Below are 72,089 nucleotides of genomic sequence, written 5' to 3'. Positions count from 1 at the left end.
TTCTCAATCGGTGGAGCTCTAGAATATGTTAATAATTTCATGATATAAATTCATTTATTATCCAATCTTGGTCCATCCTATAGTAGGGAGCAAGTCCCTATATTATTTCATTCATAATTTACTCAATATTCTCTCAATATTCTACAATAATAAATAATATTAGGCATATAATATGCAATTATCTCTAAACCTTCCTAAGAACAAAATAAAGCTAAAAAAATTATTAAGTGTAGAAGGATATATTTAATATATACTTTATGTGCCTAGGAATGGTTAGATGGGCCTTAATTTGTGTCTAATTTGGAGGCGGATCACTAAGATTGAACTCCATCCTAGATTTCAAGATTCATTTTTTGGTAATTTTCAACTATGAGAGGGAGGCATAGCCTTCATAGTATCTTGGCTTTATGGAGTAACAACATCAACCACCCCAATAATATATTAACTCCTATAAAATTTAATAAATGCAAGAAAATAAATATGAAATGAGTCGCAAAAGTGCCAGAACCCAACATTGGCTACTCCTATTTTCTAGTTCCACATGAAGATAGAGTAATGGAACTTGTGAGGACCCTAGGTGAAAACTCTATGCTTGGTTGCAGATTGAATGAGGTGAGAATGAGAAGTGGAAGTGAGGTATGAGAGTAGGTATTGGTAATTTAGGTTGGGCACTAAGAATGTGAGGTGGATCATGGGCTTCACGGATGCCCTGGAACGCATGAGGTCAGGTGCAAGGACCCTTCTTTAATATATATATTATTTAATTTCTTTTATTATTATTTATTTATTAATTTCATTTTATGTTTATTTTTATTTTTTATACATAACCATAAAATTAGTAAATTAAGAGACATGTTTATTGAGAATTGGGCACAATTGCAGGGCTTGTGAAGTAATGATTAGTTGCCCCAATTTAACAACTAACTGGCTCGTAACATGAGAAGAGATGAAACCAATTACACCATTAGAATGTAGTCCTAGTTTACGTAATTTTGGATCAATCAAAGGACATGGATCATTAGGAATAATATCATATAAATTTCCTTACTAAAAGTAGATCAGATCGAGATGTTGGGAACATAAGATGGATTTATCCTGAGTAGTTTCCATGGCTATAGGAACATCCTTGGAAATAGGTGGTATCAAGGATTAGGTTTAATCAATTGGTTAAGAATATTGGTAGAAATCAATCACCATAGAATGATATATATTACTGTATATATCATTTCATGACATCTCTGATTAAGGTTCTCTGGAAGAATCAAAACCTCATAGAGTCAACCACCAAGGAATTATAAGAACACTAAACATGATAGGTGGTGATATGCATGGATGGGTCCTCTCTCGGCTTTCATTAGAACTTGGAAATATTGGACAGTAATTTTGCAGGAATTGGAAGCAATCTAGGATCATGTCATATGGGATCATTTCTCAACATTCCAAATGTGATAAGTCAAGATATTATAGAAATAGAAGTTGGTTTTTATTACTAAAGCTAAAGAATGATCCCTAGAAAAACCTTGTTATCCCCCCACATCAAAGTTTCCAAAAGATGAAGGTCGACCAAACGGATGACTAGACCGATGTGGTTAAAGTATTAGTTCTCCTAGAGAGATCACCCATAGAGACAAAGTAACTCCCAAATTCATGGTTTTTGATGGGATTATACCCAACACTAGAATGAATAGGTCCTAGTGAAAAAGCATCTTTGTAAGAATAAAAACATATGGGAATAGTGGCAGTAGTGATGATATTTCCCCTGAGTAAATTATCCCCTTTTAAGGATTGAATTCCTTGAAAGAGTGGCGTTCCTTTGAACATAGAATTATCCCAAGAATTAAAGGTTCCTCCAAACATAATATTTCCCCTAGACTATTTAGGGACAAATGTAGATCCCCCTACCAAGTTCCTCAAAGAGAACTGACCCATGCTAGATATCATGACAATAGGGATATATGAACTAGGTGGAAACCACCAAGATCTTTTGGATTGAATGTGGCTTACCTCCATTCTAAATATAAAGCTTGATAAAGTAAGGGACACATACAAACTTGTAGTGGTTGCACTAGAAATCATGGGATACACCAAACCAAGGATAGATGTGTTGTGAAAATTGACGGAGTGGGCCTTATCACACTAATATATGGTAATTAAGACAACACTAAGGACAATTGTTATGTCGATGGAAATGAAGAACCCAAGCAAAAAGTATTTTTAAATTAGGCACTCAACTATACAAGTACAAGGTCAAGAGGGTTAGTTAAAAGTGGGTTGACATTTAGTGGTGGACTTTCATCTACAACATCAACAATGAGTTAGACTCCCCCCTATAACCAAAGCTTTCCATACCAACTCAAGCTTTGTTTAAAGCCCTTTATTCGTATGCCTCTCTGGTGGGGTACCCTCCTCCTCAAGAGAAAATTTTAGTGTTATTTGATAATGATAGATACTTTGGTAAACCATGGTTAATATATGTTTGTTTAATTAATTAACATTAAGAAATCCTATGGCCAACCAGAATCATTCAAAATAGCACAGACTATAAAATATCTAAGAGATCTAATGAAAAACAAACTAAAAATGAACCTCTTAAAATCAAATATGATTGAGGTGGTGAAAGCCCCAAGGGCCTTGGACTAAGAAAAGGACAGAGAAATAGTTAGCATAACCTACTTATTTCAATTTAAGTTAGTGCAAGTGACCTCGATAAGGCTAATTGTCACCCTCCAAGAGCACTCATATGGTGATTGAAATCAACCTATGGTACCATGGGACTTCTAACCAATAGTCACCTATGTAAGAGCCCTAGAAGATAGGCCATTATGGTCACCACCTCACAACCAAACCACCGATGAAACACGTGTGATTAGAACAAGATGTATGGGCAAGGTAACTAAGCCCAAAACCACTTGAGACACACTTCTCTCTAAGAGATCACCTTGTGATGAACAAAATTCAATGAATAGTAGCCTTAGAGTGGGGATGTCACTACATTGTTCTTGATAAGACTGTCTGCTAATTTTTTTATGTGAGAGGAGATTTCTAGCAACCATCTAATGTGGAAATGGATTTACACTCACTAGTAAAGCTATTTTTGTTTTGTAGCCTTGAAGGGTGTCCTCTCCAAATCCTACTATAAGGCTCTGCAACCCTAAGTCACTATTAGTTTTCCATAACTAAAAATGTCTAATTGATTTTGTTAATTCTTTATCTTAGGTTGTTGATCACTCATGGGTATGAAGTGAAAATTATATCAAGTGTAAATAGTTTGAATACCAATCCAAAATAAACCTAAAAGGAAAATGTAATTTTTTCCTAGTTCAATGAAAACTACCTAGGAGGCAAAAGTAATTCCCCCCTTTCCAAATGAAAAATAGTAAGATCAAAACCACTCAATGATTTTTTTAATACTCACCAACTTCAGATAATTAGTTGATCCACTAAACAACTTACAAAAAAAACACTCTTAAAAAAACCAAAGTAATAGGATCGACAAGCACTCAAAAGCTTGAAACTAAGGCTTTGCAAACAAAAAAGGTGAACTACCTTATCACACTTGGAGAATAACAATCTCACACTTGAATAAAGTTTCAATTTGTAGTTCAATGCAGGAAACCATCAAACCCAAACCTACAATGACCTACATGAGAAAAGAAGTCAACCATAGACAAAGGAAACAAGAATTAAGAGACCATACAACTTGTATTTCTTCACAACTCAAGCAATCAAGCAAGTCACAAATACTTAAAATACCACCTGCATTGGGCTCATAATGTCTTACAAACAAAATAAAGGCCAATCATTTTTGGTAGCAATCAATCCAAAAACAAAACCTTGAAATCATAAAGGAAAGTTGCAAGCAAGAAAAGAGATCTCAAAAATGAAAAGGTAATGAAACCATATTTGAAGTACATCTAATCAAATATAGGAAGAGGATAAAAAATATAAGGAAAATTCCATTAAGTTTATATCAAAACCTACGAAATACCTCACCAATGAGGAGACATTGCTCCCTGGAAGCATATAGCCTAAGTACACAAATGATACAAGCACCATTCCCAGAGAGTGACCAACAATAGAAATCACAATGTAAGTCACTAATCTGGAGAAAATTACCCCTAAGGTCAAGATTCAAAAGAATAACGGGCTCATATTTGAGCAAAATCAAGAAAACTAAGGCTACCATAAGCCGAAATAATGTCAAATTCAAAAGATAATGTCTCAACAATATATAAAAACAAAAGATCAATGCCAAGGAAGGAGAATTCAAACACTGGGGAAAGAGTCCACAATGGATTTTCCACTTTTTTTATCTTGAAATTCACTTAGAGGCTAAGGAGTTGTTTCTCCACTAAACATGGCTCAAGATTGGATAGACAATGTGTGATAGATCCATGTAAACTCCCTATGTCTAATACAGTAATATAGAATTCATCTCATAGATGAGGATGAGAATAATTTATGTGTGTATCCATGCAGCTTGGTATAGTTTGTAGACCCTATAGAGATACTGGAAAGAATTATTTTCTCTAAGTATACCACTCCAAGATTATTGACCTAATCTCATACACACATACACCACAAAAAAATGATGTTTTCCTCCATGGAAGTCAAGTTGGTATGCACTAGAATATCTAATAATAATGTCATTATATTCATACATATAACAAAGCGAAATATGTAAGGGAACCCACAATTTCCATTCCCTAATAAGAATAGTACAACCAGACATTAAACTTGATTCACTAGTAGAATCTCCTCTGATCCTTGGAAATCCTCCTCCCTCAACATATACGAAGACTGCGCTCATCTCACATGGAAGAGAAGAAAGATTTAGTAGAAATTCACCAACATCACTTAGTTATTTTCTCGATGACTCCCCTCTCCCCTCAATAGGGCCTCACTATATATGTTCTTACCAAACTCAGGATGTATATGGACACCATGGGCCATGGGAAGTTAGGAAATATTTCTAATTATTAACCACCAACCAACTCAAGATAAGATGGTTCAGTATGATCTCCTTTGAAATGAACTACTATAAAATTTTGACCTGCATCACACACATGGTAAAGACTTGTTATATACTCAAGTGTCAGGTTATTCCTTTGTAATGGAGTGATGCGTGACAAGATAAAAATATTGTGGGAGTGATGGACTAGTAAAGGAGCACAAGAAAGGAGGAAGAAGGATGAATTTAGACTAACATATATTGAAGGTTGATCTTAGGTTCCTATTCCTAAAATAAAGTGGAATAGGGGCTATAACAATAACAACTGGTTCAAATTTCAAATCTTGGTTCAATATATTTTGAAATATATTCTCTATGGAATTTATTGTTCATGAATGCTCCTGAAATTAGTTTCAAAAAAGTCATCTTGGAATTTTTACTATTAACTTTTTTATTTTTTTTGGGTTGGGGGGGATATTTAAGATGGAAAAACTTTTACCATATTAGGGAGAAATCTCAGCAAACATTTGGTTCAAATTTCATATCATGGATTTCTCTAATATTAGAAATATTCTCTAAGGAAGTTAGGGTTCTTGAATACTCCTAAAATAATTTTGAAACAAGTCTATTTGGAATTTTCAATATACTTTTTATAGGAGATTTAAGATGGTGAAACTTATAACATATTTAGGAGGAATCTAGGTGAACATCTAATTAAAATTTCAGAGTTTGGTTCACTATACTTTGTAAGATACACTATATGGAAGTTAGGGTTTGTGAAGGGTCTAGAGGTAAGTTTTAAACTAGGTTGGATTATTTTATATATAACTTATTTTCTAGGATTTTATGTATTTCTAAATATTTACATATCTTAAGAGACATACAGATGTATGCGAATTACGAATTTCAAAGTTCTATTTGAATAATTGTATGTGTATGATTTTATACAAGTCTACACATGGGATGAAGCCAAAAGTCAACAAGTCTTGGGAAAGTTACCTATAACTTTCACTTGGCACATGAAATTCTAGTTAGACCTATGGAACTTTAGAGAATACATATTAGAGTATTATAAGCCAAAGTTTCATATGAAAAGGGGCTTGTCAGGCGGAAAGAGTTGATTGTGCGGACACAACCAACCTCCCTAGGAGCCTAAGACTCTCTAGTGACAAACAAGACAAACAAGAGCAATCCTTCTCTAAACATGCATTTACTATATGGGAAATCAAGTGTTTAGATCCTACCTGTAATCCAACGCTGTTGTAGCAGTCCAGCTCCGCTGATCCGGATGAGCTCCTCCTTCACTTTGAAACCTGCATACACTAACAACCAAACGATTAAATAGCACTTGATAATCTCATAGAGTAAAACATATTTAACACATAGACCAAGGAGTACATGAAATAACTCATAAATAACAAGTTATTGAGAAGAATGGACTCATTTGCATTAATAGGTAACAAAAGGAACAAATACAACCTGAGCCTTGGTGTTGTGCAAGTCCCTCCCAGGGTCCATCAAGAGCTCTCCTTTACTTTGACAAAGCTCACCCACTTCCAAATAGAACAAGCAAAGATGGAAATCTCTCCTCACAAGCTTCTAAATGGGAGTCCTAATTCCTGCAGCATTTACCCTTAGAAATGTATAGCTTTCAACCTCCTCTCCTTCTGGCCCAATGCCTGTACTTATAGTGCTCAAGAGGAAGTTAATCAGGTCCACCATCAATGGGATAATCCCCTCTTTGGATGGGATAGCTCCCCTATTGATGGGATAAGTTCCTCTTTGGTAGGAGTGCATGAGCCATCTGGAGGCGCCCAATACACGTCGAACAACCTTCTAGAATTCTCTAGAAATGACCACAAGTAACTTTTTAAAGATGAAACTTGCGCATTTTAACCTTTTCAGGGGGACGCACCTGCACCTTTACATACAGAGCGTCCAAAGACGCAGTTTTTGTGAACATTGGGTGTGTCCCCGCAGGTAAGGTTGAGAGAACCTGCGTCCCCAGAGATAAATACATTTAGAAAGACTTTCTCTCTTTTTTGGAGTTTGACATGGAAAGCAGAGGCATAAGACTTGCCTAAGAGGGTAGCATGACTGTTGATAGAGTCATCCTAACTGTAAATGGTCATGGTGACATTTTTTAGTGTAACAGATTGCCCCCTAAAGTGCGAAGCCTGAAATAGATTAGGGTTTTGTATTATCTAGGAAGGGTGAAGCGCTTTATCATTTCAAGGATTATCTCGTGGAGAGCCTGGTCAGAACCTGCAATTTTCAACACAAAATACATGTATAAGATTATATCATCACTGAGGTAGGCATTCCCATACTCAGATTAAAACTTTAACTAGCAGACTAACTACTCTGATACAGGAATGATCTTGCAGTACATCATAATCATAGACTTTTGTAGACACAGTATGGGCGCAGCCATCTGTTTGTGATTAGTCTACTTAGATAATGAATACAAAACTCCTCGCAGCCTGGATGGTAGAAACTAGATCCAGGGTCTTCATTTCTACTTCTCGAATTGGTACGATTCTAGCCATGCGAATAAATGAGTTGATGTCGAACATGGTAGAAACCACTTGATTACCAGTCGATGATGTAAACTGTTAACAAGCGTGAGAGAGACCACCAGTAATGTCAATGGTTCTCAAAGTACCCAGTACAATCCATGAGATGTGAATGAATGAGTTGATGTCGAACATTTCACGGAATCCTTTGATCGAAAGTCAATGATGTAAACTGACGTCAAAGGCGAGAAACCTGCCATTGATGCATGCAAACTTCAAGGTACTGACGATCTCTAAGTCATCTCTCTAAATAATGTGCTGATGTCGATAGAAAGCGACTCGTTGTAGGCAAGCCTGCAACACGAAATCATTGTTCAAGTTGAAGAAATGTTGCTGTAAGGACTGACTCAGGGATGGTCAAACGGATGACAAGTATTTTGCAGATGAAAGTTTTACTTGCAGACCTCTTGAACACATAACGACACGACAGATGGCAAAGTTAATCCCCGGAACCCGGTTAAAGACTTTCAAAGTGGTTTGATCAACTGTGAGGTAAGGATTTCCCAACCCAGGTGAATGAAAAAGTGTCGTGTTCAAGAGTGGTAATAAAGTTTCTTCTGAGACAAAAGGTAACAAATAGGCTCATTCTTCTCTCTTTTCCCCCACCATTTCTGGCAAGTACCTCTTTATTTTTAACAAGCTTGAGGAGGATAACATATGCTTGATTATAAGCTCATCCTTCGGATGAGTCCAACCTAGTTTTGATTCGAACCCTAGGAAGGAGTGGTTCGTTCCTGTTTGTAATTAAACAGGTCCTTTATTGTGAAATGTTTAACAAGCCTAGTATAGGAGAAACTCGGCGTTTTTCAATTTTAGAGAGTCTGAAAAATTTAAGAAGACTCCAAGTTGAACTTTTTCGTAGATTTGTGTCCCTCAAGCCCGAAAAAGTATAAAATAATACCTGGGGGAACCGCTTGATCTTGCGACCAAGGAGTACTTTCATAATTAGTGTCACTGACCTGAAAAGTAAAAAGCGATCAAGGACACGTCGTTTTATTTCCGTATCGAGTTTGAAACGACAAAAACCCGGCAATCTTTTCCTGATTTTACGGTCAGAAAAGAGCTATAAGGGGACCGTCTTTTAATTCCGTTTTAACGAGTGTAAAAGAAACGCTCGGCAATCTTTTCATTTTTTAGGAGTCAGAAAAGGGCTTAAAAGATGACTCTGATATTTTGGTTCGTGAAAAATGACAATTTTCCCTCTAAGTCCCTTTGTCCTGCACAAAAGCAACACATTACTCATACCTGTTTAAGATAGGCAAAAATACATCGAAAAACATCTTTCCGTGGTGAAAAATGAACAAATTCATCCAAAAAACCTATAAAAAGCCTTTTTACAATATCATTTTTACCATTTTACTGTTGAGGTTGAAAAAAGGGCTTTTGGCAAGAAACTTCCCGTGGTTGCTGCGGAAAATCCGACCGTCAGAATCGAACGCCGTCTCTTCCAGGTATTTTACAACATCCTACTCTTCAATTTCATTCGATTAAAATTGATTTTTAGGTTTTAGTTTAGTTTTTTTGGGGGGGTTAGGTTTCAAAATGCGCCCCTCGGTGGACGCAGGTGCCCTTCGGGTGACCTGCGTCCCCCGACTTTTTCCTATACAGGAAAATGGTCGGGGGACGCAGCCCACCTTTAGGCCAGCTGCGTCCGGACGCCCTGTGTTGTAAACGCGGGGTGCGTCCTCCATGAAAGGCAGATTTTAAAACCCCAATCTCCACAAATAACCATTCAAATTTCCCCAAATCAGTTCTAATCATTGTTTCTTGGTGTGTAGGGCATTTACCATGTTGGATTGGAGAGAAAGAGAGCACGAGGACGTTGATTTAGCTGCAATTGAACATCAACCTTCCATTGATGCCCTAAAAGAATGCGGGCTATATAAATACTGGGCCATACCTGGTATGAGGGCTCAGGTGAGATTCTTAGAATGGCTGGTTGAGAGATGGAACGTTCAAGAGCAATGCTTTTACATAGGAGGGCACCAGCTCGAGATAGAGCCCTCTGATGTATACTTTCTCACTGGCTTGCCAAATAGAGGCGAGCAACTCAATCTAGCCGGGACTAGGCCGGGTGGCCAATCCCTTGTTAGTCTCCGGGAAGATTGGTGCACACCTGGTGCACACCATTCGAAAGGCGTGGAGATCAAACACATCTCTCTGCGTGAGCTCAAAGTTATAGCATTCACGGTTACCAGAATTTGCGGCGCAGCCGCTTTACACATTGCTTCCGGGTCCCAAATGCGGATGGCAATTGACTGTTACCAAGGCTCCATTTTCAACTGGTGTGATGCTGTGTCGGCTAATGTGAAGAGCCAACTGACTAAGGCAAAGAACGGACGACTGAAAACTTTTGGATATGGGCCTTTAGTCGTGAGCTTTGCCTTAGAGAGAGTTCCGATGCTGATCCCTCAGCAACTCACTGTTGATATCTTGGGTCCTCGGGAGCCAAAGCTGGTACGATGGGTTGCGGTGATGGCCCGGCATCCTGACGAGCGCGCGGCAGTTGTTCGATTTTCTGATAGTTACTTTCACTGGTTGGAGGACCAGGTTTTCTCGATCCAGGACTTTCCGTATGCCGGAGTAGATTTTCGACATGATCCGGACATGGTTCTTCCACAGGGAGAACAATGGGATGACAGAGGTACTTTATTTTTCACAAGTTTTCAAATTATGTATTTTTTTTGTTTTTATATATATCGTCTCAAAACTGACAGTAAAAATTTTCAAAATGCAGATGTTGGTCCACAGCGCCCAGCCAACCTCCGGCCTTTTGAGAGGAGACATCCAGTTGCACCGGTACCGGCCCCACAGGACGCGGCGGCTACAGAGGTACTGGCTGAGTTGGAGCATGATCTAGAGCGTCTGACGGCGGATATGCCTGAGACTACCATGGATGATATTCCTATCAGGCTTCAGCACTATGTAGTCGTGGTCCCTGGACCGTTTAGGAGATTTTTGCGCAAGGTAGCCCGTGCAGTGGTGTCGTATAGGGAGCACCACCAGTGATTGGCTAGTCACTTTGTAGACACATGTGACATTTTTGACCTTTTTGTACTCTATCATTTTTGCCGATCATAAGGTGTTTTTCAACCTATGATCGAAGACGATGTATATTTTTTGACACACTCCTATCTATATATATATCACTATTACCGGCTTATCTTGTTTAACATATGTGATGAAATGTTTTTAAATTTACTTGCATGATTATCGTAAATGTCTGTCTAACATTCGAGAAGCAATTGCATCTGCTAATGTATTTAAAGACCTTGGAATATGCTGATATTCAATGTAATCAAATTCACGTTCCAAGAGACGCACTCTCAAAAACAACCTTAATAACAGAGGATTTCTAATGGCATAAACTCTATTAAGCTGTAATACAACAAGTTCAGAATCTAACCTCACTAGCAAACGTCGAATTCCAAATGAAATAGATTCGGATAATAATTCAACCACTGCACTGTATTCTGCAATGTTGTTCGTTGTTTGACCGAGGCTTACCCCATGCATAGAAACTAACTCGTCAGAGGGTGAATAGATAACCCAAGTTGCGGAAGAGATATTCTGTGTACTACGACAAGCACCATCAGCAAATCCAATGTATGTTTGGAGAGGCGTCGACATCTGCAATATCAAGAGTAAAACCAAGATAAGCCAGAATAACGACGAAAAACACACTCTCTAAGCTAAACACACTGACTAACTAACAAGCATACTAGCTAGAAAGAAAACCTAACCTAACTAAAAAATTCTCCATACCCACCATTTAAGCATAATACCTCTTTAGGTAAAGTCCATTTCTGGGTTTACCCAAAGAGTCCCCATCAAAATCAACCAGCTCATAAGCCCCTTTTGCTAGCTTTCGCTTTACAATGTAGGGTCCATGCCACATAGAAACGAATTTTCCAGCACCTAGCTTATCGTTAGCTTGATCATATAATAGCACTAGGTCTCCCTCCGAAAAACTTCGAGGGGTCACATTTCTATCATACTGAGCTTTCATTCGCTTCGCGTGAGTCTCGATTGCCAATGTAGCGTCACGTCAAGTCTCATCTAATTTAGCTAAGTATAATAAACGTTTCTCCTCTTCGGAAGTAGCTGGGAGTAATTCGACAGCCATTTGAAGTGATGGGATTTCGCATTCAATGGGTAACACAGCTTCCAAGCCATAAACTAGCTGGAAAGGAGTGAACCCTGTTGAATTTTTCACTGAGGTTCGGTATGCCCATAGCGCTGAAAATAACATGTTGTGCCAATTCGACCGATGAATACCAATGGTTCGTCGGATCATGATAACCAGAACTTTGTTGATAGACTCAACCAAACCGTTGGCTTGCGGATAATAAGGAGTAGAGCTATCGTGGCGCAAACCAAGCTGGCTTGTAAGCTCAGTCATCATGATGTTTCGAAAATGGCTCCCATGGTCAGTAATGATTGCTTGTGGGACACCAAACCTAGTTATAATATGATTGAATACGAAAACTGCAGCTGTTTTGCCGCTTGCGTCGAATGTAGGCATCGCCTCGGCCCATTTAGTAAAATAATCAACCGCGAGGATGATATACGCATGCCCCCCGGCTGAGTGAGGGTTACAAGTAATAAAGTCGATACCCCATTTGGCGAATGGACCAACGACAATTATAGGGTGGAGAGGAGCAGGTGGTGCGCGCATCTTTCGATCAAACACTTGGCAGTTGTGGCACTTCCGGATTGCAATGATACAATCTTTGAACATAGATGGCCAGAAGTAACCAGCGCGCAACACCTTCTGAGCTGTGGCATACCCAGACATATGACCGCCACATGCTCCAGAGTGACAATCATTCAAAACCCTCTCAGCCTCTTCATGAGTTAAACAACGTCGAAAAACTAAGTCTGCCCCCTGGCGATAAAGTGTATCTCCAATAATTTTATATTGCTGGGATTGAAACCGAATTTTTCGACGGTCCGCTTTGGAAGCTTCAGGCCGAAAGGTTTGGGTTTGGAGATAGATGATTATATCTCCGTACCACGGATCTACAGTACTGATAAGAAACAAAGATTCGTCCGCAATGGACTCCTCTGCCACAGTTTCTGTGTCAGCACACGGGAAATCACACATCAATTCCGCAAAAACTAAGGATTTCTTAGACTTGGACTTCTCGAACTCCAAGTCGAACTCTTGCAGGATAATGATCCATTTAGAGTACTTGCCCCCTAGCAGTTGTTTTGTCAAAATATAAATCATAGGGTTGCAATCCGAAATAACTGTAGTTTTACGGAGAAGAATGTAGTGACGAAAACGCTGGACAGCTTGAACGGCTGCCAGGGCCAATTTCTCCACATGCGAATATTTTAACTCAGTGGGATTTAAGGTCCTACTAAGATAATATATCACATGTTCCGCTCCGAATTCATCTTCTTGAACTAACACCATTCCAATGGTGGAATGCGAAGCTGCGAGGTATAAGAAGTAGTCCTGGTTGTAGCTGGGAGGATGCAACAATGGTGCATGGGTCAACGCGTGTTTTAGTGCATCAAAAGATTGTTGGGCAATCTCGTCCCAAGAGAATTGAGCGTTCTGTTTCAACAACCGTGTAAAACCTTTAGTGACCTCGACGTAGTTTGGGATGAATCGGCGTAAAAAGTTCGCTTTCACTTGCAAACTTTGGAGTTGGCGCAAACTCGAAGGAGGAGGCAATTTGATGATAGCTTCGACCTTCGAGGGATCGACGCGAATGCCGGATCTTGAAACAACAAATCCTAGCAATCGACCTGTTTCTATACAGAAAACACACTTGTGGGGATTCAACCTAATTCGATAATGCCTACACCTCATAAAGATTGCTCGTAAGTGGACAAGGTGATCAGCTCGACGTAAAGAATGAGCAGGCAAATCATCGAGGTACGGTTGCACAATGTGCTTGATGTCATGAAATGCGTAAGACATTGCCCGTTGAAAAGTGGCGCCGGCATTCTTAAGCCCAAAAGGTAATTTGCAATAAGCAAATCTCCCCCATGGACAAATGAATGCCATTTTTGGTTGGTCGGCAGGTAGAATATTGATTTGATTATAGCCCGAAAAACCATCCATAAAGGAAAACATTTCACTTCCGGCACAATCATCAATAATTTGATCGATATAAGGCATAGGATAGTTGTCTTTTGGACAAGCTCGATTGATATCCCTATAGTCGATACAGATTCTTATTGTTCCTTGTTTTTTGTTGACTGGAACAATATTCGATACCCAATCCGTTAACGGGATCGGATAAATGAAACCTGCTTTCAACAGCTTTTCGACTTCTGCTTTAATCGCAGCCGCTTTTCGAGGGTGAATCTGAAGCAACCGTTGCCGGACGGGTTTAGCATCCGGGTAGGTCTTTATTTCATGAACAACAATGGCAGGATCGATTCCCGGCATTTCCTCGTAAGACCAGGCAAACACATCGCGGAATTCTTGGAATAGGGCCTTGTAAGTTTGGATTTCATCTTCTGTACATGCGGCACCTATATGAATGTTTTCCTCAATTCCGGGCTTCACTGAAATATCAATGGGAATAGTACGAGAAATATTCCCTAAATTCAACTCTGAATCAGAATGTTTCGTTGGATCCTGAGCGTCTTTGACATATTCAGCGGTAAAGATAGATGAAAAATCATTTTCAAAAGCATCATCCTTAGGTAAAAACGAAGATCTGTGATGGAGATCTTCCCATGGTAGATCGTCTACACTTAGGATTTCGCGAAGTTGTTCGTCAGATGACACAACTTTGGGAAACGCTATCCATTCTAAGGTTGAGGTGAAAAGTGATTCTTCACTGAACACATTCATTTGGTCGATTTCGGTTGAACGCGAGTCGGTAAAAGACATGACAGCTTCATAAGCAATTTCATATGGACTCAAAGGCATAGCATCACCGAATGCGTCTATCTCAGATTCAGATGGGACAATCCAAGGATCATCATAAATAATGTTTTCTGATGTAATCATATGAATTATTGCAAATGAAGGATCTAAGCTGAGTGGAGGGAGAGGAAAAGTTCCCAGTAAACCGGAATCTTTAACTAAACCTACACCAACGTCCCTATAAGGGATTGTCGTCTTACCGACATGCTGGATACTCTCTGAAGAGGCTGGGTCGGATGAAAAGTATGTCAGCTGATCAATAGTCACGATCTTACCGTTATGTGGAAACTTAATTACTCTGAAGACCGATGAAACGACCGATGTCATAGCATATGACCAACTTCGACCCAAAAGAAGGTTGTAGTCTAGAGGGGCATCAACCACCTCCACATCCAGACTAATGGTTTTACCTTCTACCCCTATAGGCAATTCCTGTAGAATACCAAACGGACGGAACCCACGGCCATCGAAGGCCTTAAGGATGGTGGGGGATTGGTTCAACGAAGGGGAACCAAGAGATCTCCAACATTGAATCGACATAATACACGTAGAGGCTCCCTCATCAATCACAGTCCGATGAATAGGCCTGTTTTTTACTATCACTGGAATTTGGAAAGCCATTTGATGGGGGAGACGTGGTGTACTATTTTCTAGATCGAAGATTATCAGGTTCGGGTCCTGAACATCAACAGCTCCGATAGCTGACAAAAGTAATTTTCGTTGTGCTGGGCATGATTGCAGCACTTCTAACGCCGACATTGCTGAGGGTGAAACAACCAAGTCCTCAACAATGTTGTAATTCTGGGCTGCTCTCGCATGTGGATTGAAAGCAGACCTTCGAAGTACACCCTTGGCGGGCGATTTAATTACTAAGTCCGGGTTAGGTTTTTCGATCTGTAGTGGATCGGAACCAGGAGCTGAGGTTGATGGGTTAGAATGAGAAGATTCTGCTTCCTTACCATCAACAGGAGCCTTACTACCATAATCTTGCGATCGAGTCGCAATCCGCACATGAGACATCATAAAAATGGGTTCTTCACTGGCATTTGAGGAAGAACCTATCATCTTATTCTCCTGCTCCGGAAATGGATTTTTTAACACAGCAGGAGTGGGAGAACCTTTAACTATTTTCACAACCTCGGCCCGATGAGGGCAATCTCTCGTAAAATGATCCTCTTCACAAATAAGACAAGGATATCGAGGTTTACGTTTTTCGTCATTGGTTTCCGACTTTTTCGTTTTCTCCTTCGGAGCCTTGTCTGCTTTAGCCTTCTTCTTTCCTTTCTTCTTTCCACCGTTTTTTGATTTGGCCGTAGATGTCTTTACAGCGTGAATATCGGCGGTAAGTTCAGGAGAAGACTCTCCTGTCGGGGAATCAGGCAAAGTGATAATAGGAGTAGTCGAAGCCTTGGAAGACTTCTTCTTGCTCTTTGTATTCACGATACCAATCATACCATCAGCGGCATGAGATCTCGAAGGAGCAGCAGCAATTTGATTCGACTTTGGAAGATCTGGAATCTTCTCGTGTAACGTACCCGACTGAGTGTAAACTAAGTCAAGGTATTGCGCCTGAGCAATGACTTGCTCCTCAGTAACTACTCCGGCCTTAGCTACATCTTCAGTAATCTTCGGTAATAATGATTTAACAAACCATTCAGCTAAGATTTGGTCCGGGATAAAAACTTTCACTAGCCTTCTTCGACGTCTCCACTCATGAATGTGATCAGAAATATACGTGGACGTTGATTGTTTTAGTGAAGTTAATAACTCCGTGCCGTTATCGTATCTGACCGGCAACTGAAAGTGAGTTAAGAACGAGGTAGCTAACTGGCTAAAATTGTAAAAAGAGGCCCGTGGTAACTCAATGTACCACTTGGCCGCGAGACCAATGAGTGTACGCTGGAAAAGACGTAAGCGGATCGAATCATCCGAGATAGAATTTGAAGCACACCAGAGGTGGTAAGTCATCACGTGATTGGACGGATCCTCTCCACACTTACCTTCGAACTTGGGTATATCACTGGGCAACTTATTTGGCATTGGCAGCCAGAACTGAAGATATTGAATTGGATCGTTCGTTAGGCGCGTCAAGTCTGGTAAATCCAAAGTTGCGATAAACGGTAACTGCCGGTTAGGATCTCTAAAACTCTGGGTCACAATACCGGCCCCAGGAGGAGGATATCCTGGATAACTAGGAACAGGAGTCGCATTCGGGATATTATATCCTACTGGAAAACCAGGATTAACCGGACCGTACTGGGGTTGTTGAGGTTGTTGATAAGTGTACCCAGGATACGGTTGATACTGGTAAAGCGGTTGTTGGACAGCTTGCCCAGGTTGGTACTGTCCCTGGTACGGTTGGTGAACAAATTGAGGTTGAGTAGTGACAACCGTACTTATACCAGGCTGACCTACAGGCATCTGGACCGTGGTTTGAATCGTAGATCCAGACAACGGTAAAGATGTCTGAGGAGTGGTTACAGAGACAGTAGAAACCGGAGCCGTCGATACTCCAGAAGTAAGTATGGTAGATGTGGCGGTAGTTGCAGCAGCCGTTTGAGATGGAGTACTAGGTGCAATTGGCGGCTGAGTAACTACCGAAGTTACAGAAGTTTGAACATTTGACTGGACAGGTTGCGGTTGCTGGGGTGGACCAGAAACTACGGGTTGTCCAGCTTGAGGTACCAACTGTATACTTGGCTGCAACACCTGCTGACCCTGTGATGGATCCCACACTAACATTCCAGGGTATTGACCCGTAACAGGTTGAGGATACTGAGATCCATATCCGGATTGAGGATAGGATTGATAATTGTAAGGTGTAGTTCCCACATTTTGACCATATGATTGACCTTGAGGTGGTTGATAACCTTGACCTGAGTATTGACCTTGAGGTTGATAACCTTGAGGTAAATACAGATACTGGGGTTGACCTTGACCTTGAGGTTGGTACCCTTGAGGTTGATACCCTTGGGGTTGATACCCTTGAGGTTGCCATCCTTGAGGTTGCCATCCTTGAGGTTGATATTGATACTGAGGTTGACCCTGGGGTACATATTGAGGCTGGGGTTGACCTTGAGGTATGTATTGCACCATAGGCGCGTACTGACCTTGAGGTTGTCCCCCAGACACAAATGATGTACCTTGAGGTTGCCCCCCAGGCGTTAACTGAGGCTGCCCCCCAGGCGGTAATTGGCCACCTTGAGGTTGGGAAACGGGAACTGAACCTGACATCATGTAAATGTCTCTTACACCCAATGGTATATTACCACTGTTTCCAACTAATAACCCATGATCAACGGGTTGAGGAGATGCCCCCGCAAAAGTACCAGAAAGAGATTGATACCCGGTGGGAACAGAAGGACCGCCGTGTAAGAAAGATTCAGGACTTTGAGTAAACACGGACGACTGACCAGACATATTTACAGGAGTATGAATACCTCCAGGTGGAAAAGGAGTACGAGGTGTAGAAAAACCTAGCCCAAAGTTGTCTAAATAATTGGTTAACGAAAGGTACCAAGTAGTACTTCTAGGAGGACTGTAAAAGATAGATTCGCGCTCCCTTAGATCAAGAGTAAGTTGATCTTCAAGGTTAGAGACGCCTATTTCTTCCTCTGGAGCAAGTTCTTCAATAGCAATCAAACCAGTAGGAAGATTTTCGGTGATAATTCTTTCTATTCTCGGTGAATCAGGAACACTAGAAGTCGGAGTAACAGGTTCAGATATTTCTGGTTCTTCGCCTGTATCGCTAGCAGACGAAAAACTACCGACAAGCTCAGAAACTGTAACAGCTTCGGGATTATAACCTGTCTCTAAACTTTGGTAATCTGGATGGACTACCAAGGAAGATTCTCCTTCTTCAGGTGAACCTACTCTACTGCCACTAGGAGGAGTTACAAGGACCTTCAACCCTTCGTACTGACCCGGAACGTCTTTAGGAGATCCACCCCGCGATCTACGGAGTTTTCTTAACAAATCTGTTCCGGTAACAATTTCAGGTGACTTGCCCCGAAGTCTACGGGACTGTCTCGGTAATTCCGCCACAGCTAAAAACTTTTAACTACTACACACGAAAACAAAATAAAATTTCAAATCAAACCACCTAAAGCCTCTAAAGAACCAAACAAATTTGAATCACACGCCTAAAGAATCTAGGGCGTCAAACCAAGCACAAACAGTAGCCTTCCAGACCGAAAGCGTTAGTTGGTGATGAAGCCCAACATTGCTGGATTCAGTACAGAAGTGGCGGGTGGAACAGTTACCCCGACAACCTGCTTAATGAATAGACTGGACCAAGTCCCTCCACTTTAACCGTCTCGAGTGAAGTGAACCCCCCAGAAAATCCAAGTGAGTATAGCCGACGTCTGCTCCAGGTACAGTGGGACCTTCCCTCCACCGTCACCTCGGTAGAATCCTAAAGATAATGGTCACTAAGGTTACCAATCGCAACAAATGCACCTGGGGGAACAGTATAAACTCCGACAGCACGCAAGGGCAGAGTAGCAAGCTCAATCCCCTTGCCAGCTCCTTGACAATAATCCAAGGTTTACCAACAAGTGACCCCTGGCTCCTCGACAATGGTTAATCCAAGGTTTACCGTTTGTAATACGTGCGTGTCTGGCATCGTTCCCAACGAGGGGGGATTGATCCCCTCACTAGTTCGGACACGAGCTCGTGCTTCTCCTTTAAGAGGAGCTTTCCCAGAGTACAAATGAGACAATTGGATTTATTCTATCACAAGATAAGCTACTTGTTTGGTTTTGTTGTCTTGGAGAGTTAATTACTCACCTACTCCAAGACACTAGCCTGATCTAAATTGGTGTTTCAGAGCCCTAGTAAATAAAAATTACTACGCCGATTTTACTTTAAGCGTTAATTTTATGGTTTTTCTTAAAGAAAAAAGGTAGCGGAAGTGAAACCAACGGTGTGTAGACTCGACTCAAACCACTACAAAGATGCACCTAAGATGATTTACGCTACTTTTCCTTTTTCAATGAATTTCTTAACTAAGAGAGTTGAGTGAATGCAAATTTTAAAGAAAACCACTTCCTTAGAAAAGACAATCAAAGAAACAATTCTCTTTTTCTTTTCAAGCATACAAACATGACCACTCCTTACGTGCACGAAAAAACTCTTTTTCTTTCAAAACTTTTCAAAGCTACTTGAAACAAAACTTTTCAAAGGAGATGTTTTTGTATTTTCTCTTTTTAATAAAGCATATAAATTTATTGTAACGAAAATCAATCTTAAAAGCTATAAAAACTATGAAAACTTGACTCACAAGCAAATCAAAAAGGAAATTACTCTAAGCAAACCTAACAAGGCAAAAGCTCACAAAGATGATTCTAGGTTGTTTTACTTGACCAAAATCAAATCAAGGACCAGCTAATGCAGAATCAAAAGACTAGTCAAAACAAAACTCAAATCTTTTTGTTCTTTTGTAAAATGGAATTCAAGACTTAAACAACAAGCACTTCGAAATTTGCCCAAAGAGACAACTCAATAGTAAGTTGCTCACACAGGTAGACTTTACGACAGATCTGACTTCTTAGAATGCTGACAAAACCAGAGAGATCTAAGGCTTGAAAACTTCTACCGCCAAAGTCACTAGAAGACCTACTCAAAAATCAAACCCTAGGGCTTAAACTTCCATGAAATCCACTAAAACACTCAATGCTATCGAAACAAGTTCAGGTGAAGATCTCTGACAAAGGACTAATGAATCTGGGCAGTAAAAACTAAGAAAAAACTAAATCTAAGAGCAAAAATGCAAAAAATGGAATTTTCTCAAATTTTAGCAGGGGACGCAGGCGACCCGTTAGCACAGGTGCGGGCCCGCTCTGTGCACACAGCGACAGTCCGTCCAGGGACGCACTGTGCAACACTCAGAGGGTACGTCCTACTGAAAAACTCAAGAAAAACCAAAATGAATCTAATCCTAAGCTAACCCACCCACAGACAAAGTCACAGAGCCAAAACCAGAAAAATAAACCAATTTTCTCAGAGCAAAGTTCACACAAAGGAAAAGACTTTTCACATCAATGGAATCCCCAGTATGGTCGCCAATTTGTCAGGCGGAAAGAGTCGATTGTGCGGACACAACCAACCTCCCTAGGAGCCTAAGACTCTCTAGTGACAAACAAGACAAACAAGAGCAATCCTTCTCTAAACATGCATTTACTATACGGGAAATCAAGTGTTTAGATCCTACCTGTAATCCAACGCTGTTGTAGCAGTACAGCTCCGCTGATCCGGATGAGCTCCTCCTTCACTTTGAAACCTGCATACACTAACAATCAAACGATTAAATAGCACTTGATAATCTCATAGAGTAAAACATATTTAACACATAGACCAAGGAGTACATGAAATAACTCATAAATAACAAGTTATTGAGAAGAATGGACTCATTTGCATTAATAGGTAACAAAAGGAACAAATACAACCTGAGCCTTGGTGTTGTGCAAGTCCCTCCCAGGGTCCATCAAGAGTTCTCCTTTACTTTGACAAAGCTCACCCACTTCCAAATAGAACAAGCAAAGATGGCAATCTCTCCTCACAAGCTTCTAAATGGGAGTCCTAATTCCTGCAACATTTACCCTTAGAAATGTATAGCTTTCAACCTCCTCTCCTTCTGGCCCAATGCCTGTACTTATAGTGCTCAAGAGGAAGTTAATTAGGTCCACCATCAATGGGATAATCCCCTCTTTGGATGGGATAGCTCCCCTATTGATGGGATAAGTTCCTCTTTGGTAGGAGTGCATGAACCATCTGGAGGCGCCCAATACACGTCGAACAACCTTCTAGAATGCTCTAGAAATGACCACAAGTAACTTTTTAAAGATGAAACTTGTGCATTTTAACCTTTTCAGGGGGACGCACCTGCACCTTTACATACAGAGCGTCCAAAGACGCAGTTTTTGTGAACATTGGGTGCGTCCCCGCAGGTAAGGTTGAGAGAACCTGCGTCCCCAGAGATAAATACATTTAGAAAGACTTTCTCTCTTTTTTGGAGTTTGACATGGAAAGCAGAGGCATAAGACTTGCCTAAGAGGGTAGCATGACTGTTGATAGAGTCATCCTAACTGTAAATGGTCATGGTGACATTTTTTAGTGTAACAGGGCTCAAATATCTGAGAGAGATCACAAAATTTTTTAACCATTCAGATATTCACCAAATTAAGCTTTGAATGGTGTGTAACTTACAAGTGGCCTACCTTTTTATTAGAATATCAATTTTTTTTGCTAACTAAAATTTGTGATAAGGAGGAGTACTATTATTATTTTCAAACAATCCTCGAAAAAAACCTATTACAACAATTAAACCTCTTGAAACCAGGTGAATGCATGAAGATGGGTTACACTATTCTGCAAGCACATGAGTTGGGAGGGAGAAACAAATAAGCTTGATTGAGTAATAATTTATCCGTCAATAAAGCTATTTTAGGGCTTAAAAATAAACTCTCGATTAAGCTCCTATGTAACCTGCAGTTACATAGGAGCTCGCTTAAGTTACATGCTTGATCAAACTATATATTTTTAATTCTCACCAAAAGTACAGATGGGAGTTTATATTTCGAAGGGTTCTATCGAGCCCTTATTTAACCCTGTCAAGAGCTCGATCAAGGGTTTGTTTAACCTTTAATTGAGTTATTTCTAATTTTACCATAAGCACTCAATCAAGCTTTTTAAGTGCTCGATCGAGCTGTTGAGGGCCTAAAAATCAGGATTTTAGCTCCCCTTTCTCAAATATCTCTACAACACCATTTTGCACCCTAACGAACTTCAAGAATATTTTTTCCATAAGTGGCCTAGTTGATCAAGTTGGATTCATGAACGAATCCTCTATCCAATTTCAAAGTGGTTGAATAAAAAATAAATAACATAAAATATGCAAAACGAACAAAATTCAAAAAAATATAAATATCTTCTTTTATGAGTCCTATTCAAAATTGTACTCTTGGTTTTTGAATTTATGTAAGTAGTAGAAAAATCTTACGTGAACACGTGACTGAAAAATGAAATTGAAATATTACTTCAAAAACTTCAATATATATATATATATATATATATATATATATAATTTTTCATAAAAAAAATAATTTTTTAATATGCATAACTTAGTTCTGTCTATGTAAATGATGCTCATTAGACTAATTTATTTTGTGTGAACACACACACCTCTTAATATGTGAACAAGTTTTCAAGGACGAGCATTTCATTTAATGGAAAATTGACAAATTATATGACACTATTTTTTTTGCAAAAAATATCATTAGAAAAACAACATAATTCTCCACAAATTTTCTTTTTAATCCAAATCAAAATTCACAATTATTATATGAATTTTGATGGATTCAATTCGATAAAAGAGTAAAATTTTGAAATTTCATTGCCACATTTGGCCGAAAAGAGTAACCCATCTTCATGCATTCACCCAACCTCATCGTAGACTCATGAAGAAAGTAAAGACATAGAATTTAGGTTCTCCCAATTAGTGAAGAAAGTTAATGAAATTCATCCTTGTAAGTTGATAAAGGAGGATTGATCAAGTTCTCAAGAAAAACTTGAAACAAAAATAATGGATGAAATGAACAAGAAGATGAACAAAAATAAGGATAGAATGCAAAAATCCATTTATACCATGGAAAATATTCTCTTGGAGATGATTCCTAAAAGGTATATTGAGATCTGAGCAAATTGTGAAAATAATGAGAACCATCTTGTTGGAACTTATTCACCCATGGAAAATAATTTATCACAATTGATGAGCACACATATTGAACCATATAATCAAAATCATGAACTTTTAGTCCAATATACACATTATCATGGATTCAAGTTAGCACCAAGGAACTACTACATTATGAAGATCCATATGATCAATTTTGATGGAAATGATTATCTAACATGGATGTTTTAGATGGAGAAATAATTTGATCTAGACCAAGGGGTAGCCTTACGAAAAGTAAATATTGCAACCAAGTTTTTAGAAGAAGACCAACATGTATGGTATCAATGGCCTCGTGAAAGGAAAATCAACCCATTTTTATAAGGGAATTGGTAGCACATTATGGGTATATTGAGAACAATACTTTCTTTAGTCAATTTGTAAATCTGCAACAAAAGGTTCCAGTTGCAAAGCACTTTCAACAATTCCAAAATTTTAGTCTCAGGGTAAACAATATTTCAAAGGATAATTTATTAAACCTATTTAATGGAAATTTATAGGAAAGCATACAACACTAATGGCATCTCTTTGAACCTAAATCTTTATAGAATTATTTTAGTTTAGGAAACAAAGTTCGAAGTAAAAGTATGGCCACTAGAAAATGGGTCACAAATAACTCTAGAGGAAATCACACTCCCTCTCCTAAATTGGTAGGTTTGACTCGTTATCAAATTGAAGAAAGAAAAGGAAAGGAACTACCTTTAAACTATGACAACAAGTATAGTAAGGACCTATTGACAGTACTGGGTACTGCCAACATATAGGGGGTCTCCCTGATGTGAAGTCCCAATTAGACCTCACACAATTTGGAGTAGGAGCCCCATCCAGAGTATCATCCTGACCACGATACCTATAAGGTTATCCTTGGTTTACATGAATAGCATAAGAGATTCTATACTTAACCCTTGAACAAACAAGTAAGTTGACATTATGAAACACCAAGTGTAATGTATAAAAGGAAACTTTCATCAGGGGGGAGACAAAAATGAGCCTATAGAAGGAAGTAATAGTACTAACCTAAGATAGACAAATGAAAAAAGAAATATCTATTATTTATCTAGAAAAATAGTTCACTTAGACACAATGATCATGAAACCACATACAACACACCTTCAACAATATAAGTACCAAGCCGATTGAAATAGTTCAATATCCTAAGTGCATATGAATGAAACATATATATATAACATCTAAAGAATAGCCCTAATGCATTTGCAATACATGCATGAAAATGTGGTTGCTCATAGAGATTCATTTATAAGGTGAAATATTCATATACACAGTTATAATGATGAGACACTAGTTCCAATAGTGGAACATTAAGTTAGTTCTTTCTTCTCAAAAGAATAGTTTTCTCCTATGCCAAGTAGAGAAGCCAATAATAGCTCTCGAAAGATTAAGGCTCCAAAAATCCCCTTCCTTGAGTTATGAGGTTGATTTTATAACAAGAGGAATGACCTTTCATGTCTTCATGACTCTTGACTTACACTCATGAATCTTGGACTTCTAATGTGTCCTTTGGACTTCTAAATAACTCTTAAACTTCTAAGTGACCTTTGGAATTATATACAATATTTTTCCATATATGACTATGTGTCTCTTCATGTTCCCCATGTGAATCTTGTACTTACACACATTAAATTTTATCCTTTTCCTTGAATACATCATTAAATTTGACATGATGGTCTGGCATGACACATGGAAACACATTGACCATTATGATGATACTTGTACAAGTTACAACTTAAAATGATGACATAGACATGATGATGAGGTGGAAATGCCAAGTTGTCTTCCTTGTTGCTCCATATTTCATTCTTGATGATAGATCTGATCCATGCTTTATCTTCATGAAATATGCACTTTGTTTCTCATATTCACCCTCCAAAGGGTCTTTGATCAATATCAAAATCCTCTAAATCATTATGCAATGTCCTTTTTTGTCTAGGTCCATGATTTTCTTCATGTCCTCATGATATCTCTCTTTTGTTCTTCTTATACATAGGAGTTCCTTTATGCTTTCTCCTTTCCATGAACTCTTGAGCATCACCTTGTCATTCTAGGAAGGTACTCCTACCAGTGAAGATCATTCATGCAGGGGAAATATCAGCCTTAAAAAATCTATTCTATCACTACCTAGCTCTTGTAATGATATGCTCATGACAAACGTGTGAGAGGGAGAAAAAAAGTAGGATTGATTAAGATGGAACAATCCAAATCATCAGTGGATTAGGAGAGCTCCACTATTCATTTTTATTATTCCATGCACAACGAGGAAGATCTCTCCTTGGTCCAACGTAGTGGGGGAAGTCGAAGGGACAAAATTGAAAGCTTCATGCTTCAAGGCTATGCCATCCCTTCGAAAGAAGAGATAGGAAAGCCTAAAAGCGTAGGTTGACTAGCCAAGGGTGAGGGGAGTCATCCTATAGCCTTCCCTACTAGACCATGTGATGAAAGGAAAGGTCAAAAGCATGGAAAATTTTAGGGGCGAATTTTCACCCTTGGGCTAAATTAAGGGGTTTTATATTTTTATTGGGAGAATATTTTGTATCATAGTACATTGTTACAAATTGCCTCAAATTTATTTTATAAAACAATTAGGTATGGAGGTTAGCCCACCTTATTTTAAGGGAGAGGGTAAAAAAAGTAAATTTAGCCCTTGAAATTAGGAGTTACAATCTTCCATTTGCCTTCATTTTCAAGAAAATGTATTTATGATAGTTATAAATAAAAATATAAATACAGTGGAGGTATGGTAAATAAATAAAAGCTCTTTTTATACTTACTCCAAAGTTATGGTAAATAGATAAAAATACAAATAAACTAGAGGTATGGTAAATAAATAAAACCTCTTTTTGTATTTAGTCCATAAGCCTCTTTCTATTCAAGAAGGCTCAAAAATGAGGTTTCATTTAAGTGAATCCTATGGGCCAAATACCATATTTATAAAAGAGGTATGTTAAATTAATAAAAATATAAATAAATGAGAGGTATGCTAAATAAATAAAACATTTTTTTATATTTACTCCATATATCACCTTATATTTATGAACACGCAAGCGTGTAAATAAATAAAAATATAAATAAAATGGAGGTATGGTAAATAAATAAAACCTCTTTTTATACTTCAATGGTATGGTAAATAAATAAAAATATAAATAAACTATATGTATGGTAAATAAATAAAACCTCTTTCTATATTTAGTCCATAACCCTCTTTCTATTTAAGAAGGCTCAAAAAAGAGGTTTTATTTAGTTGAATCCTATGGGCCAAATACCATATTTATAAAAAAGGTATGGTAAATTAATAAAAATATAAATAAACGAGAGGTATGGTAAATAAATAAAACATTTTTTATATTTACTCCATAAGCCACCTTATATTTACGAACGGTGAAGCCTATGGGCCAAATTATTATTAATACCATGCAAAAAAACATTATTAACCCTAATATTAGTATTAATAAAACTAAAGATGGCACATGGTATTGACCCATGGTATTCACATGGAATGCAACCTATTTAAAGGGGGGAATTAAACTATCATAGATCCATCTCTACTCTAGATCAAATATCGTGATATGCAAACTAACATAGAGTGAAAAAATATTTGATCACTCTCGGGGCTTGGTAGATCAAGAGTAAAAATGGATCTTTTAATTTAATGTCACTTAAACATTTTAACTTGGTTAAAATAAAAAATAAAATAAAAATCAATTATTAAATTTATTAATTTTTATAAATTACTAATAGTAGTTTTTAAGCTCCAGGTTTATGATAACCCATGGTAATACCATGGTATTCATGTGAGCATAGACTATTTAAAGGGGAAATTCTATCGGCTTGGATCCATCTTAATTCCGAGTCTACCAAGTGCTGGGAGGGATAAATAGATTTCATCCCTCTAAGAGTGTTAGATGTGGAGTTAAGATGGATATAGGTTGGTTTTTATGATAATGAAGATATTAAATAGACTTAGGAAATTATATTGTAAAAAAAATCTTAAGGCGAATGGTTAATGCTACATTTAGTCACTTCACAAAATTTAGTAAAAAATACCGATATCTCCATTAATATTGGTTTTTCTAATTTAACAAAAAAAAATTCAAAACAATGAAATCTTAACTCTTTCCGCATCACCCTCGCAGAAGAGACATAGTTTCTGCCCAGATTTCCCACCTTTTTTAAAACATTCTCAATATGATATCTTCATGAAAAAGTTAAGGTACTGATCTTGGATTAGTTGTTTGAAAAATATGCTGGTTTGTACAACCTTTCATCTTCTCTGCTATTCTTAGTTTGTCATAATGATCTGTAGGGGTTGGGTCACTGCACCATATTGTCCTAAAAGGCAGAGATTGTGAACCAAAAAGGAAATTAATCCACATGTTACAATGCTGTTAAAATTGGTATGAAGGTCGTGAATTATGCTAATAAGAAATTTAGACTGGGAGAGATTTCTGACAATGGTCACTTCTTTTCATTAGATCCCCTTCACGCCTTTGGGATACCTACTACTTCATTATATTATATAGTTGGGGCTTGCTACTTGTTGGCGTGTTGGGGTAAACAAACTTGATGTGTTTTTTTTTTTTTATCTCGCAGTTGGAGTCTATGGAATAAGAAAGAAATTTGATAGCTTGGCAAAAGTGGTAGCTTGACAAAAGTGGTAGAGAAAACATTAATCTCTCCTACCATGACAAACATGGCCACTAAAACTTGCAACATTGTTTGTAGGAAGTGAAAATTATGTTTCTTTTTTCCAAACATGTATGTTAGTATATTACAGTTTAATGAATATGTTTTATTACTATCATATATGGTTTCATACTTTAACAAAACATTCGCCAAGACTTCACAATGTTTTATTATTCATTGAAAGATTTTCCAAGATCTTACAAGATTTTAGAATTCAGTGAAAGATTCACCATGACTTTACAAGATAATATAATCTGGTGAGAGATTTTCCAAAATTATATATATATATATGATATTAGTGATAAAATTGCCTCCCATTTTTCCTATGTATCATGGGGATTCGCCCATTTATTATACATATAAATTTAGGGTGGTTCTTAAAATTTTCCCTGGTCAAAGGAATGCTTAGGGTGAATGAGCACATTGGGAAGAAGGGAAGATGAAAGTTTCAACCTCCAGGACTGAACTATGCGCTCAAAGGTAAAGGAGACTTCAAGAAGAGCACAAATTAACTGGTCACAGACAAGAGGAAATTTTGTTGGCCTTCCCTAATATGTCATTCACTGTAGAGGGAAAGGCTAGGAAATCTTGGGTGCATTAGCACATTGGCAAGGATGGAAGGTGAAAGGTTTAGCCTTCAGAACTACACTATGTGCTCAAAGGGAAAGGAGACTTCGAAGAGACCACATTTTCACTAGGAAAAGGTGGAGAGGAGGCTTCCTTAAGACCTCCGAACTATGCCATGTGATTTAGAGGAATATGTTAATCCAATCTTGGGCATAGAGCGCATTGTGGAAGGGGGAATGGTGATTTTTCACCCATCAGGAGTGTGCCAAGGCTCAAAGGAAGAGGAGGCTTGAGAGAAAGTGTATTTTTTTTTTCAACAAGGGGTCATTGTTGCCTTTTAGTGTGTTTTTCATCCTAGGTTAGTGCATTTTGACCCAACTGTGGGTGCTTAACCATTTGGAGTGTGTGTTTCAGTGAGGGAGTCCATAGGGATGAAGCCACTTAGCCTAAGAGGGTTTTCATTGCATTGGGAGGGTAGGAGGATATTTACATTGCATGTTTTTCTTCTTAAAATGGGTAAACGAGGTCCATGTTGTTATCTAGGAATACTTTATGAGCCATGCAAGTAAAAAATGTCCAAAATCCAGTGTATTGAGTCAGTATGAGCAAGAAGGGTCAAGTTACTACCCTTGGGAGGATCATAATGTGCAGCCTATTTGGGATAATATTGAGAGGAATTCATTGCACCCATATTTAGGAGTATGATTGCATAATTGAGTCCTATGGATAGTTTGATATCCACACCTGATAAGAGAGTGAAAGGCTTCAAAACTTGTATTGGGCTAAAGGACCAAGAAGGGCTATGAAATGGCTAAGTATGGGATCGACAAAGTAAAAGATGAAAATGCATCCAGATGTGACTCAATATTGGATCACACACATAAAACCATCAATACAAGGAAGAAGAATACACAAGACTCATGAATGAAAATCACACCTCGAAACAACAACAAAGAAACACTTATCTCTAAGTGCGACAGATGAAATGACACATCACAACACTTAGAACACAAGTTACGACAACTATGACGAATGCGACCAAACATCGAGCTAAGTTGTAGGAAAGTGTCTAGTGAATATTCTAATTGTATATAGACCATCTAATGTAGAAGAGTGTGATATAACTAATTTTGGTGATGTGCAAAGATGTGACACATGCAGGAGTGAAAATCACAAAAGTGACACATGCGACATGAGGAAAACATAAGACAACACTTGCAAAATGCGAACGACCTTCAAAGAGACACATAGCAGAGAAAATATAACATGAAAAAATAACTTATTAAAGTAAAATCAAGTTAAAATGACAACTACGAATGTGACTATGACACTTATGAGAGTGAAAATGCACAAGATATGGCAGTTGAGAAAATTCACCAAAATAGAGGTACAAATGCAATAAAGTGAGGGGGATTTTCAATAAAATCACGCATTAACTATCAACATAAGTTTTAAAAAACATAGGAATTGTATTGATGGATAATTATATGCATGTTCAAGCTTGCATAAAGGAAGTGTTCTCATGAAATTATTAAAGACCATGCATGTGAGTGCAAGTGACTTGACAGTTTGAAACTGGAAGAAGACTTGAACACTTTGTAGAACATTAAATGATCATGGAATAACCAAAGAGTGAAAGATCATAGGATCCTCAGTAGGCCCCAAAATTTAAGTGTGAGAAAATTTTTGGAGGGTTTTGATCGCATCAATAACAAGACCATAAATACAGTGAGAAGAAATTATTAAACCTAGAATGTGAAGTTGAACAAGATCAAGAAGTGAAGACAACACAAGATTCAGAGTTAGAGGAGAATACTACACCAGTTTCTTATCATGAATTGGTTGACATCCATACTCCAAAAACCATTAAGAAAGAAAATAATGAATAAATTAGCACCAAGGTATTATGACCCCTATAACATGTTGCATAGGATTGGAAGTATAGCTTACGAATTAGGGTTTCCCTCATATTCATGCATGCATCTAGGCATTCATGTTTCTTTATTAAAAAGATCATGAGTGATAAGAACCCAATACGAAATATTCTACCAAATATTAAAGAATAAGGGAAACTAATACTAGAACTAAAAAGAATATTAGAAATAAGGAATAAAAAATGTGAAATCGAGCAATTATTGGGCATCTCATCAAATGGATGAACCTACCAATTGAATAAGCAACATGTGAAGATGATTTGTTCATGTAGAAACACCCACAGATAGTCCAGTGTTGTGGACAACACCTATTTTAATAGGAGGGATGTGTTAAGCCTTATATAAGCCCCATGCTAACCCCAAAACACCTTATTAAGCCCTATATTTTGAGCGATTAAATTTATATTGTTATATGTTTATGTAGGCTAGACCTTCTTAAAGTCTCATTTTATTGTAATTGTACCTTTTGTCTTCTATATATACTAAGGAGACATTGTCTTAGCATAAACAAATAATGGCTTGTAAATTATATTCATTGTAAAAGGAGGTTTTCCCCTTAAATAGGATTGTAATTATTACTTTCTTGTCATTTCTAAGGTGCAATATTCATAACGTGGTATTAGCCCAACTAATTCATTTCTCTATCATGTCTATATATTACTCGATTAGTTAGCCTTCTAATCCCATGGGCTTTGGTGATACCTCCTGTATCACCACTGTGTATGAATGGTGTTCTTTAGTCAATCTACCAAGTTCAAATTTGTGTTCTGCCACTATATATTCATGGGAAGTCCTAGTTAATGTCACCCATTTACAACCTCACCTGATATCTTGTGTTTGCTACCTCTAAGTCAATTGTGCATTAGTTTTTCAATGCTTACTACAATTCATGTCATTCGAGTGTCAAATTCATTTTGAATGATCATTATCTATGATGTGAATCTAGAAAAACATTAATACCTTGGAGCTTTAAATCCTTACTGATAGGTTTCCTCGTGGTTGATATTGTGTTTTCCTCACTAGCCCATGTTGACCCATTATACAAGTGATCAACATCAAGTCACTCATGCACACTTGTTAGATTTTAGTAGGCTAATTGGGGTCCATTTTCATCATTGGTGGTATTCCATGCATTTTATAATAGGATCCACCAATTCTTGGTAATTAGATGGTTCCCCTACATGCTCAACGTTAGCTCATTCATTCACATGTAGTAGGGTTGTATGCTCTGGACAATTTAATGACATTGGGTATTAAGGCTATCTCACTCATGAATATTTACATCACTCAAGTTGTAATGGAGAGTGAATTATTTAATATAAGGACCACATAAGATAACTCTCTCATTGGTTTCCACCCTCCTTCTAATATATAATTTTAAAGAGATCTAAACTATATTATTATGATCAATTCTTGATGAAATGCATTTGTAGTATATTTGGTTGGTGACCATGTTATATTCATTGGTATCAAATATGGTGATGCCTTCCTCATGTATGCATATGATATGTACCTAATTTTGACTTTTGAATATGCTTGTAGTTTCTCTATAATTGGTTCCCTCCATCTACCAAGCTCACTAAAAATTTGTAATATATTTTTGCAATCAGTTTAACTTTTTACTTCATACATTTTATGGCATCCATTATATCTTAAAATGATACTCCCCTAAGACTACAAGATAAGTAACATAAGGAAAAGGTTGAGATGTAGAAAAAGCTTCATGGAAGCCATAAAAAAATATATATTTTCCTCTCGAAATCCCCTTGAACACTAGAAAAGATAGTTCTAATGCCCCAAATGATTTTAAAATGGCATTTTGATTCTAAACTACCTAAATAATAGACTTTTGAATTAGCCATGGTTGTTAAAGTAGTTGGATAAGAGCTAGCAAGGTAAAAAATAATTTGAAATTCAAGAAAATGATGTAATGACCAATCCAGACTCATAAAAAAGATGTTAATATTCATATAATAACTTTGTTAACTCATCTATAAAATAAAATCTTTACATGGAGCAAAGGAGATAAGTTAACTTAGGTATATGTTGCGAGATTGAGAACCTAGTTCCACCTTAGGATAATCTAAGGTTAACAGTGAGTCTAGCTATGAGATTTAATGAGAGTGTTGTATTACGATTCTGGTATGGCTCTATGATTCAGATGTTGTACTTGATGGCAACACCCTCAAGTGACAATGCTCTGATCAGGCTCTCAAAATGTTGGAAATTAAGAGGTACGCAGGTGAATGGTTCAAAAGGTGCATACCCGCAGGTACGCCAGCCAGGAAGTGCGTTCATACCCGCAGGTGACCCGTTCATGAGGTGCGTACCCCTAGTTCACTCACTTCAAGGCAGAGAAGCACGCTCACGTGGGGTTTCTTATGTTTGGCCCATGTTATTTAGCCCGCCATTCTTGATTCTATGGTTTTGGCCCGTGGTATAGGATCTATTTTTGCCCCGGTTTGGATCCCTTGTATTGGTTATTGATGGTTTTATCCCATGGTGTGAATAAGGGCTTGACTATAAACAGGGAAGGAGATCACTTGGCTAAGGCATCTTTTGCAATTTGAATATCTTAAGATCTGAAATATTGGGTTATCGGTTTAAAAGCTTGATCTATATAAAAGTGAAGTTGAAAGGGTATCTATGAAGTGTGATCTCTCAGGCGCATGATCAGATCTGGGCATCTGACTATCTGTGGCACACTGGGGGACTGCCAATTCGGCCCTAATCAGAGGTACGGAGGTGATTAACAGTGCAAGTGCGTGGGTACGCACAGCAGAAGATGGCGCAGTGCATGGGTACATAGAGCAGAAGAAGGCGCAGTGCGTGGGTACGAAGCGCGACAGAGGTTCAGGTGCGGAGGCACAGTGAAAGTACGCAGCGCTACAGAAGCCGCAGGTGCGTAGATACGCGGAGTGATAGCATCTGAGAGTGCACAGCCACAGTAGTAGTATGCGTCGCAATAGAAGCAGTGGGTGCGTGGGCACAGTGAAGGTACGCGACGCGTTTAAAGGAACAGTGCGTGGATACGCAGTGCAGCTCAAGGCTCTCTGCAGGGATACGCAGAGGTGCAGAAGGTGAAGTGTGTAGCAACGCATGCTAGATAAAGAAAAATTGTGTATCTATCTTAAGGCATTTATTTAACTGACTTTTCTCTGTTGATAAGGTGTTCTAGGTTTAATTTACTATTACTATTGATCTGGTTACTACAGTTGACTGGGTGATTTACTTGTATTTGATGATCATTTGATGTTCATGAAAAGTGGTCCTTGAAAGAAAAGAAGTAAGGGGTTGTAGCTCCCTTCCAGGAGAGACTGGAAAACGAGAGAGAGTTGTAGCTCTCTGCAGGTTGCAGCCTGCGTACTGGTAAAGGACTGCACTAGTACAAAACCATTGTAAAAGGAGTTTCTAATTTGAAAGAAGATAGAGACATATTGCAGCAGGTGGTTTTCACCCACATTGGGTTTCCACCTTATATCTGGTGTTCTTTGGTGTGACTATCTGTTTTTCTTGTTCATGCTCATTATTTTATGGTACTGACATGCAAAAACAATTCAAAGTATAAATAAGGAAGATTTACTAAAAGAACTTGATAATAGTGATTCACCCCCCCTCTCAGTATTATTTCCAACAATTGGTATCAGAGCAGGTCCTTCAGAGAAGCTTGATCGCTTGAAGGAAGATCACTCATCATGAGCAACTACGAGAGGGAAGCATCAATCAGGCCACCAATTTTTGATGGGACAAACTTAAATTATTGGAAGGTAAGAGTTACTGCCTATCTTCAATCTCTTGGTACAGAAGTTTGGGATATCATAGATACAGGCTACACTTTTCCTTCAACTACTCCTACAGATTCGTCCGAAAAGAAGAAATATGAAACAAATTCTAAAGAAGTCAATACTCTGCTGGGATGCTTATCTCAAACAAAATTCGTGAAGGTTATGCAATATAAATCCACAAAAGAAATATGGGACAAGATTGTCTTGAGCTACGAAGGAGATGAACAGGTAAAGCGTGCTAAACTTCAAACTCTCAGGATTCAATATGAGAATCTCAGAATGTATAATGATGAAAGTGTGGCTAACTATTTTCTTCGAGTAGACGAGATTGTTAATTGCATGAAAAACTTGAGTGAAGAGATAAAAGAGGCTATTGTGCTTGAAAAAGTTCTAAGCTCATTGTCCCCCAAGTTTGAATCTAAAGTGTCTGCAATAGAAGAAAAGGAAAATCTACGAACTCTTACTATGTCTCAGCTACACGGAATTCTAACTGCTTATGAAATGAGAAAAGGAGGTCCATCAGACAGGAGAGAAGCTGCTTTCAAGGCTTCAGGCAAAGAAGACTACTATGAAGCAAGTCACGCACCAGAAGAAGAAGAAGAATCAAACTTTGTCAGAAATCTTCAACGGGGTACTGGAAGGTTCAGAGGTAAGTTACCTTTTAAATGTTTTGCTTGTGGAAGAGTAGGCCATTATGCTACGAAATGTCCTCATAAGGATAAGATTGACAAAGGAAAGGAACCTGCTAGATGGAGCAAGAAACAGGATGCAAATAAGAAAAACTACTACACTCATGAAGATAGTGATGGTCTATCAAATAGTGATGAAGATGAACGAGGTAATGACTATAAACTTTTAATGGCATTTGAAGATGATGATTACATGGATGCTATAGATGTGGATAGCTTTCATGAAGAAATTTCTAGACTCAAGACATGTATAGAAGAAAAGAATATGATCATTGATACTCTACAATTGCAAATTGATGAAAAGAAAAATATCTTGAAAAGTTAGAAGGTGAAATTGTTGGTCTTAGAAAAGAGATTGAGAAAACAAAGGCTATTAATCTTAATTTTGTCAAAGGATCTGAAACTCTAGATGAGATCATCAATGTACAACGTTCTCCACTAAACAAGACAGGTCTGGGGTATAATGGAGAAACTTCTCAAGCATCCACCTCAAAGAGTTACCTTGATGCAGCAAGAAGGAATGAGCAAAAGCACAATGGAGATCACCAGGTAAAGCAGGGATGAATTACATTAAGAACAAACAAAGACTATCAGGTAAACCAGGGGCAATCCGTCTTAAGGATGAACAAAAGCTACAACCAGCCACAGGTAAAATCCTCTCAATTTGCTTCAAGAATGGATGACAATAGAAATTACAATCATTTGGTCGGAAGATTTGATAACCGCAGAAATTTCTTCAATGGACAATGTTTCTCTTGCCATAACTTTGGTCACAAAGCAGCTCAATGTGTTTCATATAAAACAATCATGACTAGAGAAGCCCAAAAACAAAGAAGTATGGCCGGGATTACAAAAAGGACCTATAACAACTTTTCGGCTCTTGAAAATGAAGTTGAATGTTCTATTTGCAATAACTTTGGTCATGAAGATTCTGAATGCGGGAGCAGGTTTCAGCAGATAAAGGAACAAGCCTCAAGCACCAAAACATGGAGAATAAAGGAACCACAAACAAAAAGATGTGGGATAGCATTTTATGCAGAAGGATAGGAAAATCTATGGTACATTGACAGTGGATGTTCGAAGCATATGACAGGTGATAAAGAAAAACTTGAATCATATTCTTCTTTAGAAAAGGGAAAGAAAGTTTCTTTTGGAAATGATACTCCTGCAGCCATAAAAGGAAAAGGCACTGCTCAGTTAAAAGAAAAGGTCAAAGCTGGAAATGTTTTGTATGTTGATGGATTGAAGCATAATATTCTGAGTGTCAGCGAGATGTGTGATCAAGGAACCGAGGTGATATTTAGATCAAATGGATGCCTTGTTCGTGATCTTGATACAGGTAAAACAATGATCAAAGTTGAAAGAACTCCAAATAATCTATACATATTTGAAGAAGGACAACAACAATGCTATCTAAGCAAGGATGATGAACACTGGTTATGGCACCAGAGGTTGGGGCATCTAAGCTTTTCACAAATAAGGAAAGCATGCAAATATCAAGCAGTTCGTGGTCTTCCAGATATCAAAATTCCAGACAACACCATATGCAAATCATGTCAGTTTGGAAAGCAAACCAGAACTAACTTTCCGGAGAAGGAAGGATCAGCTAGCATGCCTCTTGAGCTAGTACATACAGATACATGTGGTCCATTCAGGAAAAGGACACCTCGAGGAGAAGAATACTTGATATTATTCATTGACGATTTCTCCAGGTTTGTCTGGTTAGGACTTATGAAGCACAAAGATGAAGCATTCGAAAAATTCAAATCCTTTAAAACCTTGGTTGAAAATGAATCAGGATACAAAATTAAGTGCCTCATATCCGACAGAGGTGGGGAGTTTAACTCAAATGAATTTTTTGATTTTTGTGAAGAACATGGGATAAGAAGGGAATTCTCTACAGCTAGAACTCCTCAGCAAAATGGAGTGGTAGAAAGAATGAACAGAACAGTCCAACAAATGGCTTGTGCTATGCTTGATGAGTCTGGAACTCCCGCAACTTTCTGGGGTGAAGCAGCATATGCTGCGGTTGTTATTATCAACAAGACAAATGTCCGGGTGAACAGCACTCAAACCCCTCATGAGCTCTGGTATGGTGAGACTCCTTTAGTAAAGCACTTCAAAATATTTGGGAGCAAATGCTATATTAAGAATACTGATGAGCAACTTGGCAAACTTGAACCTAGAGCAGATGAAGGCATTCTTCTTGGTTATTCTCCACACAGCAAAGCATACAAGTGCTACAATAAAAGACTTGGAAGAATTGTTGACAGCATTGATGTAGTGGTTGATGAGAAGGGATACATTCCTAAGCAAGTAAATCATGAAGATATCGAAGAAGATGAAGACTATCCTCAAAGACAGAATGATGAAGAAGAAGAACCTCAAGAAGAACCAGAGGAGCAGATAAGGATAGAAGAGAAGACTCCATCCAGGTATGTTCAGAAAAATCATCCAGAATCTCAGATTTTGGGGCAGAAAGAAGCAGGTGTACAAACAAGAAGAACAATTGCAGAAGCTTCAAGCTATTTGGCATTACTCTCTTCCACTGAACCACAAAATGTGAAAGAGGCATGCAAAGATGAATGTTGGGTCAAAGCAATGGATGAAGAACTTGAGCAGATCGAAAAGAACAACACTTGGGAGTTGGTTCCTAGACCAAAGGATAAGAATGTTATAGGGACAAAATGGGTCTTCCAAAATAAATTGAATGAAAATGGAGAAGTAATTAGAAACAAATCCAGACTTGTTTGTAAAGGGTATGCACAACAAGAAGGAATAGATTTTGAAGAAACTTTTGCTCCTGTTGCAAGACTTGAGGCCATCCAAATGTTCCTTGCTCTCTCAAGATTTCAAAACTTCAAAGTATTTCAAATGGACGTGAAATTAGACTTTCTGAATGGAGACCCGGAAGAAGAAGTATACATTGAGCAGCTAGATGGTTTCATTCTTGGAAATGATCCAAATCTTGTATGCAGATTGAAAAAGGCTCTCTATGGTCTCAAACAAGCTCCAAAGGCTTGGTACTATCGTTTGGACAAATATCTTCATCAACAAGGTTTTTCAAAAGGATCAGCAGATAGCAATCTTTATATAAAAGTTGAAAACGAAAATTGCTAATACTTGTTGTGTATGTAGATGACATTATTTTTGGCAGCAATGAAGAAGCTATGAGTCAAAGCTTTGCCTTGGTAATGCAGAAAGAATTTGAAATGTCCTTGTTGGGAGAACTAACATATTTTCTTGGTTTGCAAATCCAACAAAAAGGAGGGATCTTTTTGTCTCAAACCAAGTATCTCAAGCAGATTTTGAAGAAATATGGCATGGAAGATGCAAAACCAGTATGTACACCCATGGTCACAGGATGTAACCTCAGTGCAAATGATGAATCAGCAGCAGTGCATCAACCAACCTACAGATCTATGATTGGAAGTCTACTTTATTTGATAGGTACCCGACCAGACATAATGCATGCAATAGGAATAGTTGGAAGATTTCAGGCAAATCCAAAGGAAACTCATCTTCAGGCAGTAAAGAGAATCTTCAAATATCTTCAAGGAACTCAGAACTATGGCTTATGGTATCCTAGAGATACAGATCTCACACTTCATGCTTATACAGATGCAGATTGGGCTAGAAGCGTGGATGACAGGAAGAGCACAAGTGGTGGTGCATTCTTTATGGGTTCCAGATTAGTATCTTGGTTCAGCAAGAAACAGAGTTCGATTGACTTGTCTACAACTGAAGCGGAATATGTTACTGCTGCATCTTGCTGCACTCAACTGCTTTGGATGATGCAGACCTTGCATGATTTTCAAATCACTTGTATACCACCCATCTCCATCTTATGTGATAATACAAGTGCAATCAACATTTCAAAGAACCCAGTCATGCATTCAAAGACCAAGCACATACCGATCAAGTATCATTTTCTCCGGGAACAAGTACTTGAACAAAAGGTCAAGTTGGAATATGTTCCTTCTAAGGAAGAAGTTGCTGATATACTCACCAAACCATTGCCCAGGGAGACGTTTGAATACCTCAGGCAAAAGCTGGGGGTTGTTGATGCATCATCTTGTTGTTGAATCTCTTCTGATGGTTGGTTGTATGCAAGGCTCATCTGGGGCATATGCATACATGTCCTGGGTTGCGGATTGGTCGAAGATCGAATGGCACAGGTTCAGGGGGAGCATATAATGCATTGTTGGAATTATGGAGGACGTACAGAAGGAGATCATGGATGTTGGTCTGAATATTGCTGCAATATGTCTCTATCTCTTTCATGGTCATTTATGGTGTTTGGTGGATTATGGTTCTTGTTTGCAGATCTGGTTTATAGTCAGGGGGAGCATGTTCTTAGGGGGAGCATAACCCTTTGCCCTTGATGTCAAAGGGGGAGAATGATGTTGAGGATCTTGAGGTTGCCATCAAGTCAAAAGGGGGAGATTGTTGGCATTACGATTCTGGTATGGCTCTATGATTCAGATGTTGTACTTGATGGCAACACCCTCAAGTGGCAATGCTCTGATCAGGCTCTCAAAATGTTGGAAATTAAGAGGTACGCGGGTGAATGGTTCAAAAGGTGCGTACCCGCAGGTACGCCAGCCAGGAAGTGCGTTGATACCCGCAGGTGACCCGTTCATGAGGTGCGTACCTCCAGTTCACTCACTTCAAGGCAGAGAAGCGCACTCACGTGGTGTTTCTTATGTTTGGCCCGTGGTATTTAGCCCGCCATTCTTGATTCTATGGTTTTTTCCCGTGGTATAGGATCTATTTTTGCCCCGGTTTGGATCCCTTGTATTGGTTATTGATGGTTTTATCCCATGGTGTGAATAAGGGCTTGACTATAAATGGGGAAGGAGATCACTTGGCTAAGGCATCTTTTACAATTTGAATATCTTAAGATCTGAAATATTGGGTTATCGGTTTAAAAGCTTGATCTATATAAAAGTGAAGTTGAAAGAGAATCTATGAAGTGTGATCTCTCGGGCGCATGATCAGATCTGGGCATCTGACTATCTGTGGCACACTGGGGGACTGCCAATTCGGCCCTAATCAGAGGTACGCAGGTGATTAACAGTGCAAGTGCGTGGGTACGCACAGCAGAAGAAGGCGCAGTGCGTGGGTACGCAGAGCAGAAGAAGGCGCAGTGCGTGGGTACACAGCGCGACAGAGGTTCAGGTGCGGAGGCATAGTGAAAGTACTCGGCGCTACAGAAGCCGCAGGTGTGTAGATACGCAGCGCAATAGCATCTGAGAGTGCATGGCCACAGTAGTAGTACGCGGCGCAATAGAAGCAGTGGGTGTGTGGGCACAGTGAAGGTATGCAACACATTTAAAGGAACAGTGCGTGGATACGTAGTGCAGCTCAAGGTTCTCTGCGGGGATACAGAGAGGTGCAGAAGGTGAAGTGCGTAGCAATGCATGCCAAATAAAGAAAAATTGCGTATCTATCTTAAGGCATTTATTTAACTGAATTTTCTCTATTGATAAGGTGTTCTGGGTTTAGTTTACTGTTACTATTGATCTGGTTACTACAGTTGACTGGGTGATTTACTTGTATTTGATGATCATTTGATGTTCATGAAAAGTGGTCCTTGAAAGAAAAGAAGTAGGGGGTTGTAGCTCCCTTCCAGGAGAGACTGGAAAACGAGAGAGAGTTGTAGCTCTCTGCAGGTTGCAGCCTGCATACTGGTAAAGGACTGCACCAGTACAAAACCATTGTAAAAGGAGTTTCTAATTTGAAAGAAGATAGAGACATATTGCAGTAGGTGGTTTTCACCCACATTGGGTTTCCACCTTATATCTGGTGTTCTTTGGTGTGACTATCTGTTTTTCTTGTTCATGCTCATTATTTTATGGTACTGACATGCAAAAATAATTCAAAGTATAAATAAGGAAGATTTACTAAAAGAACTTGATAACACTGATTCACCCCCCCTCTCAGTATTATTTCCAACAGAGAGGAGGATGTGAGGACAAAGAGACTTAAGGAAATACATTTTTGTAAGTTCTTTAGAATAATAAGAAAACACTACTACCTCTCCCCACCCCCCATGCCCCCACTTATGTTTATCTCATGTGATTCTAAATATATGTGTTTTGTTTATGGTTGTGCTAACACTAGCATTGTTGTAGGTATTATATTTTGTTATCTTTCAATCATTTGTTTTGTAGGCCGTGGGTGTAAGGTGAAAGGCAATAGATCTTGACTCCGATTTGTAAAAGTAATCATCCATCCACCTTCTAGGTCAAGGTGTGTCTTCCAACTCTTCATAGGTTTATTTTAGTTTTATTTTGTCATAATTCTTGGGAAGGAATGCAGAAATAGTACTATGGATATAGATGGATACCTGGCTAAATAGAGCATATATGTTCATCCTTCACTCTTTGAAATTTCATACACCTAATTTTATAATTAGCTAGATCATTTTTCATCCCTTCCTAATGATGTCAACTTCCTATTCTTGCAGTCATGTCTACTATTCAAGATGTCATACATTAGATCATTATGCATTTCCTTTAATATTATCTTCCTCAATTCTTTAGATTTTGGAATACATACTTTTTTATTAGGCATAATCAATCCATGTTACTTTAGTGTATACTATGTTAACTTTTTTTGTACATATTCTTGTTGTAATCTTATAGACACTGCCGATTTGTAACATCAATCTCTAAAATCTGTCCCTTTAAATTTAATGTTCACATATAAATCACTATAAAAATCATTCTATGTAATCTTTTTCTAAATGCATCAACAATTTTATCCTATTTACCTATGATATCCTCAAATTCAAAGACATATTCACTTAAATTTTCTATGAAATTTTCTCATCTAAGATTAATAATAAAATTTTCAAACATATATATCAAGCCACTATGGTTTCTCCTTAGGTCAAATTTCTTCCCCATTTAGTATTTCCTCCACATTTTTGATGTATCTGTTATGGAATCAAGCCCCAACACATTTTTGGCATACTTTTTCTCACAGTATTTAATATTTACACACTTATATGTAATGGAATTCCCACTCTAAATAAAAAATCCACCAGGATTCGCTTACATGCATCTATGCATACCAAAAAACTTTTAGTTATGAAAAATTCCTTCAGATTCTATTGTTCACTCAAAAATACTTATTTTTTTTGTAAACAAGTGATATTAAAAGTAATCCTTGAAAACCATTTAATAAATCTCCTATAATAGTCACCAAGTCTCATGAAAGATTTAACTTATAAAACATCATTTGGTTCTTATCATATTATAATGGATTCAATCATCTCTAGATCCATTGTTATGCCTTCCGCTTACATGATATGTTCCAACTGAATAATCCATTCATGATAGAAAGAGCTCTAGTTTTGCTTGACATATAGTTTATTCTCCCTTTGCACTTGCATCACAAATCTCAAGTTGTTTTCAGGTCCTTCCTTTGACTTAAAATATGTAAGTTTGTCATCTAAGAACACAATGACAAACTCATCTATTTTGTTTTTTGAATATGACATCCATTAAGAAGATAAAGATAGGTGGTGCATTGGTCAATCTAAAAGGAACAACTACAATATCATAATTCCCATACCTTACATTATAATTTATCTTGTTTATGTATTATTCCTTGATTCCCACATGGTATATCATGATCATAGATATGATATTGAAATATCTTATCTCTTCCCCAATTGTCAAAGAGATCATTAACGTAGGTAGACGGTATGTATTCTTCATCATAAATTTATTCACCTATCTAAATTCAATATACAATCTCAATGTTCCACCTTTATTTTTATAAAAAATAACTGATATTCCCCATTGTGAGATGTTTGGGCATATGTATCCTTTCTTCAACAACTATTCTAATTTCACTTGTAATTATTTTGGTTTTAAGTTGATTATTTTATAAGGAATCTTCAATATTGGGTTAGTAATAGGCACGAAGTGAATAGAAATTATATATCACTCTTTGGTGGAAATCTTGGTAGAGTCTTCAAGTCACTTTCAAGTACATCCTCAAACACATGCAACACTTGAAAATATTCAAGTCTTGGCCTTTTTTTCTTTTCTCTCTCTTCCACATGTGCTACATGTAAGTGTTATAGACATTTTTGTGCCTAACAGCATGGAGCATGAAATTTCAATAATATGAGGGATCCAAAGTCCCTAAACATGTTGTTCCTACCCCTAGAGGAACAAGGTCAGCAAACCACAACACTGAAAATCAGTTCTCCACCTGAAAACACTCAAAAACAGGCTATTTCTGGATCATGTCAGCTGCTCCACTGAGCATCTGCGCTGAATGTCAACTGCTCCACTCTGTACCTGCGCTGAATGTCAAAACTGATGAAGGCTACCTGCGCTGGGCGAGATTGGCCAAGTGGCACAGTCATTCTGCAAGGTGTCAATTGCCCAGGAAGCTTCCAAACTGACACTTGGTTCAAGGAATTCGCCTTGTGATGAGTAAGAGGGTCTTGATCTCCAAGTGGAAGCAAGAATCTCCAAGTGGACTCAAGAACTGAAGTTTAACTAAAGTGGGAGAGGACACTAGTTAGCTTCATGTCAGTCTCAAGCTGACTCATCCTTTCTCCAAATCTCCTATATATAGAGCTCTCTCATGAGGTCTAAGGAGGCTGGAATTTTGTGCAAGTAAGGAAGTGCTGTTGGTTTGTGTATAGAACTATTGGGTGATTGCTTTGAAGGAGGTGAAGAGGAGATTTCTTTCTGCTGGGAGGTGTTGCTGGATTGGGCCTATTATGGTTGTAACACTCTCAGAACTTTACTTCCTCTATTAATAAAGTATTTGAGGTTCTTCTATATGCATGTGTCTCTATGGCGAATTGATGCTTGTATATTTGATTTATTCTAATCCTTGAATCAGTTATGGATGTATGCTTCTTGTAGTTTCCTTTCTTTGTGCTTTTACAGGATCTTTGTGTAGCTGGGCCGGTGAAAGAGCAAGGAGCTAGGAGCAAGCAACAAGGAGTGAGGATTGGATCGACTATTAGCGCAAGATAACGGTTAGTAGATCATCCTTCTTTTCTCTCTCTCATCTCATAAAGAAGTAATCTTGAATAACTTTATTAATAGAGGAAGTAAAGTTCTGAGAGTGTTACAAAAATCCAAAGGGAGTAAGTATATAGTCTGGGGCGTACATTAATGATGCTTTTACTATACAATCTTTCAGAGCATCAAAAGAAGCTTGCGCCACCTGGTCCCAGACAAAAGGTACATCCTTTTTCAATAGACGAGTATAACCGTTAGCAAGTTCTGCGTAATTTGGAATGAACCTCCTATCTATTATTTAAGTAAAAACTTAAACGATACAGAAAGTAAATATTCTTATGTTGAAAAACTAGCGCTTGCAGTTGTTCAAGCGATTCAAAGGTTTCGACATTATGTCCTCTTTCGGAAAACTACCATTCTGTCAGATTGCAACCCCATGACTTATATACTGTCGCGACAGTTGCTGGGGGGCAAATATTCAAAATGGATAGCGATCCTTCAAGAGTTTGATCTAGAATTTGTAAAATCCAAATCAAAGAAGGCCCTAGTTTTCGCAGAATTATTGTGCGATCTCCCATCATCATCCAACGATGAAACATCAGAAGAGTCAATCGTGGACGAAAGTTTGTTTCTGATATCTGTAGGCGATGAGTGGTATGGGGATATCATAGTTTATCTCCAAACCCAAAATTTCAGGCCTAACACCTCTCACTCCGAACAAAAACGTATACGATACCAAGCAAAAGACTACATGATCGTCGGTGATACACTTTACCGTCGTGGTGTCGATACAGTTCTGAGAAGGTGCCTTACCCATGAGGAGGCGGAAAAAGCCCTCGATGATTGTCATTCAGGCGCGTGTGGGGGGCATCAGTCTGGATATGCAACAGCACAAAGAATCTTACGAGCAGGATACTTCTGGCCAACCATGTTCAAAGATTGCATAACCGCAGTCAGAAGTTGCCATGCTTGTCAAATCTTTGATAGCAAAACCAGACGACCACCCGCACCGTTGCAGCCGATAGTCGCTGTTGGGCCCTTCGCCAAGTGGGGCATCGATTTCATGCAATGTAACCCCACCTCGACCGGGGGGCATGGGTATATTATAGTCGTTGTTGACTATTTTACCAAATGGGCCGAGGCGATGCCTACATTGGATAACACTGGTGAAACAGCTGCCCGTTTCTTTTTCAATCATGTAGTCGCCAGGTTCGGCGTACCACAGGCTATAGTTACATATCATGGGTCACATTTTCGCAATCACATGATGGTCGAATTAGCTGCCAAGTTAGGGCTATCTCACGACAGCTCTACCCCATATTATCCGCAAGCCAACGGACAAGTTGAGGCAATCAACAAAGTCCTGAAGCGTATGTTGCAAAGGATGATCGGGGTTCATAAAAGAAGATGGCACCTAATCCTGTACTCAGCTTTGTGGGCTTACCGGACCTCGGTAAAGAACGCAACCGGGTTCACACCTTTTCAACTAGTGTATGGCCTGGAAGCAGTCTTACCAATCCAGTGCGAAATTTCATCGCTTAAACTCGCAATTGATCTTCTCCCCGGAACCTCGGAAGAAGGGGCTCGTTTCTTGGAATTAATCCAGTTGGATGAAACCCATCGTGACGCCGCTTTGGCTAACGAAGCTCATAAGAAACGAGTCAAGGTTCAGTTTGATAAAAATGTCAAACCCCGTGTCTTCTCAGAAGGTGATTTGGTCTTGCTTTATGACCAAGAATCCGATAAATTGGGAGCAGGTAAATTCAAGTCCTTATGGATGGGCCCCTATATTGTTAAAAGGGTGTTAGCAAAAGGAGCCTACGAGTTAATGGATTACGATGGAATTCCACTGGCGCAGCCCCGCAACGGGTTGTACCTCAAGCGTTACTATGCTTAAATAGTAACCTGCATGCTTTTGTTGTATTTTGTTTTCGCTAAAGTGTTTGTTCTGGTTGAGTGATCCACCTTTTTCCGTTGCAGATGTCGAACCTTCTGGAGACATGTGTTGGGTATGCCGACGGAGCGAGTCGTAGTTCGCAGAACCTGTCCTCCGCAGCCTGGGCCATTTTTGATCCAAGCGGCGAGTTAGTAAGTTTCAGAGGTGTATGTATTGGGCAATCAACGAATAACATCGCTGAATATAGCGCGTTGATAGAACTACTCTCTGATGCCATCACACGTGGCATATGCCGACTAATTGCCAGGCTAGACTCACAGCTCGTAACACTACAACTCAATGGTATATATTCTGTTCGCAATCCAACTATTTATCGCATGTTCCTAAGGGTTAAGATCTTGGAAAGACGATTTGATTCAATTCAATATCAACATATTTCAAGAAAATTAAACACATTAACTGACTCATTAGCAAACTATGTGTTAGATAGACATTTGCAACATTTATAAAAAAGGACACATCATCAAAAATTGTACATATGGATCACGTAAATCAACCAGAATAAAACCCGAAAATCAAAATATATAAGCTGTTTATATAAGTTCATACATAATGTTCTGTAACCAAGACAAAATTGGTCAGATGACCTAAGAACTCAAAAAGATGGTAGGGGGCACCCTAGCCTAGTGGTGCTCATGATAGTACGTCACGCCCTGTGCAATCATGCGCAAGAGACGAGTCCATCGTCTAGGCACACCAATAGTATGCCGCTGCATTTGTAAAGGTAACTCGTCAATCTGTACATCCGGAAGGCCACGAGTAAGGCTCTCAACCTACTCCTGCACAGCTATAAGGGTCTCAGTGTCGTCAAGATCGCGAATAACAACTCTCCTAGCAGGCTCCCCTGCCGGGGCAGCAGCTGGCGATCTCGGACGAACTGCTGGACGAATAGGACCAATATCTGCATGCACCCAAGAGTACAATTAAAAGTCTTGATAGAATAAAGCACAGCAACATTATGAATAAGAACAATAAACAGTAATATGGTCAAAGAGAAAAGCCAGTAATGGTAAAAAATCAAAATTTGACCATATAATCGAGCAGTTTTACCGCGGAATTTATGCTCGTTAAAAAATAGAAAAGCGAGATCCGAGCAGTTTTAGCGTCATAGTTCATGCTCGTTAAAAAATAAACATAAGCTTTGAGCAAGAGTTTCCCCCAGAGTTCAAGCTCATTAAAAAATGAACCTATTCCGGTAAATAAACATTGTGATCGTAAATTTATTAGCCATAAAAGCCTTGGTCGTGTTTGCACCCGCCACCTCCATTTCATTTGGCCAATCGTTCACCTCCATATGATTGTTTACCCATTTTGAGGAACAGCTGCGAAGAGTGATTTCACTTAGCCATCCTTGTGACACTGCCGTGATTGGAAAATTCCAACCTGTACCTGGAATCCGCAGCTATCCCTGTTTATCACTCGTTCCTCAAAAGACGAGTCTTCTTTGAGCTCTTTTCTCCTGACTCGTAAAATATGAAAAGTTTGCCGAGTTTTGGCCTTCCAGCTCGTTAAAGTGACCGGAAGAGCTATCCCTCCTCTAGATTTTAATCTTTTTGGACCTGAGGGATTATTACACAAAAAGGTCGAGCGCTTGTTTTATTCGGCTCGTTAAGATTATCGAAAACTCATCCCTTCTGTATTGTTTTATACTTTTTCGGACTTAAGGGATTAGATGACGAAAAAGGAATTTTGGAGTTAACTTTCTGTACCTTTTCAGACTCTCTAAAAATGAAAAGGACCGAGTTTTTCTTGTCGTTAGACTCGTTAAAATGATTAAATAGCGACAAACTTGTCTTTAAACGAGAACGAGTTTCCCTATCGCTAGGCTTGTTAAAACATAGCGATGGGCTTGCCCGAAGGGCAGGTTATAGAACAAGCATATGTTATCCTCCTCAAGCTTGACAAAAATAAAGAGGTACTGGTCAGAAATGACTGGGGAAAAATTGGGAGAACATCAAAGCTTTAATGGTAGCAAGTCGCTCTTGAACATGACACTTTGTCCTACGTATCACATCGGGTTGGGTTGTTTCATTCACCGGTCTCATCACCATGGTCCTCGCCAAACCATCCACATTTGGGGTAATGCTACCGATCCATCACATCAGTGTCGTTATATGTTCAAGAGATGTGTTCAGAAAGAGTCAACCATGTCCCATCCACTGCCATACATTATCCTTCATCCACCCATGATCGCCACCCTGAATCATATTTCACAGATTGTTTTCACTTCCACTAAAATCATTAGCTCCGTTCCGTGTCATTGATGTGGGATTCATTAAGGCCCTCCTTTGATGGATCGCTTCTTGTCGACTTCAGCTCATTATCCAAGAAGTTGATCTAGGAACAACCCCCCTAGTACTTTGAAGCTTGCATGCCTCAATGGCAAGTTTCTCACTTCCGGCGACAGGTATACATCAATGACCTTCGACCAGAAGATTTTGCGTGGTGTTCGACGCCAAGTCCTTTATTCACACCACGTGAATTGTACTGCAGTACCTTGAGGGTCATTTTCATTATTGGTGATTCCTCTCGCGCTTGTTAACGGTTTACATTATTGACCGGTAATCAAGCGATGTCTTTCCATGTTCGACTTCAGCGCAATTCTCACATGGATAGACTTGTACTTAGAGTGAAGATCGAACGAGTTTGAAGACCCTGGATCTAGTTTCATCCATCCGGGCTGCGATATATATATTCAGGATATAAAGACATTTGTTATGTACATCATTGCAGTAGATGATCATCCTACTCAAAGGATGATAATTTCAGCAGAGAATTATCAGTCTACCATCAGACGATCGTCTGTTCTATGTACCAAAATGAATTTATAAAGCTGAGCATGGGAATTCCCGCCTCAGCTAGATCATGAAAGCAGAATGAAAAAATAATGTATTGTATTGTATTTTATTACAGGGCACCTCTCAGCGATTGAATGAACTTCGGATCCTCCTAATAAAGCATTTCACCCGATAAACGACCTCATACTTTAGGGGGCAACTGTTATAGACATTTTTGTGCCTAACAGCATGGAGCATGAAATGTCAATAATCTGAGGGATCCAAATTCCCTAAACATGTTGTTCCTACCCCTAGAGGAACAAGGTCAGCAAACCACAGCACTGAAAATCAGTTCTCCACCTGAAAACACTCAAAAACAGGCTATTTCTGGATCATGTCAGCTGCTCCACTGAGCATCTGCGCTGAATGTCAACTGCTCCACTCTATACCTGCGCTGAATGTCAAAACTGATGAAGGCTACCTGCACTGGGCGAGATTGGCCAAGTGGCACAGTCATTCTGCAAGGTGTCAATTGCCCAGGAAGCTTCCAAACTGACACTTGGGTCAAGGAATTCGCCTTGTGATGAGTAAGAGGGTCTTGATCTCCAAGTGGAAGCAAGAATCTCCAAGTGGACTCAAGAACTGAAGTTTAACTAAAGTGGGAGAGGACACTAGTCAGCTTCATGTCAGTCTCAAGCTGACTCATCCTTTCTCCAAATCTCCTATATATAGAGCTCTCTCATGAGGTCTAAGGAGGCTGGAATTTTGTGCAAGTAAGGAAGTGTTGTTGGTTTGTGTATAGAACTATTGGGTGATTGCTTTGAAGGAGGTGAAGAGGAGATTTCTTTCTGCTGGGAGGTGTTGCTGGATTGGGCCTATTATGGTTGTAACACTCTCAGAACTTTACTTCCTCTATTAATAAAGTATTTGAGGTTCTTCTATATGCATGTGTCTCTATGGCGAATTGATGCTTGTATATTTGATTTATTCTAATCCTTGAATCAGTTATGGATGTATGCTTCTTGTAGTTTCCTTTCTTTGTGCTTTTACAGGATCTTTGTGTAGCTGGGCCGGTGAAAGAGCAAGGAGCTAGGAGCAAGCAGCAAGGAGTGAGGATTGGATCGACTATTAGCGCAAGATAACGGTTAGTAGATCATCCTTCTTTTCTCTCTCTCATCTCATAAAGAAGTAATCTTGAATAACTTTGCATTCAGTTGTTGCTGAGGTACTATCACCCTTAGAGTGGGATAGGGTCATTCCGTATTGGATACTTTTCCCAACAACAGTAAGTGAAAGCCTTTCCTAAAACATATATTCAGTTTTAAGGCTAAGATATCCTTCATGTAAAGGTACATGGATGTCCTTGAGTGGTGCTATGTTTCTCTTTTTCATCAAGACAAGTCAAAGGCTTGTTATGGAAATCTAGGAAATCCTCATGCTAGTCCAACCAATTCATTCCAATTTGAAGATTATAAGATCTAAATGGTAATACATGTCGGTCAACATTTGTATTCACTTCATTGCTATTTTATATATAGCCTTGAACAATCTCATTGAACCTTATTTTGGTTCTAGTCACTCGCTAAATCATCCATGAATTTTCAATCCTACTTTTCATTTAATGAAATCCATCCACTATTCTAGGGTAAATGAAACAATGAATTGATCTTGAATCAATCAAAATATCAAATTTCCAACTTGTAATATTACCTTCCAAATCAATCATATGGGATTGATTTTTTACAATTCAATCCTACAGGGCTACATATATCCCTTGAACATATGTATCCTTTTCTACAAATCTATCCATGTTTTCCAATGTGGTATCCTCTTGAATGTTGTGTGAATTCCTAGTTTTTGCATTTCTATGAAGACATTATTTTTATGAATAATCTCCCTTACATTCCCAAAATTTGATTGGTGGTTTGCCTCTCTTTCGAAAGGAGTCTTCCATTTTTTTTCATTACAAACAAGTTGATCTTGCTAATCTCTATTAGGATTAGTTCTATTGAAAGGAGGTTTGAATCAATTCCTTCTATAATCTATTCTCTCCTTCTTCTTATCCATCTAGGACTTATGACAAGTTTTTTTCCTTTGATTTGTTCATACAAGTACTTGTAATTTATAATGGTCTCATCAAGAGTTTTGGGCTCTTAAAATTGAAACTTGTGTTTATACAAATATGACAACTCACTTAACAACCTTTAAATTTTCACCTTTTCTTCTTTTATTAAAGTCCACATAACAACTCGGAGAACCTCCTTTCATACTCTTCCATGGTCATATTTCCAAAATTGAGTTCAAATAATTCTCACATCTTCTTGTCATAGTAGTGCTATGAAAGATATGAACAATGAGTATAATTTTTAAACCAATTCCAAGAAATCCTTTTCTCATCAACATTCTTAGCTTGCTTTAATTGGTCCCATCATATGTAAGCTTTCCATTGTAGACGATATACGACAATTCTATCTTCTATATTATATAAGTAAATTATATGTAACAAAAACATATTCTAATTCCATGCAATGACGTTTTAGCATCATCTCATCTTTTATTTTCTGCATCAAATATTGGTGGCTTGATCTTCATATGATCACCTTACAAACTATCCAACTCGTGTATTCTTCTTTGATGTTTAAAAAGGGATACCTCTAGGCTTTCATTGACGGTTCAAATTCGTAAAACTTCTTGGAAATGTGAGTATGTGAGAAATCATAACTTTGAACTCTACTATCAATTTTTATGTGCCTATTTCCTTTGTAGTTATCCCTTCCTAACTGAGGTTTTCCTTCTTCCCCATGTCTTGAAATTGATCCATTATTCATTTTCCTTTACAACTAATTTAGAATTTGCAATAACTGAGTGTTTGTTTGGTTTTCCATGTTTAAAATCCTTATACTCTCTACCAAATTTGTTTATTCTATCTTGCTTCTACCCATTATACTATGTTTCCTCACTACCGAACTTGATGTTTAGGAATTTAGATTCCCTTTCATGGCTATAGGTTGTCTATGAATTTTTTCAATTACTATGATTGGATTCATTTATTGATACCTTTAATTCTATGAAATGTTCATACAACTAATTTTTGACAGATAAAATAAAGCATTTATACAATTATGGAAACCCTTTAGGGATATTAGTGCGATTATCTTGATTTTCTATGAAATACCATTGCCTAATTCAAAATTCATGGTGGATGGATATTGTTCAATAGCTTTAAATGACTACTAATATGTCCCATTATGATATTTTACCTAAGAGATATATCCTTCTAATGTTTTGTAGTTTGCCTAATTTTCTAATGTTATTTCTATAGGCATATTTCTATGAATTATTAGAGATTTATATGCTCAAGTTTCAATTCTAATTCCATGGTTTTATTTCACTATACAATATCATTCCACTTATTACTTCCATGCTCCATTCTCAGCTATAAAATTGAAGTTATAGCTCATGGAAGTGATATGGTGCCTCATTCCTCCTTCTACTTGCTCCAAATGCAATATTCACATACTAAATACCTTTCATTCTTAGAGTATCTTGTTGGAAAGCACTTACTAAGTTATAACATTTAGTATCATATGCCTTTGTGTGCCAAATCTATTCATGGACCCATAATATTTCCCCAAAGACACTATTTAGGGAATCAAAATAGTGGACTTGAAAAATATAAGTAAAAGATATATTATTTTAATCATATTACTTGTTATGTGGAATTGACATGGAATATAGGTCCACATGGAACCCTCGATTTTATCATGTCACCATATCCTTTGTTGAACTGAAGAAAAGTATCATCAATGATTGCCTAATTGTTTCATTGGTGATCAACATAACCCTTGATCTATGATTGACTAAGTATCACATTAACAAAATCAAAGTTTAATCCATTTCATCTGATGCTTGAAAATATCATTGGTGACACATGGATTAATTTTCATTAGGGGTTAGCAAAATGTCTCCATTAGACGTCACTCAAATTGGGGTCCATTAGTGATTCTTCTCAATGTATGCATCCATGATTGGTTAAAATGTTTTTATTAGTGATTCCAACTAATGTATCCATTGGTTATGGATCAAAAGCTGTCCATTAGTGATTCCACCAAAAATATTCACCCATTATTAGTCAAAAGGTATCCATCTATGATTTTCGTGAAATTCCTCTTTCTAACAACTTTAAATATATTTTTTTAATGAATGACTGAAAATCCCATCGATGATCATCACAATCCTTTTACTAAAATCTCCATATTTGTTTTGTTTAGATGATGCCAAAATATCACATTGATGATCGAAAAAAATACTTCATTGACACTTAAAAAATCTTAGAAATATGGCTAAAACTATGGTTAATCTAAGCCATCCATTTATAATTGAACATGTCATATTGGGAATTAATGGGTATACACAAGCTATTTTTCAAAAATTACATAGGGTTGTCATCAATGCTCTCCATTAAGATTTTCATTGTTGATTTTGACCTAATACTCACCTATTCAACATCCCATGGCCATTCCACAAAGGATTCCATTATGAAATTGGAAATTTCTTTGTAATTTAAACCATATTCACCTAATCTCAACACAGATTCAACTCTAGAGTGGAAAAACTCAAATGAATCCAAATTAATATCTATTCACACAGGTTCAATGCTAAAACTTCTACTATAATACCACAATGTAACATACCATGCTCCAAGTTGAGCCACATCATTGTCAAATTTCGTCTCTAATACTACTTGCAATATGCCAAAATTGTAAGGTGAATTAAGAACTCATGCTATTGAAAAAATTTTCAAATTTTAATATGGTTTACATGATTTAAACATCATGTAGTGGGAAATAATGAATGAGAAACAAATAATACATAATCCCCCTATCCATCGAAAAGTAGGGTTAACATATGAATGCTCCCCATGTGCCATTTTACATCTCAAATAAGAAGTTGGTGTAATTCATTTTATAAACTAATTAAAATATGATCATCTTTGGTCTATGATATATAGATACCCTTCCCTCTTAGGTGGATCCATAGCCCCTATTCTTATCATTTTTTTTTTGGCTGTGGTTCACGGACACCCTGGTCAATGGGTGGCGCTATGTCCACGAAAAAATCTGGGCTGATCGACCCAGAAGGGAATCTAGCCCCGCAGCCCACTAGCTAGGCCTGACTATTCTTATCATTTTCTATTTTCAATTTTCCATGTATTTTCCTTAATAATATTCATAATTGTTATAATGATAGGATATGCAACCTATCATCATGTACAAATATACATTATTCATCTAGGGATGAAAACTAGGATGTTATAGACATGTGTTTTAGTTCCATGTGACACTCTATTGTGATGACATTTCATTACCCAAGACAACCTAACCTAACTTTTCATTAGGTCAACACCTTATCTCTAACTCCTTCTCCCTTCTACTGTCTTCTCTTACCTTTCTTTTCTTTTTATTTAATCTTTACCTTTCTTTGGCCCTGCTTGAGCCTCTTCATTCACATAAAACCATGTCACACCCACCCCACCCCATTCCACCCTAATGGGAGAAGAGGTCCCAGTGATATTTAGTGCCAAATCCACATGGTGATTTCATACTAGCCATCTGGATGGAAGGGTTCCATCAAAGGTAGGAATTTCAAATTTGAAACACATGTCAAAATTAATGGCTTTTAAACTCTAATGTAGGTTTTGAATATTTTAACAAATAATGTTGATAGACAGGGAAAATTTTCAACTATATTTTATGAGAAAATCACCCCCTTCCATCCTTGATTCCATCCTACACTCTAGCCTCTCTAATGAAGAAGTTTCAACCCTACTAAATTGAATGAGGAGGATTAGCGAAGCTTTGATCACTCTAAGCGATATTCTGCATTAGAGTAGGAGGGGGGTTATCTTCGCGCATGCCTCCTATAAGGTATGTGGTGGCATTCTATTGATGTTATGCATATTGGAACATTATTACAAAAACCATTTTCTAAAACACTCAATACCACTTTTGGCATGTTAATACAACTTTGGTGATGTAACTTCCACTTTAACCTTTGGCCCAATAATAACACACCATAGACCCATTGACTCGTGCCTCCACGTTCATGGTCCCATAGCATGTAATGTGACGTATGACAGATGGCACCATGTAGTCCATGGGGCCTCTACATCACCATTGCGACATGGCATCCATTTGGGGAAAATTTTTAAATTCAAAAAATAAAATAAAATCTTTATTTCCTCAAATTTTTTCGTAATTTGGTAAAATATTTCCCCAATCCACCATTAAAATTGTAATTCGAGCTTAGAGATTGAAATTTCAACCCTTAAACAATCCTTTGGTCTAATTTGGGAAATTCGATAGTCCTTTGGTTCGAATTTGGAAAATTTAACTCACAACTTTTTCCTAGGTGACCATTTTCATTCCTACAAACCAAAAATTCAACAACTAAATGCCTAAATGAGCCAAATTCAATAATAGGAATTTGTTCTTTTGATATCAGATTCCCCAGTTTTGTAAATTTCCTTGAAATTTCCCTAAATACCTCATGGGAAATTTCTTCAAACACTTTTCATTCCACCTTTGTAACTTTGTGTTAGTATTAGAACTATTTAAAGATTTGGTGCTAATCCTATTCAACATAAAATAAATTCTTCTTCAATCTCAAATATAATAACACCTTCCAAATCAACTCCTAATCACTATGAAATATGAAAGGCATAACTCATTGCAAAACATAAAAGGCATTAAATAATTTGTGAAATGAATCATCATAAGGAAGACACAGATCATATTGTTAGTTTTTCTTTATTTTTTAAAATTCAATCTCAGACAAATTCTTATGAAGTTTTAGTGGAACATAGAGTTTTTTGTGAAGAAATTGAGGGAAAATTTCATTGATTGAGAGAAATGAAACTTAGGACTTCGTGAAATTTCAAAGCATAAAGAAATAATAGGAATAAAAAGTTGATATAAAACATAGTGATGATGAAACTATTGAAATTAGCAAGCTGAGGCTAGTTACTAAAGGATACACAAGTCCATAGAATAGATTATGAAGAAGGATTTTCGCTAACTATTTGATGCGATGTAAAATGAATTGTTACGAAAATACTTGGGGGGGGGAGGTTGGAGTGAATCAATATTTTTAATTCACTTAAACTTTAAATTTCACATTTACAATTATGTACGCTATTGTTCTTTATGCAACCCATGTGTGTATGCAACTTCAGTGGAATAAAACTGTGTATATATTGTTAATTTTTAATCACTTCCATTAGTGAGTCAACTTCAACCATTGCATTACTAATTCATTAACCATTCGGTATGCAGTAAATAACTGATAAATCACAACACATAAGAAACACATATAGAACACTAGGATTTTAGGTCGAAACCCAATGTGGTAGAAAACCAGAATTGCCATCGTCTTTGTCTTATTCTTTTATTATAAAGAAAAACTTCATTAAATATTGTACTAGTGCATAATCTTACCAGCACACAAGCACCCAATTGTAGGAGGCTACAACTACCACTCATTCTCAAACACTCACTCTAAGGGAGATACAACCCACTAATCTTGTTTATTGACTGCTGCTGGAAGGGAGAACTTACCCCCTCACTGAAGGATGAAACCCTCAGCACTTTATGGACCATGTTTCACAATGTTTCACAATGTATCCAACTTTGAAACAATAATCAAAAAACCTGTAGGCCACCTTTCATCAAATTTTCATGATATACCCACATCAACAATAAGCACAAACCGATATTCCAATATTAATGTTGAATCATAGAATCTGAATACAATTACTGAATCATCTCTAAATACCAACTGAATCACTGAAGAAACTTAAACAATGAATACTAAATATCCATAACCATATCATACCAATGCACAATTAACCATCATTATATCAAGCCATAAATGAATCCACAGAATGATCAAGCGTAAATCAAGATCATAACCACACTATCATCAACATAGAAGCAATTTTCAGTCATTACAAACCCTGATCTACTTTACTTCATCAACTATTCACGACAATTCAAAATCATAAATGTGTATGTATGCTCTTCCTCTAAATACAACTTGCGTACATATCTCAAAACACTAAATTATAAAAGTAAATCACTACATTATTCACTGAGTTACTGACATACTAAGTCACAGTAGCAACTTAATCATATATTAACACCTTATAGCATCACCACTAACCAACATTCCAGTCCATAATAAAATATAAACATTAAACAATACCAGATACAGACCATGCTTATCAAGACATCATTGAAAAACATCAACAAATAGAACATACGTCATTATACTATCATCATCAAGAAACAATTCACATCATACTACTAATATGTGACCTCCATAAAACAAATTTGTGTGTATGTGATTACTATGCATAACACCCACGTATATACCAACATACTGAATAAAATATCACAAATGTATATGTGACTGTGTTGAATTAGATCCATGTATGTATGCAGATTTACTAAAGAAAATTGGTGTACAAATCTTAAACTACTGAATTAAATCTTTGTTGTAAATCACAACATACTTTCCGAAAATATTAATATCAAATCAAAGATTTCTTAAAGCACATTCAAACATATGTTGCATCATTATATATTCAAAATTAAAAAAATCAGTCAAGTATAACCATTAGTACTTAATGAACTCTTAGAGATTCTAGATTTGAGTCATCTCCTTGCTCCTTGGTGCACACCAATTTCATATCAGATCACACATGAATGACTATTCAATTGCACACAAAACACGCTGATCTCCATCTCCTTATATAGTTTTTTCTTTAGCCAATACCTTAGGTAAATTCCTTGGTAATGCTGTTATTATTTGTTGATGAGATCAAATAAACATTGGAGCCCTAATTACTATGGGACAATACTATGGTAATGACCCCTAGTGTCCAAATTTCCATGGCTTGTATTACGTACACAACTTTTACTCACAAGACTTGCTTATGTATGAAACCCTTCTTCATAGGAACCATGTATGTTTTTCAAGCTTCATATTTTTATCCATGTGTAGTTGAACTGCCATTTCTCTATCCATATCCTCTATACCAATATTCCTGATATCTACATTAGTTCCACAATCATCATATTATCAACATGTTGACATCAAGGACATAATTGTCAAGCAGGTTGACATCAAGGACAACACATTATTCATAATGCCAACAATCTCCCCCTTTGGACTTTGTGGAAACCATTGTGGTATTTAGAAATCACCTTCAAACACACCAAACTTTCTCTCCAAACACCAAGTCAAACACCAAGTTTTATTTCCCCCTTTATCATCAAGTGCAAAGGGCTAAATCATGTTGAATGATGTACTACCCTTCTAGTACTCATTGTTTTAAGTCTAATTGCTGAATATGAATCATGAAAACTACATGCTGACCATGCTCCCATTGAGCATATGCTAGACCTTTTAAAGATATGCCATAAAAATAGAAGTATTTATCACTCAATCAAATATGACCTTGCCTATCACCAATGACTCTATGCTCCCATGGTGACATCAATCACCCATCAATGTCCCAAAATAATGGGATTACATACATATCTTGACTTGATCCCAATAGCCCATACATGACTAAAGTTTACAATGATTAGAAGATGGGTCTTTTCATGACCTTTACATCAAGATACATAAAAACCCTAAACATAAAACTTAACAATGAAGTAGCAAGACCATCATAGTCATCAACAACCACCAGGAAACATATATGAACCTGTAACATAATCATCAGAAATTAGCAATGTAATTGGCAGAAACAATAACTGTATAACAAGATTACCAAAAATCATAGTCATCACAATGCAACAAGGAGTACTAAAGAAACCATAATGCCAACAATGGGCCATTAGAATCATAGAATATGCTCCCCCTAAACTCGTGCCATCAATTCTAATCACATTATATCCTTCTCATTAATTAACAAATGCACCAAAGAATCATTTTAATCAACAACAATAACATTTTGCAACAACTCATGAACCAATATGATTCTAAGAAACATATTGGCATTATCAACATATTGTAATAAATCAATGTCGGAACTAGAATGCTAATCATGAACTAATGGATGCGAATGAGAAGCTTCCCCTGAATGTGGGCCATATCTTTTTTTCATTACTGAGAAGCACAAACAACTGTCTAGATAAAAAATTTCATATATGTGCAACTATGTTTCAAAAGATTTGCATACAAAATATAAACTGTTGATTCTTTATAGTCACATGTCCCCATGAACATGGCATGCTTGTTCCTTTTATGTTATAGAAATTAGTAGAGTGAAGAGGTGTGAATCATTCCAATCTTCTGTCTGAGATATTCAAAGAAATCAGGTGGAAGAGGCTTAGCGAGTAAATTTGCAACTTGTTCCTTTGAAGGAACATATTCCAATTTGACTTTTTGCTCAAGAACTTTCTCTCTAAGAAAATGGTATTTTATTGGGATGTGCTTAGTTTTTGAGTGCATCATAGGATTTTTAGAGATACTTATGGCACTATTGTTTTCACAAAGAATAGGTACAGGTTGAGAACAAGTGACTTGAATGTCTTGCAATGTTTGGATCATTCATAGAAGTTGAGCAGAACAAGAGGCAATAAAAACATATCCTTATTCAACAGTTGATAAATCAATATAACTATTTTTCTTACTGAACCAAGAAACTAAGCAAGGTCCCAAATAGAATTCTCCTCCACTAGCAGTTTTGTGGTCATCAACATTACCTACCCAGTTTGCATCTATGTAAGCATGAAGTGAAAAATTTGTGGTTTTCAGATACCATAGACCAAATCTTGAGTGCCTTGCAAATAGTTGAATATCCTCTTGACTTATTTGAGATTAGTTTCCTTAGGATTTTCTTGGAATCGTCCAACTATGCCAACTTCATGCATAATTTCTGGTCTTGTACCAGTAAGATAAATCAAGCTGCCAATCATAGATTTGTATTTAGATTGATTAATGGTAGGATAATCATCATTTTGACTGATATTGCAACATATTACCATTGGTGTGCACATAGGTTTACAATATTCTATTGCATATTTCTTCATAGTTTGTTTGAGATACTTGGTTTGAGAAAGAAAGATATCATATTTAGTTTGATGAACTTGAAGACCAAGAGAGTATGTTAGCTCACCAAGTAAAGACATTTCAAATTCCTTCTACATAGTTGAATCAAATCCTTGACTCATAGATTAACCATTACTTCCAAATATGATGTCATCAACATAAACTGCTACTACCAAAAGTTTGTCTTTGTCATATTTGATATATAAATTTCTATCTACGTATCATTTTTTGAATCCTTGTTTCCGAAGATACCAAGAAGGATTCATGTACTTATGGAAGAGTATCCAAGAAGGATTACTTGATCAACTATGGATTCAAAATTTCCAATATTATCATCATTTTTCTTTATGAAACTTTTGCTACCAAAGATTCTAAAGTGCTTGACAGTTGCAGACTTACCATACCAGAGTTCATATGGACTTTTATCATTGTCTACTCAAAATGGGCTTTGTTGAGTATATTCATGGTTGTATGTACTGCTTCTCCCCAAAAGGTGTGAGCTATTCCCAACTCATCAAGCATGGCCAACGACATTTGTTGAAATTTTATGTTCATTATTTCTACCACTACATTTTGATGAGGAGTTTTAGCCATAGAAAACTGTCTTTTGCTTCCATGCTGGTCACAAAAATTGAAAAATTCATCTAATATAAACTCTCCTCCTCTATCATATCTAAGACATTTGATTTTTAGTTCGAATTCATTTTCTACCATAGTCTTGAATATTTTAAACTTTTCAAATTCCTCATCTTTATGCTTTAGTAAGCCAACCCAACACATTCTTGTAAAGTCATCATTCAATAGCATGAAGAGACTTCTTTCTCATATGTCCACATAAATTAGTGTGAGCAAGTTCAATGGGTTTACTTAAAGTGCATTCTTTAGCTTTAAACTGAACTTTGGATTTCTTACCAAATTGAGATGATTTGTAAATACTAATTTCAGGTGGAGAAATTTCTCGCAAGTCATGAAATGCTCCTAAATTGCTTGATTTGTATAGTTGAGAAAAGAAGAGGTGTCCCAATCTTTTGTGCCCAAGCCATCTTTCTTCAGATTTTCTCAAAAAATAGCGCTCCTTGTTGCCTTCTATGATATAGAGGTTCCTTCGTGTCCTAGTTCCCTTGATTATGGTCTTACCCATATCCAAATTTATTACCATGTAAGTCTTGATATGAAAATAATGTCATGTCCTTGATCGCACATTTAACTAACACTTAATAAGTTACGTCTTAGCCCATCAACAAATAATACATTCTCATCCTTGACATTTTATTTTAACACCACCTATCCTTTTCCTTTAATAGTACCACGCGAGTTATGACCAAAAGTCATGTTATTTTCTTTCTTAATTTCATTAAAAGAGACAAACTTATACCTGTTACCTATCATATGCTTTGAAAAACCATTGTTAATGTACCATGGATTCATATGCTTTGAATAACCATTTTTAATGTACCATAGATTCTCTTTATCTCCTGCATACAATGCTAGACCACAACTTTTAGAGGAAGAAATTTTCTTTTTACATGCTTTAGGAGGTTTTGTATTTTCCTCATGTTGATAATATGAATTCATCCTACTTTTGCATTCAGTTTATTCATGACTAGAGTTGCTACAAATAAAAAATTCAACATCATTCTGAGTAGGGAAGAAATCATTATAAGAAGAATTCTTTATCTTGTTTGCGTTATGTTATTTTCTTGCTTCTCTAGTCATAATCGTTTAAAAAAAACATAATGAACTACCTTGTGACCATAGTTGTGACAAGTCAAGAATTGACCATTGAAATAATAGTACCTAGGAGTATAATACCTTTTTGAGTAGCTTTCACTTTGTTCATGGAAAGGATGTCTTTATTGAGAATAATTTGACCCTTCATTCGTTTGTTGAGTCTTGTAATACTTATGACTGATTCCTTTTACTGCATTGACATATCTTTTTGTACTTGTTTCAAAATATTTCATAGGTTATTATGTTTCACCATTTTGATTTGTATTGTATCCAAGACCCGTCTTTATTAGTGGAGAACGTTGAACTCTAATGATTTCTTCTAAAGTTTCAGATCCTTTAGCAAATGTAAGGTTTAGCGCTTTTGCTTTGTAAAGTTCCTTTCTTAGGCCCAAAATTTCCAGTTCTAAGCTTTCAAAATGATTTTCCCTTTATTGGACTTGTTTCTTCAAATATTCTTCTACTAATTTAGCTTCTTCTAAGAAGATATTTAGCTTAGTTATTTCCTCAACAAGGGTGTTTTCTTTATACATACTGCTTTCCTTTCCTTGATTCTTTTTTATGACCCTAAGTCCATTTATTTATTCTATAGAATCCATAAATACATCATCAAACTCATCTACACATTGTTCTTTGAATTCCATAAGTAATTGACAATGTTGGTTTGATTCATCATCCTCATTATTGGAAGAATATTCACTATCTTCACGAGTATAATTTTTTTTCTTTCTAGTAAAACCTCTTTTAACATTCTTCTTTGAAACATTCTTTCCCTTTTTATGATTTTTTTTATAAGGAAACTTGGCATAGTGACCTAGTCTTCCACGAGAAAAACATTTGAAAGGAAGCTTACCTTTGAACCTTTTAGTTCCTGTTTTGACCTTTGTCACCAAATTCATTTCTTCTTCATTTGAAATGTATCTTGTTTCCTTAGGCTCTTCTTTTTCTTTCCCTTTGTTTGTGGCTTTGAATGTTACTTCTATAATACCTTATTTACCCCCTTTTCTCATCTCATAAGCTCTCAAGATCCCATGGAGTTGTTAAATAATGATATTGTTCAAATCATGCATTTCTTCAATGGCAGAGTATTTTGGAATCAGACTTTGGGGTTAGTGATCTCAAAATATTTTCAATAACACTAGTATCCTTTATTTCATCGCCAAGATTTTTCATTGAGTTAAAAATATCATCTACTCTAAAGAAAGCACTTGCAATTCTTTCATCACCATGCATTCTAAGAGTCTCATAATGCATTCTATATTTTTGAAGTTTAGCTCCTTTTACCTTAGTGTCAATTTCGTAGATTTGGACAAGCATATCCCATACTTCCTTTGTGGTGCTTAACTACATGACTTTCACAAACTCAGATTCAATGAAACTTCCCAAGATAAATTTTACAACCTTTGCATTGATCTCATATTATTTCTTCCCTGCATCATCTATGGGAATAGAGGTTGGGTGTTCATATCCACCTTCCACATTTACCCATACATCAGCTCTTAGTGCTTGCAAATACACTCTCATTATGATTTTCGAAAATATAATGTTAGATCCACTAAACAAAGGTGGCTTGATATACGATACTCCCTCATGACTTCTCATATTGATAGGTCTCCCTTTAAGTGATGAACCTTCTTCTGCAAGACCTTCTCTTATACTAATTGTTAAACAAAATACTAGTGGGGGCGGGGGGGGGGGGGGGGGGGGGGGGGGGGGGGGGAGGACAGTGAATCATTATCTTTAATTCACTTAAATTTTCAGTTTCACTTTCAAAATTATGTACGCTATTGTTCTTTATGAAACTCGCGTGTGTACATGACTTCAGTGAAAAAAAATGTGTATATGCAATTTTCTTAATTTGACATAACTTCCATCAGTGAATTAACTTTAACCATTGCATTATTAATTTATTAACCATCTAGAATGTAGTAAATAACATATAAATCACAACTATTACATGTCAATTTGTCACCATGACACTTGATCAATTTATGGGTTTTTTACCTTTCGTGAACATGTTTGAACCAACTCCCTCAAAATTCAAACAACCAAAAGTGTTTTGATGTAGATTATAAATTTAAGAAAAATAGTTGTCACACCTTTTTAAGTTCCTCCTATGTTGATTTCTCTAGAGATTCCCACGCATGCGCTGAAATTAACTCTGATAATAGCATAGAGTTTTGCTCTATCTCACACTATAAACTCGCACAAGTGAATTCTAGAAAGTAAAAATAAAAAAAAACATTCTAGAAACATAGTTGGTCGAATATTTCCCAACTAAAAGATTCCAGGTGATGACTATTCGAACTATAACCTTCCGATGATGAATCTCCATCCATTTTCTCATGGTAACCTAATCCCTCAATGAAGGAGTCTCATCCTCCTCTTTTGGATCTGAAACTTCCTCCTCTTGGGCTATAAAATGACTAGAGGGTAGAGGGATTAAGGAGGTCAGAACTCAGAGAAGATAAACTTATGATGTTAGTTTGAGATTGGAAACCTTGTCATCTAAGGAGGATATTGAAGGGATTTGGGAGTGACCTCACGAAATGAAGGCGAAGGTTGTAAGGCTCCTCTTAATCTTTGATTAATAAAAATGATCACTTTATCCCATTGATTTGTGCTATTAGAATGATGGATGGTTTACAATTGTTTATAATGTTTATTAAGGAAAATTCAAGTCCTAATTTCCTTGATTATTAGGTTAAGTTTTTTTTATTATTATATCACATGTGCTTTTGATCCTTTTATGTTTGATTTTTGTAGGTCTTATCAAGCATTGAAGAGTTGCATCAAATCACAACAAGGGATCCTCATTGAGCATTTCGTGAAAGAGGTAAGAGGCTCATCCATTAGCTATACTTCTTATAATTCAAAAAGGTTCAACTTAGGGAAAGATTCAATTCAATTGTCTTGATTTTTTCTAGTTTCCATCAAGGATCTAGGGAGACCGCTCTTGTCCGCAAGAGGGATTGTTCGGTGTAACAAATTGGCGACCATATTGGGAAACGTCTCTGTTCTCGTATTTTTCCTTAGTTTTTCTTTCTGATTCTTCTGATTTATCTAGACCTAAGTATTTATAAGTTAATGGCCTTTTATATCTGAGTGGTTGATTTTTCGAAATTTTTATTTTTTCTTAAGTTTTTTCCCTTGGGTCATTTTTGTTTGTTAACATACTGTAGTTCTGCACCCTTTTTGTTGCAGCAACAGAGAGCATGCGCTCTTCTTTCCACTATAAACCCACACAAGCCTTTATAATTTTTGAAAATATAGTTTTTTCTTCAACCCAAACTTGAGTTTTTTTTTCTTCTGGAAGCGTCATTATCTTTGTTTGGACTGTGTTGTGTCTCTTCTGAACTCATTTGATTTCTTTGTTAATGATTTTCGAGAATTAGGTTTTTTTGAAAGAATACTTAGGGTTTTGCCTTGTTGATTTGTAGATTGATCAAAGAAGATAGATTGTCCTTTTTCTCATGGTATTCTAATGTTGTTCTATCAAATACATTGGTGAAGCCATAGTTGTTACTTATTTGTAGTCAAATTCATGTTGAATTGAAAATTAGGGTTTCTTAAGACCTTGTGATTTTGTGAAGGAATTGTAGTCCTTTTTGCTTGATAAAGGGAATAGTTTCTTTCATCTTGGAATTTTTTCGCAATTGCACTGTTATTATCAATAAATCAAAGCATTCGCAGGGAGAAAATGTGTTTTCTCCAACTCTCTTGATTGATTTCTGTGTGCTTGAAAGTTTGAAGTGATTAGAGATAAAGATTATTTTGGCTTATTTGATGATTTAAGAAAATATGGAATTTGGTTTCTTGACTGCATTTTCATTACATTATAGTGAAATTGGTTTCTTTAGAAAATTGGAAAAGTTGTGAGTTTTTGCATTTCATTTCTCAAAAAATGACGAAAACTCTTTCTTTTCTTTAATTCACTTAAATTTTCAGTTTCACTTTCAAAATTATGTACGCTATTGTTCTTTATGAAATGCGCATGTGTACATGACTTCAGTGAAATAAAAATGTGTATATGCAATTTTCTTAATTTGACATAACTTCCATCAGTGAATTAACTTTAACCATTGCATTATTAATTTATTAACCATCTAGTATGTAGTAAATATCATATAAATCACAACTATTACATGTCAATTTGTCGCCATGACACTTGATCAATTTATGGGTTTTTTACCTTTCATGAACATGTTTGAACCAACTCCCTCAAAATTCAAACAACCAAAAGTGTTTTGATGTAGATTAGAAATTTAAGAAAAATAGTTGTCACACCATTTTAAGTTCCTCCTATGTTGATTTCTCTAGAGTTTCCCACGCATGCGCTAAAATTAACTATGATAATAGCATAGAGTTGTGCTCTATCTCACACTATAAACTCGCACAAGTGAATTCTAGAAAGTAAAAATAAAAAAAAAACATTCTAGAAACATAGTTGGTCGAATATTTCCCAACTAAAAGATTCCAGGTGATGACTATTCGAGCTATAACCTTCCGATGATGAATCTCCATCCATTTTCTCATGGTAACCTAATCCCTCAATGAAGGAGTCTCATCCTCCTCTTTTGGATCTGAAACTTCCTCCTCTTGGGCTATAAAATGACTAGAGGGTAGAGGGATTAAGGAGGTCAGAACTCAGAGAAGATAAACTTATGATGTTAGTTTGAGATTGGAAACCTTGTCATCTAAGGAGGATATTGAAGGGATTTGGGAGTGACCTCACGAAATGAAGGTGAAGGTTGTAAGACTCCTCTTAATCTTTGATTAATAAAAATGATCACTTTATCCCATTGATTTGTTCTATTAGAATGATGGATGGTTTATAATCGTTTATAATGTTTATTAAGGAAAATTCAGTTCCTAATTTTCTTAATTATTAGGTTAAGTTTTTTTTTATTATTATATCACATGTGCTTTTGATCCTTTTATGGTTGATTTTTGTAGGTCTTATCAAGCATTGAAGAGTTGCATCAAATCACAACAAGGGATCCTCATTGAGCATTTTGTGAAAGAGGTAAGAGGCTCATCCATTAGCTATACTTCTTATAATTCAAAAAGGTTCAACTTAGGGAAAGATTCAATTCAATTGTCTTGATTTTTTCTAGTTTCCATCAAGGATCTAGGGAGACCACTCTTGTTCGCAAGAGGGATTGTTCGGTGTAACAAATTGGCGACCATATTGGGAAACGTCTCTGTTCTCGTATTTTTCCTTAGTTTTTCTTTCTGGTTCTTCTGATTTATCTAGACCTAAGTATTTATAAGTTAATGGCCTTTTATATCTGAGTGGTTGATTTTTCGAAATTTTTGTTTTTTCTTAAGTTTTTTCCCTTGGGTCATTTTTGTTTGTTAACAGAGTGTAGTTCTACGCCCTTTTTGTTGTAGCAACAGAGAGCATGCGCTCTTCTTTCCACTATAAACCCACACAGGCCTTGATAATTTTTGAAAATATAGCTTTTGCTTCAACCCAAACTCGAGTTTTTTTCTTCTGGAAGCGTCATTATCTTTGTTTGGACTGTGTTGTGTCTCTTATGAACTCAGTTGATTTCTTTGTTAATGATTTTCGAGAATTAGGTCTTTTTGAAAGAATTACTTAGGGTTTTGCCTAGTTGATTTGTAGATTGATCAAACAAGATAGATTGTCCTTTTTCTCATGGTATTCTAATTTTGTTCTATCAAATACATTGGTGAAGCCATAGTTGTTACTTATTTGTAGTCAAATTCATGTTGAATTGAAAATTAGGGTTTCTTAAGACCTCGTGATTTTGTGAAGGAATTGTAGTCCTTTTTGCTTGATAAAGGGAATTGTTTCTTTCATCTTGGAATTTTTTTTGTAATTGCACTGTTGTTATCATTAAATGAAAGCTTTCGTAGGGAGAAAATGTGTTTTCTCCAACTCTCTTGATTGATTTCTGTGTGCTTGAAAGTTTGAAGTGATTAGAGATAAAGAGTATTTTGGCTTATTTGATGTTTAAGGAAATATGGAATTTGGTTTGTTGACTGCATTTTCATTACATTATAGTGAAATTGGTTTCTTTAGAAAATTGGAAAAGTTGTGAGTTTTTGCATTTCATTTCTCAAAAAATGACAGAAACTCTTTCTTTTCTCTAAATAGGATTTCATCGAATTTGAAAGTTGCTAATGCATTTTAGAGAGCATTAAGATTTCGAGTCATGTCATAACATCATAAGTTTCACCTTCATCACCCATTGAGTAAAGAACAACTTAATAATATGGCGTTAATTGAAATTCATCTAGAATTTTACATTTTTTAGGGCTCTTGTCACCTACAGTAGCTTAAGTGTAGGGATTTGGAATAGGGAAGGAATTAAACTTTCGAAAGCTACAAACGAACAATAGAATCTTGAGTTACGGAGAGAAAATCCAACTATTTCCATTTTTCTCTAGGAAGCTCTTCTTGTACATGAGTTAAGCATGATATCGTGTCGAATCTGGTGAAGTGATCGTACCCACTTCAGCAGCCTAGATATAGTGATTTTCACATATTACAACCGTACCAAAAGGTACTGGGGGTCACTTGAGAGTAAACCTCCAATTCATCATGTGGAGGAGCCTTCAAGGGGATTGAGCTTGTTACTCTGCCCTTGTGTGTACATCTGATCTGTGACTGTCCTTCGAGGTAAAATTGTTGTATTTAGTAAACCTAGTGACTATAATCCTAGGGCTCTACCTAAGGTGACGATAGAGGGAACATCCTATTGTACCTGGAATGGACTTTCACTAAACTCGCTTGGACTTTTTGGAGGGTAATCTTTTCTTGAGATGGTTTATAACAGAGTTACTTGCACCAGACTATTTCACTAAGCAGGTTATTAAGGTAACGGGTTCCAAATTCTCCTTTCTATAAATTTCACCTTGATCAGTGCGATGTTGGATTTCACCATCAACTAGTAATTATTGATCTCTGTGAAGAGTCAGTTTGTATGGTTTGAACTCCTATATTTTTAGCACGTGTTACTTTCTGTGTTGTTATTTACTTTTTAGAGACTTTAGGTGTAATTTAGATATTTTTTAATTGATGAATAAAAAAAATTTCATTGTTGCGGAATTACCAATACAATCATGTAGGAAAATATACACCAAGTCAGTTAGAAAATATTAAAGCCAAAAAATATAAATCATCAGGATATGAAATTGTAGCAGAAACTAAAACTTCTAATATTATAGATTCTGATGTAAGAGGAATTGAATTTAATCAACCGATAACATATACTGTTTTAGGCCTTGAAGCAATAGAAACTGAATTTGATCGAAGTCAGAGATTAACATCACACTCAGAAGGAATTGGTTTACAAATTACTGAACTCATTCAAACTGAATGAGATATTGGAGACTTTTTAGATACAAATCCCATTTCTGAACTAGATATTAATGAACCTTAGTCTCATATTTTTGAGCCTGAGATTCATACACCTACTACAGCACATATTCTAGATCCCCCACTTTCACCATGTGTGAAACCCATTATTACTGATAGTCTCCCTCCTGGTCTCATTTCCATTGAAGAACTTGTTTCGAATGAAGAAGAAAAACCCATAGTTTCTATCAATGAACCTCTAGATATCTCAGATCTTTTTTTTAAATATCTTCACCTTGACCCTTGGTATTTCACACCGTTGAAATTTTTAGAACAAGGGATTCCGTGATACACGACTCCTTATTCTACCATACTAGGTTTTGACTGGTCTATGATGGCTTCTAGAAGTACATCATCGAATACATTGATGTTTTCTACTTCTCTAGAGTCAACAGTGTATGGTGGTTTTCTACCACTTGGATATAACTCTCTTGCAGGAGATTATTCAGCATCTTCTTCCTCGAACTCATCCTCAAACATGTCAACTCGTGTAATTAACCCTACCAATGAAGGTTTGACATCTAAACAATTTATTAATATGATTTTCGGTAATGTTGGTAATCCACAAACCAACCCAATAGGTGGTTATTACCCACTCAGGGAGCAATTGTCATATCCTCCACCCGGAGGACAACATTTTGGTGGACCTTACCCTATAGGTAGGGGGTGAACCCTTGCTGCGAATTACCTTAATTATTCTCAAATGCCTCAAATAAGTTTTGGTCAACCTGTTATGCGTCAACCCGTCGTTGGAATGCCTTACCCTGGATGGAGTACAATCTAGAACCCTTCGTTAAATCAACAGTCAATTCTAGTTGCTTCTTACGTGCCTTTGTACCAACCTGGTCAACCACTTGGACAACTTATACAACAAATACCCTTTCAAGGTATGCCTTTTCAAGTCCAACCAACCGTCTAGGCTAATCCATCGACACCTGCCCAGCAACCACTTTAGCATCCTATCCCGATTACTCCTCAAACCTTGGTACAGTTTGCCATACCAACGAGTGTTCAAAACCCACATTCAGGTTCACCTCAAACTCCCATTCTAGGAGTATCACAAGTAACTGTCCCACTTATATCACAAGTTATGGTGCAACCACTTGTTCATTATTTACCTCAACTATTTGGTGTTCAATCCATTCCTACAATTCTGTCCATACCCCAAATACCTATTGTACAGCCTAACATCCCATATATGAAAGTATTGTTTCAAGGGCCACCTTTCCAAGGTTTACCCCAGAGCCAGTTTGTTCAAGGTCTACCTTTTCAAACTCAATTTCTCCAAGATCAACCTTTGAAAAATCAACCCTTTCAAGGAAAATTCATTCAAGGTCAAGTGGGTCAGAGTCTGCCTTTTCAGAATTAACCATACCCAGGTTATATGTTTCAACATCCTATGCAACCACAATGTGATAAGGCTCATCCTAGATATCTAGGAGGTATGAAGATTCCAACTGCTCAAGCTATCCCAGGGTATCCTGGGTATCCTCCTCTCGGTACGGGACTCATCCCTCAGGGTTATCAATATACATTTGAGGATCCTAACTGCTAGTTTCCCTTAATTGTAACTTTGGATTTTCCTGACCTCTCTCAGTTAACTAATGATCCAATTTTTTATTTACCATTTTGGCCAGCCATTCCTACTAAGTTGCCTAATGATATTCCTAAGTTTGAAGGTAAGTCAAGCGAAGATCCATCCAACCATGTTATGACCTATCATCTTTGCTATGCATCCAACTCATTAATCAACGATTCTATTAGATTACGACTTTTTCAATCAACCTTAACTGATTTGGCAGCAAAATGGTATGTAGAATTGTAGCACGCTTCCTTCGGTAAATTTAACGCCCTTTCTACAACTTTTTTGACCCATTTTTAGTTGCCCATTCGATATGATAATGGAACTGAGATTTTAACTTCTTTTAAACAGTCAATGTCAACACATATGTCAGATCACATTCATGAAAGGAAATGAAGACATCGCCTAGTTAAATTTTACATTCTAGACCAAATTCTAGCCGAATGGTTCATAAAATATCTTTCACCAGTAATAACTGAAGATGTGGCCAAAGGGGGTTTTGTAATTGAACAGCTGGTAATTTCTCATGCTCAATACCTTCATCTTGTTTATACTCGGTCTGACACTTTGTATGAAAAGATCCCAGATTTACCTTGAGCTATTCAAACTAATCCATCTCTTACAAGATCACATGCCCCAGATTGCATGATTGGTTCTGTGAGCCAGAAATCTAAGAAAAAAAGAAAAATTCTAAGAAAACTCAGATTTTGGCTCTACCTGATTCACCTGAAGAAGATCCTTCTCCCAAAATTACTTCAGAAATTAATTCCATAGAATCATCCACTGGAAACGGTAAGAAATTTGGAGATACGAAAAAGGGAAAAGGCAAAGCTAAATAAGACACTCGTTTTGAGGAGAAATAAAAGAAGAATGGATCGTCTGATGAAAAGAAGAAACCTCTGTATCCTTGCTTAATTTGTGAGGAATATAATTACACCAAGGAGTGCCCACATTATGTCGAAGTTTCCAAATTCGTCAAAATTTCACCCACACCTGTTGTTTTGAAGGATCCTTTTCCTCCCCAAGACAATAAAATTATTTCTCATGATCAATCCTCCTCATCCGCATTGGCGTATATCATGATGATGTCTTCCAAAGTTATGGTAGTAGCGAGATCTAAATATTACACATCAAACAGTCTTGTTGAAGATGGAGATGACTCTAGTCCATCTGATCGAACTTCCACATCTACTCGTCCTTCTTCTGAACCGTTGCATATTGAAAGACCAAACCATGATATGATAATTCTTCTGCCTCCTAAGGGTATATTTCAAAAGTTAACCTTTAATCCTGATGCTAGGGATGCTTAGAACGATAACATCATCGAAGATTTGGCTATGCACCTTCGGCAATGTCTGCCCTTGAAGTGATGCAAACTTGTCCAGCACAAAGGAAAATATTATTATCATCCATAGGAGCATTAGATCCTCACAAATCCAATTTGATTTTTTTTAACTCAAAAATCATGTCCCGCATCTGCCGCACCAACTGGCTTTCTAGATACCAGTTCATGTCAAAACTCGACGAGTTTTTCGAAAAATGATTGACGAAGGAGCATCGACATGTATTGTGTCCATTTCCTATTGGAAAGCTTCGGGTTCTCCAACAATTAATCAATCTCCCACGACCTTGAAAGCCTTTGATGGAAGAATTTTTCATCTGTATGGACTTTTAAATGAATTGCCAATCGAATTAGAGCATGAAATGGT

The sequence above is a fragment of the Pinus tabuliformis genome, chromosome X, assembly GCF_031772625.1.
Source record: "Pinus tabuliformis cultivar Carrire ecotype Pingquan chromosome X, CPIR1, whole genome shotgun sequence".
NCBI classification, from domain to species: domain Eukaryota; kingdom Viridiplantae; phylum Streptophyta; class Pinopsida; order Pinales; family Pinaceae; genus Pinus; species Pinus tabuliformis.
Note: the sequence above shows the minus strand (reverse complement) of the source record.